At 37.2% G+C, this 63,713-nt stretch overlaps 5 protein-coding genes and 1 pseudogene across 5 annotated transcripts; 3 read left to right on the forward strand and 3 right to left on the reverse strand.

Moving 5' to 3' along the window:
- Window positions 1-3,058: 3,058 nt before the first annotated feature.
- LOC141834100 (ethylene-responsive transcription factor CRF4-like) lies at window positions 3,059-4,042 on the reverse strand. Its single transcript, XM_074721549.1, has one exon. It carries the CDS (start codon window positions 4,022-4,024, stop codon window positions 3,059-3,061), a length of 966 nt encoding a protein of 321 aa, XP_074577650.1. The 5' UTR covers window positions 4,025-4,042.
- Window positions 4,043-21,515: 17,473 nt separating this feature from the next.
- LOC141833304 (F-box/kelch-repeat protein At3g61590-like) lies at window positions 21,516-23,461 on the reverse strand. Its single transcript, XM_074720708.1, has one exon. The coding sequence runs from the start codon at window positions 23,055-23,057 to the stop codon at window positions 21,858-21,860; it is 1,200 nt and encodes a 399-aa protein (XP_074576809.1). The 5' UTR covers window positions 23,058-23,461; the 3' UTR covers window positions 21,516-21,857.
- A 12,059-nt stretch (window positions 23,462-35,520) lies between these two features.
- LOC141834191 (aluminum-activated malate transporter 9-like) lies at window positions 35,521-37,443 on the reverse strand. Its single transcript, XM_074721644.1, has 6 exons — window positions 37,161-37,443; window positions 36,940-37,080; window positions 36,588-36,860; window positions 36,375-36,514; window positions 36,149-36,295; window positions 35,521-36,066 (listed from the first exon to the last, which is right to left on the reverse strand). Exons 1-6 carry the CDS (start codon window positions 37,441-37,443, stop codon window positions 35,521-35,523), a joined length of 1,530 nt encoding a protein of 509 aa, XP_074577745.1.
- A 2,710-nt stretch (window positions 37,444-40,153) lies between these two features.
- LOC141833655 (putative chlorophyll(ide) b reductase NYC1, chloroplastic) lies at window positions 40,154-45,153 on the forward strand. The gene is made up of 10 exons (XM_074721137.1): window positions 40,154-40,631; window positions 41,285-41,363; window positions 41,482-41,617; window positions 41,963-42,037; window positions 42,152-42,347; window positions 42,983-43,051; window positions 43,598-43,737; window positions 43,942-44,064; window positions 44,388-44,580; window positions 44,702-45,153. The coding sequence occupies exons 1-10, from the start codon at window positions 40,188-40,190 to the stop codon at window positions 44,885-44,887; spliced, it is 1,641 nt and encodes a 546-aa protein (XP_074577238.1). The 5' UTR covers window positions 40,154-40,187; the 3' UTR covers window positions 44,888-45,153.
- Window positions 45,154-47,058: 1,905 nt separating this feature from the next.
- On the forward strand, window positions 47,059-53,942 carry LOC141833692 (D-amino-acid transaminase, chloroplastic-like). Its single transcript, XM_074721180.1, has 5 exons — window positions 47,059-47,362; window positions 47,753-47,808; window positions 48,431-48,609; window positions 52,091-52,764; window positions 53,607-53,942. The coding sequence occupies exons 1-5, from the start codon at window positions 47,158-47,160 to the stop codon at window positions 53,699-53,701; spliced, it is 1,209 nt and encodes a 402-aa protein (XP_074577281.1). The 5' UTR covers window positions 47,059-47,157; the 3' UTR covers window positions 53,702-53,942.
- A 2,240-nt stretch (window positions 53,943-56,182) lies between these two features.
- Window positions 56,183-59,801, forward strand: LOC141833033 (auxin-responsive protein IAA17-like; annotated as a pseudogene).
- The last annotated feature ends 3,912 nt before the right edge of the window (window positions 59,802-63,713 follow it).

The following is a 63,713-nucleotide window of genomic DNA, read 5'->3' on the forward strand; positions in this document are numbered from 1 at the left end:
AAGGGGCCTTCAAAAAATAAAAAAAAATTAAAAATATAAGTTTGGATTATATTTTAAACGAATCAAGTTTAAATTTTTAAGTTTGAATCATGATTTAGACATATCATAAATAAATTTTCTCAACTCACGGGCCAACCTAAGCTTGCCATGGGTCGACCCACGCGGGTCGCAGACCTAGGCAGGTCAGGGCACCTGAACCCACTTTAAAATAGATTGATAAAGTTTCAACTCAATCCATCTAAATTATTTGACGGGGTAGGTCAATTCAACAGGCTCAACCCAAATTGATGGCTCTACAACCCGTCAAGATGGTGGGTTGGCCCACCCCGCCATATGATGATTTTTGATGAATTGGTCTGCCCCGTCATGGGTTGACCCATTTAACAATATAGGTAAATAATATGATACACACCTTATAGTACACACTCCATGAGCACCTAGTATATAAATTTTTTTTAATTAAAGTAAAAAATAAAAAATAAAAAAAAATAAAAAAAATTTATACTAGATACTCACGGAGTGTGGAACATATCATTTGCATATATGATGCACACCTTGTACTTCACACTCCCTGAATACCTAAGAAAAATTATAGGGTTCATTCCATATGGTATATTGAATTTTATATATGATATGATATACCGTATTAAAAATTTCATTATAAGAAAAATTATACCGACACTGAAACATCAATATATAAGATTTTTATTATGATATAAATTTCATGTCGTTCATACCAAATTAAATGTACTCCATATATCAAAATTTCAACGAATCAAATTGAAAAAATTAATATCACATTGACGATAGACCAACACCACTTATCATGAAAGTTAAAATAAAATTAATTAATTAAAAATAATTAAACACTCTACACGGATAGGATTAATGATAAATTCTTTTATAAATTTACTTTAAGAAAAATAAAGAATTTTTTTTTATTTATTACAAATAAATGTACGAGGGAGGGCCCTTGCACGTTCGGACTCATTCTTGTCATTCTCATCCTCTTGATCGATTGTTGTGGAGATGGAATCATATATTCTCCATCGCAACAAGAGGATTTATCAGAAGTCATCGGTGTCGGTTCGTTGTTGTTGGTGTCTATCTCTTATCGCGAACTCGGGGTTCGATGTTCTAAGCCTATTGTAAGACAAAATTGCAAGCTCAAGGTTTGATGTTTCAGACCTGTCGTACGGCAATATTGCGAGTTCAGAGCTCAGTGCTCCATGATAAACACAACAGTTAACTGGTTTAGGAGCTAATTCTACAATGGGCACAACAATATTGTAACATATCAAGTCCCTTGTGTTTCTAAATCTGATTAGTCATGGAAGTAGAAGTCGGCCAAAATATCATGGATATAGGGGGTGGATTCCGACAAGCTACTCTGACGTTTAAGTTAGAGTTTTACGTGAAGAAGGAGTTTAATGACTTGAGAAAATTTGCGTTAATATATGCATACATGTGCCTATGTGTGTGAGCTCTCTTTTATAGAGTTATTAATATCCATTTAAGATATATTCTGAAATAATAGGGCGTGAGTTCTCTTTTATAAAGTTTTTACTATCCATTTAAGACATATTCTGAAATAATATTTTTTTACTTTTATAGAGTTATTAATATCCGTTTAAGACATATTCTGAAATAATATTTTTCTTATTCTCCAAATGAAACGATCTTAGGATTTTCTAATCTTAAGATAAAAGATTATTGGAAGCCTTCCTAACTGTCCTATGGAATCCCACATGACTCTATATAGACCATGCTCTGATATCACTATAAGGTCTGATAGAATCCACATATATCTCCACAATATAATATGATATTGTCCACATTGGACTCAAGCTCTCATGATTTTATTTTTGGATTCAATTCAAAAATCTCATACCAATAGAAATATCTTCAATTCCATCTTATAACCTCATGTTCTTTTTCATTTATTTCTAATGAGGAACTTTAATTGTATCCTAAATACTCATTATGATTTGCTTGAGAAGACTAAGATTGAGTCACGAGCCAATGTGTACGAATAAATTAATTAAATCCTAAGTGAAGGGCATAAGTTTATTTTACATCTAAAAAGACTCAGTATGATAGTGCAACATGTACATGTCCAACATCTTAATCTCTGATATTTTTTTCATAGATAGCTTCAATTATGATATGATAAAATTTAGAAGCTCCCAATCGAATGTTCGAATGTTTCTTAATTAAACGTTGATGGTCAAATGTTTCTCATCTTTTCCGAACTAAATAGAAGAACTCCTACTACAAGTTAATACAAAGTCAGAGGTTGCCGGTCCAGTCTCGACAAAGAGCTTCCAATGCTCAAGTTAAATGACAAAAGCAAAAAATAGTGGAAATTGTAGAAATGAGAAACATGAATATATGAGAATTGAGCATATTCAAAATTGAAAGCAAGAGGCGTTCGAAAGGGAGGGAGAGCTCAAGAAGCTCAAAGAAGACAGCACAGACTAAAGTATCAAACAGTATAAAAGAAATGAGGTTCTCACGGTAAACACGAAAAAGACATTAAAGAAATTGTATTTAATTTGCCATTAGCATATGGATTTTGCTCCACTGACATTGTTCAGTAATTTAAATTTAAAATCTGTCACTTTCCTCAGTAAACCTCTTGCCCCGCATGAATACCTTGAACTCCCCCAAATTTGCATACATTTTCAAATGCACCCTAGAGTTTAAAAACATTAAAATTTCTTCATAATTTTATTTTATTTTATTATCATTTTACCTCGCTGTTTACATCGTCAAACTATTTAATGGAATACCAATTTTTACACTATCGCAACACTATGAAATCTTATAAAATATTGAATAAGAATTGAAATAGATGAAATATAAATTTCTCATCTAATTATTTTTGCTCAAAGTAAAACTAATACAAGTAGGAAATTGTTTCTCATTCCAACCATTTTAACGGCAGCTCAAAACTCTTAAAAAGTAAAAAAAAAAGGGGGGGGAAATAGACCAAAAATGGAATTAAGAGCAAAATTTTAAATTAGAAAAAGGAAAAAAAAAGGAAAATGGAGAAGAATTAGACGGTAAGGAGAGGATCGATCGCCAATAATTCGTCGATGTCGTCGAAGAAGTCATCATCCTGCCACGTGGACGGCCTGTATTCTAGCTCGAGTCCCGCGCCGATGAGAGCCTGACTTAGCTCTTCGGCTAAGAAGCCGATGGGCGCCGAGTCGTCAAAGTAGCTCCCGGTCCCCGAGCCGCCGAGTTCGAAGAAGTCGTCAAACAGCGCAGGAACCTCAAACGGCGGGAACACGCCGAGTTCCTCTGGCGAGCTACCGCTGGCCGCCGATTCCGTCTTCGGCCGGGGTATGGGGACCTCCTCCGTCACGGAAGGAGAGGAGGACGACGAGCAGGAGGATGAGGAGGCAGAGGAGAAGTCGCGGAGGACGGAAGTCGGAGAGCAGAGTCCCCGCGACTCGTCGGTGGACTCAGAAACGGCGGAGACCGACACGGTTTTGCTCTTGGGAAGGTTCTTCGGGGAGCTCACAGCAGGACGGGAGAAATTGGTGGCGGCGCCGGGGCCGCGGAGCCGGACAGCGGCGGAGTCGTACACTTTGGCTGCCTCCTCGGCGGTATCGAACGTGCCGAGCCACACGCGCACGCGCCGCCACGGGTCGCGGATCTCCGCTGCGAACTTTCCCCACGGCCTCCGCCGGACGCCACGGAACCGCTTCACTCCGCCCTCGCCCTCTCCCGCCTCGGCAGCCGCCGCAACAGGGAAAGCGGAGGCCTTCCTCTTCCGCAGCGCCCTGGCGGAGGAAGCAGGCCGGGGGTGCAAACGAATCTCCTGGACGTACCGGCGAACGCGGCGACGAGGGCGGTCGTCTCCGCTGTCGTCCCCGGAGGAATCAGTGGCGTCGAAGTCGTCGCAGAAGATGCGCACGGTTCGCTGAGCCGACTGTCCGTGCTTGGCCGGCGGCGTAGAGAGCGGCTTCTGCGTCACGGCGACGTGCTCCGTGCGCAGCAAAAGCGCCGCGTCCATTGCTTTCAGAAGCAGAGGAATGAATCAAACCACCGTAAAAATCGAATTTTTAAGACGTTTCCTCCACCACCAGCATATGCGACACCTCCTCGATCCTGCTCCTGTTCATTCAGCCAACCCACCGTAAAAATGCAACCTTTTTTCCACGCTGAGAATAAAAAATAGCGAGCAGCGGAAAGGAGGAAGAAAAGCCGGAGCAAAACACACGACACAAACACGAGATCGTAAAAGGACGATTCCTCTGCAATCTCATGCCCCATACGCAGAAGAATAAAGCCGGATTGGATTTGGATAATCTGACGATGAGACCCTCAGAGCATTCTCCGTTGGCTGGCTTCGGAAGCAGTGAAATTTCTAGGAAAGCTACCGACTTTACAACCCAAAGCACGAACAGCATTTGTACCTCAACAAATTCCATACAACCACAGGACATAGAGAGAGGAAGAGAGGGGCTCGTTGAGGAGTTGACATTTACCTGGAAAGAAAGAGACGCAACGTGAGGCAGCAGCTGTGCCGTGGGAGCTAGCCCCTGTTCAAGCTTGCTCCTTGCTCAACCCCACAGCAGCTAGCGTTGGTCGCGGCGGCGGTACAAGGCGCAGAGAGGGAGCGAGAAGAAGAGGAAGATGATGGCTGTGTCCAGAGGAAGAGTGAAAGCTTCGTCGGAGATTGGGATTTGGGGGAATGGAGACAGGATGGCAGCAGAAGCAGGTTGCAGTTTTATAGGACCGACCGAGCAGCAGCAGCTCTGCACTCGAAATGCTTTTCTTTATTTGGAATTATTATAGAATTTGGTTTTTACCAAAAAAGAAACACTTTAATTTCCCTTCAAAAAAAATATACAAAATAGAATGGAAATGTCGGCGTCGGTTCTCCTTTTCTATTTTTATAAAAAACACCCATTTAATATTTGCTTTGTGACATTTATGGACCTAAATGTTGATTTGTCATTATTCCACGCATCTAATTAAACTAACTAAATATTTCACCATTTTTTTTGGTTTTAAAGCCATTTAGCATCTCCTATTTAATATTTATCTCCATAATTAATTGGCATTATGAAATATCCAAGTATAGTTCGGTTCTCATTAATGAATAGTACAAATCGACATTCCTAACTCGATTTGCCACATTCAATGGACGCATACATGACGCATTTATTCGGCCGGTACGGTACATTTTGCAATGAATTGGAATCTTATTTAATGTTCTAATCTTCCACAGACATCGGATGGATCTTACAAACACCGTCAATTTAGCGAGGTTCATTTATCTCCATCAAATTTTTTTTTTTAAATGTTGATAAAAAATATTTTAGGAAAATTAAAATACTGACCATATAACAACTTTTTAGAACGTTAATTATGTTTTTTTTACAGCTGTAAATGGCTGTTATTATTACTATTATTTATGGATTCACCACGGGGATTGTACGGCACCTTGATTCCAACTTGGTTTCACCGCCTCAGCCAGTTGCCTCTCTGACATCCTCACATGTTGACTGCATGTTTTAATTTAACCCCCTCATTTTAATTTTTTACATCATTAATCACGTATCTCATCCTTTAAATCAGTTAGTAAAAATATTTTATGAGTAAATAACTTTTTAATAATTTTAATAAAAAGGCCATTCTTTTAATTTTTTTTAAAATCTTTTTTCTCTCTAGAAAACAAGTAAAAGTCGGTGTCGCATAAATGGGCCGTTTACTTGGCATGATCGTCTCCACTAAACTTTTTGGAAGTCAAAACTAAATGTTTGAGATGGATCGTGCATTTTTTCAGGACGGATATTTGGGGGGTCATATAATAAAAACGATATACTCATTTGAACAAAAAAATTACCCAAAGATACATGTCAAGGACCTAAGTACAAACTTACATATTCGGCTGAAACTCACCCGATTTACTTCTTCTCTTCGACTCTTCCGGTCTGCCCTTCACGCCACTGCCGCCGCCGATTGACCCTGTTACCGGCACTGCCCAATCCACCCTTCACTCACCGGCGTCCTCAGCCACCTTGCAGATCGCCGGCAATCCAAGCTGAAGTTGTTGCCGCCGCGCCCGACGAAGACACGAAGAAGACGGAGGCGCGATCGGGACCCAACAAAGGCAGACTCGTGATTTCTAGGTTTCCTTATCGGCTTATCGGGTTGGTTTATGATCCAATAGATCAACAACCCATTAACCCTAAAACCTATTAAACAGTAACCCTAAGTGTTTAATCTAAACACATTAAAAATTCAACTTGGGCTGGGAGAGCCATGGCCCCCCGGGCCCCTACATCCCCCCCCCCCCCCCCCCCCCCCCCCCCCCCCCCCCCCCCCGCCCCCCTGATCGTGCATGCTTGCAAGTTCAATTAATGCGTGTGAGCAAGCATTTATTGCTGTCGATCAAGGTAAGGTTCCATGGGGGTCCATTAATCTATCCCAACACGAGCACATTGTGTGCTGAATCACTTTGCTGTGGAAAGTAGAACCGAAAATGAGAGAGTTAGACACTAGAAGAATACAATGAATGAGCCGATCACTTTGTACTGGTGGGCAGTTAATAATTGAACGGCTTTTTTTGTTTAACCACCCAGTCAGATGAGTTCTCATTCACACCTAACTTTCATAATATCTATTGAATTTGAATTCGATAATGTAAATTTAGAATAGTAAATTTAATAACGTTAATTTAGAATAGACTAGTGAATTAAATTGAGAGTATATTTCTAAATTTTTATTCTACCTATTCAAAAATTTATTATTCTTAATTTACGCTATCAAATTCATATATGAGAATATGAATATATTAAGAAGATTTTTAGGAATACATTGGTTTGGTTTTGATTTGAAGCGATTTGAAGCTCCAAATCTATCAGTCAATTTTAGATGAAACTAGCCGATAGACCAACACCATTCAAAAATTCAAAATTTTGATATTTTTTTGAACTATGAGTGTCCTAGGGACTTATTGGTGATATTGATCAATAAGTATCATTGTATAATGAATTTGTGATAAATTTTATGAAATTTTACGAGTTTAAAAATTTATTATTCTTAATTTATTCCATTGAATTTAGATATGACGATATGAATACATTAAGAAAAATTCTAATAGTATATTAATTTTAATTTAAAATGATCTTAAGTTCTCTAAGTTCATTAGTTAGTTCATTCGAAAATTTAAAAGTTTGATATTTTTGGAATCAGAGAGTTTTAGAAATCTATTAGTGATATTGGTTTGTAAATATCATTGTTCTAAATCTTATAATGAGTTTATGATAAATTTTATCAAGTCTTTGTAAGTTTAAAAATTTACTGTTCTTTATTCACGTTATTGAATTCATATTTGAGGGTATAAATAATTAAGGAGATTTCTAGAAGTACAGTGGTTTCGGTTTAAAATGATTCGAAATTCTTTAAGTCTATAAGTAATTAGTTTCAGACGAAATTGACTGATAGACCTAGATAGAAAAATGTAGGGTATTTCAGGAATATGCTATATGATTTGGATATTATGAAAGTTAAGTATACAAAATGAGAAATCTTGAAATCTGCTTGGTTTAGTAAAAAGTCGATAATTAAATATTGAATAATGTATTAGAGGACAAATTAAATGGTTCCATGGCTTTGTCAATTGTGCCCACCACCCGATATGATTTTTTAAAAAGTAATATCATTTTTAAAATAATTCAAATATTTAACTCTTATATTCTAATTAATTTTAAAAATAATCAATCCGATTAATCTTTATAAAATTTTTGATCAAATAAATCACGAAGTATCGAGGAATGATGAATGACTCTACGTCATAAATTTTAATTGATCTCATCTTTTACCCTCGCTTCGTAGCCCGGGGCTTGGCCACGATGTGGCATTTATTATGATGGCACCTCCATCTCTCTTTAATGTCAGCATCAGGGCGCATTTATTCACTATAGAATTTTGAAACCAATAAAGTGCTTCACAGTTTTAAGATTCTCAAAAGGGCCCCTTAAACTGTTCCTTAAAAATAGATACTGATCTAGCAAGCCTAGGGCTTCATTTCTAATCTTATGCAATAATACAAGAAAAAAAGAAAACGTCAAATTTACCTTGCGCAAGTAGGCATCCATTGATGTCAGTAGATCGAGTATTTGTTTTTTTTTAAAGTACTATTTGAACTTTTGCTCGATATATTCAATATCTAATATCTAAAACTATTTTACGTATCATGATAAAGAAGTATCTAAACTCATAGGTCATGATATTCCAAAGATATTGCTTGACTTGAATGGGTAACATATGTGGATATTTATAATTTTGAGAAACTTAAGCTCCATTTAACTTCAATTGTTAAATATAATCTAGGTTTGAAGTTTACTTAGATGAGTCAAAGACCACGAATATCTACGTGTTGTTGTCTCCAAGTCTATATTGTCACATATATATATATATATATATATACATATAATAAATGAAAAAAGTTTACTCTCTTAAGTGCCCATTGACTTCCCTATGAGTGCAATGAATCAAAAGAAGACGTGCACACCACTATCCCTCCATGTAAGAGAAGATACAAGTATTTTAACATTAACATGAATCGTGATGTATAACCCTAAAGCCATCTAAAAAGTACACAAACAAGTATTAGGGTTTAGATATATCCCACTCGTGTGCATGAACACTCTTTCCCTTTATTGTTTATGCACAACAGTCTTGTAATGAGATTCAAAATAAAGCCAAAATATTAATTCATTAAGTGTGACATGAACATCCTTTTAAAGCTATAGATAAAAAATATAAAAAAAATGTAAATAAAAAACTATCTGTCAGTGAATGCATATGGTGCATGCATGCATAAAGATTCTTCTCTTGACTAATTAAGTATATATACATATTATTATTATCATGATAGGAACTCTTTAAAAAATGAAATGGACATGGATTCACTTCTTCTTTGTGTGCCAAAATATGTATTTTATGCAAAGATTTCACTGCATCCCATCAAAGACTGTCTGAGATGCATAGTTGTGTATAGCAAAGTGTGCATAAATAATAGGGTTATACAGAGAGCAATACACTTGAATTGCATTGCAATCGAGTAAGGCATATTTTGAACACCAAAAGTATCTGAATGGAGGACGTGCATGGCAAATACTATTTATATACTTGCTGTGATTCAAAGACAGCCAGTTTGATAAGTATTTAATTGATTAATAAACTAGTAATAAGATTGAAATCTTAGTCATTAAAGTCGACTGAACTTGATTCAGTCAAATGGATGTGTCTGAGTAGTCAACTGAATGAGTTTTTCAATAAGGTTGATCATATATGGATGACAATTCCTTGTTATAGCTAGGGATATTTTAATAAGTCAATTAGCTAGTTTCAAGCATAAGTAATCGAGGCTTATCTATGTATGAACTTGAAGATATAAATAGGAGGGCAAAGGGACCTCACAAGGTGACATATATATACACCATCAAGAATTTCAATATTTAGAATTTATTTATCAATCTTTATTCATTCTGTCTAATAGACACATATATATGCCGAATCATATAATTGATAGTAAGATGAGAAATCATTTTTATCATCCAAAGTCATGAGAGTGAACCATGGATCGATCAACATCCACAAGAAGCAACTTTTCAACCTCAAAAGATGAACTAATCCACACTAACATGAGAGTGTGTGTGATTGAGTTGCCATGAGAAAGAGCATATTATAAAAGCAAGTGCCCTCATTCAAATAAGGAAAAGATTTCTTAGATCAAGGGAAAGCTAAAAATAAGGTCTTGACAAAGTACTCAAGAAGCGTTACTACTAGCCTCTTAGCAAAGTAATCCAGAAGCGTTACTACTGACAAGCTTAGCAAAGTACTCAAGAAGCGTTACTACTAAACTATACGTTTATTTGGAAAGCTAAAACGGTTTATTCTTGTTCCAGCCAAACATCATCGGTGGTCAAGCCACCAGTCAATGAACGATCCGAAAAGAGCCTCGTTGAAGAAGGAAAAAAGAACCTGAAATGCACTTCAATAGGAGGTTAGACTGGCATTGTGGAATCCTGACAAGCCACTCCAACGCTCAAGTTAAGGTCCTATGGAAATTAAAGAAAAATAGTTCTTTCTAAAAAATTGGAAGATGAAGAGAGGAGCCCCTAGATAAACCTTTTTAAGGATTTATATAGTCGTCGAAGGGTCTCTCCATGCCAAATAGAGCGGCATCATTATGGAAACATACGAGGAGACTAGATTCGACAGCTATTTCTTGTTGGCATTATATGCAGAAAAAAGGATATCCAAGGGGACCATATCTGACAACCTCATAATCACATTTTCATCCTTATGCCGCTGCGTGTCCTCAGGAATATTCGTGCCCCCCCATTGGTGGGCCCGCGAAGGGCAGGAACTCAGACTTGGAATATGCGAAATGGAGGTTCAAAATCGAGGTGACATCCGAGGTTGAGACAGCGTATGAGGCCAAGATGGGATCAGAGACCGAGATGATGTCTGAAACTGAGGTGGGATCTGAGATTGAGATGTTGTTTGAGGTCAAGTGGGATCCGAGGTTGAGATGACTTTAAAGGCCGAAGTGAGATCCAAGGCTGAGATGCTATTTGAGACTGAGGTGGGATCCGAGGCTAGATAGTGTCGGAGGCTGAGGTGGGATCTGAGGTAGAGATGACATCGGAGGCCGAGGTGGGATCCAAGACTGAGATGTCATTTGAGGCCGAGGTGGGATCCGAGACTGAAATGACATTGGAGGCCGAGATGGAATTCGAGACCGAGATGGTGTCGGAGGCCGAGGTGAGATCCGAGGTTGAGATAGCATCGAAGGCAGAGGTGGGATCCAAGATTGAGATGACGTAAGAGGGCAAGGTGAGATTCGAGGCTAAGATGGCATCGGAGGTCGAGGTGGGATCCGAAACTGAGATGACATCTGAGGCTGAGGTGGGATCCGAGAGTGAGATGGCGCCGGAGGCCGATGTGAGATCTGAGGTTGAGATGAAATCGGAGGACGAGGTGGGATATGAGATTGAGATAGCGTCGAAGGCTGAGATGAGATTTGAGATTGAGATGGCATCGGAGGTTGAGGTGGGATGTGAGACTGAGATGATGTCTAAGATCGAGGTGGGATCTGAGACTAAGATGGCGTCTGAGGCCGAGGTGGTGCATGGTCTCGCCCAAGCTTCTTTGGGTGGAGTCATTTCCCCTAGGATCACATTGACTCGCACTGCTATATAGGTCCGCACTAACCTCAACCACCGCTTGACGATCTTGACCATCGACACGTAGTTTATCTAGGACAAAACCACATCACACATCGCATCCGCATCACACATTGCGCCTGCATCACAAGTCCACCTCTAAGTCTAGCCAAAGGAGGCATAGTCCAATTAACTAGACCATGTGGAGCGGTTTAGCCTTGCCTCTTGATAGGTCGTTGATTGGGTTTGTACAAGGCATGTGCGCGCACCGCGGCTAGCACCTCCGTTCAATGCTAACGCATGATGTCGCATTATTGGGAAGGAAAGATATGTGACAATGACACTGCTAATCGTCGTACCACATCCAATGGAGCGAGCGCGTTGCTATCGATATGACTTCTTCATCCAATGGTAGTGCTTGAACTTGTCAAACGAACTGCTATGTCACCTCGTATTGCGTACTCACAGGGTGTTAATGATGACGACTGAGTGATTTCTTGATCTTTTCGCTGTTTGATCTAATGGCATATAGAAAAACCACGTGATCCATTGGTTTGAAAGCCCTGATGCGGTTATAGTATATTAGGTTAACGAGAAAGGCATTGCTTTGTCATTTTGCGTTCCCTAGCCTCCAGCATTTCCTTCGATCATCGTCTTTGCCTTTCCTTCTATCCAACACATTTGTAAGTCTCCCGCGTCTTTTCTGTTGGGATTGTCCCAATGTATTTTCTATTATTAATATTTTATCAACATACAAAATATTGAGGTGCTGCACTGATTGGAACCTTGAGTGAATATTGAGGTGATGTTCCATGATACTCAGGGCTATTCTGGCAACCTCTCGAGGAGAATAGGCGAAGCCATTGTTGTTCTGAGTAAGACAGGTAACTAACTATTTTTGAATTTTGAGGCTAGGCCAGATGCTATTTGAGTGACTCGATCAGGATGACTTGGCATGATCTAAACTTCCTTTTTTTGCATGATGTTGGAGAGGCAGGCGATTCGTGTAGAGACTGCCGCTCTTCCCAATATGACATTATAAAGGAAGGGACGTCGACCACTACAAAGATGATGCTTCGAGTTCGTTTGAGAGGCTCCTCTCCCAAAGAAAAAGGTAAACTAATTTGCCCTAAAGGTTGCACCTTGTTTGAAAAATCCAAATAGAACTGTGGGCATAGGTCTCAATTCTTGCTGATCGATTTGTATCTAATCAAAATGTAGGATCGTGTAACGCGCTAGAGGGGGTGAATAATGCGACCGTCGCTTTTTCGTTCATTCATTCTATTAGAAAAACTAAGCAGCGGAATTAGATCACAAGCAGAGACATGTGGATTTTTTATTTGGTTCTTAATCCCCCAAGATTAGTACATCCAAGGCCTATATACGAGAGACACTCGTCCATTAGTGGTTTCCTTTTCGAACATTCGTTCGGAGGTGGAGAAACCCATTTTATAGTCCAATAAAGAATAACAAATAAGAACAAAAAGTAAGACAATAAGAAATTAAACTAAACACTTGAGTCACCGATCTGAAAGTTCTAAGCGTCGCGTACTCCTCCTGGATCTTCCTCGATTGTAAGAGTCTAACCTCGTTCGTGTTCAAAATCACCACTAGAAGGGGAGGATTGCTTGTATTTGATGTCTTTGCTTGTGCACGTTCATCCTCTTTTTATAGTCCCTTCCGGTCAATTGGAACCCTCATCCGAGCGACTGGATAGGATCTGATCCAATCCGATCTTCTCGATCTTATCCGAGATGAGTCTTATATTTCGGTCACCTGGAACATTCATTTTGGTCACGTGGAACATTCCGATCACTTGGAAGCATTCCGGTCGTTTGGAATCAGTTGACTCAGGTTTAACCTGAGTTGAACCCGAGCTTGGTTCAGCTGCCTCTATTTACTTCACTTATTCTTTCTCCATCTTGCTTCCAGCTACTGGTTCTTGCAAGACAAGCATACAAACATACAAGCAACCTAATCCTTACCATGTGGGTCTAACTTCGAATTTCTATCGAAATCCTGGGTTAGTCTGACGCATATCGTTCCACTCCGAGAACGCGCTCTTATCCACTCCATTCGAGAGAAATTTTGCTAACAAGTCCTCCAGACTTATTGGACTTCCCGCTTAGCCATGGTCCTCGGCCCCCAACAATTTGTTGCTAGGTCCCGGTCTTCCTGACCGTCTAGACTTCCACCAAGTCTTCGATCATCCTGACCCTACTCGCTTGGACTTTGGTCACGCTTCCCGATCCTCTGACACTGCTTGGACTTGCACCTAGTGCACTTGACCTTGCTAAGATTTCTGCCTGATCCTCCAAATTAGGACTTGCCTTTGCCTAGCCTACAACTAGGACTTTCCCTTGCCTAGCCTACAACTATGACTTTTCCTGCCTAGCTTCACTCACTAAGACTTCCTTGCCTAATCTTCCAGATCAGGACTTTCACTGCCTAGTCTAACCGACTAGGACTTCTTGCTAGTCATCTGGTCAAACTGACCTGACTATACTTCACTCACATCCAAACATCAGGTCGTGTTTGGATCAACCCTTGGTCAAATGACCAGACCTAGGTATATTGTCAAACATCAAAATTCTAGGATAAGATCTAGTGTTTCTTGCACCAGCATAAAAATTTCTTTGTACAACACATTGTCTGAGCTTCCCATGTCAATACATACACGGGCCACATTATAATTAACGATAGTGGCTTGGATCACTAGGTCATCGTCATGCGAGATGGAGACTCCCTCTAGATCCTAAGGCCTGAAATAGATAAGAGGACCTCCATTCTGACTTTTGCCAGCTCCAATGCTATAAGCTTCCAATCACCATCTGTGAGCTTTCCTACCTCGGTTGGAGTCACCATTCATGGTACCCCCAAGATCATGCTGATATCTCCTCAGTAGGCAGCATTGTCGTGCCCGTTTCGATCGGTATTTCGTTGATCGGCTTGATGCTCGTCTCAACGTTGGTCTCTTCGGTCATGATCGGCTCGCGAGGCATCTCGGCATTGCTCCAATCGATGTGGTGAGGGGTGCCAAGGGAGTTCTACGTCTCTTTGGGGGGCCGGATCGTATGTATGCCAGTATTATCGGTGTCTAGAATCGTCGCACTGGATATCCTTACTGGGAGCATGCGGAGCAGCGGTGAATGAGGTTTTCTTACACTGATGTCGTTCCTTTATTAAGTGATTGACTTCCTGGGACAATTGTTGGCATTTCTAAGTGTCGTGAGCATATGATTGATGATATGTGCCTCAGGCTTTTCCTCAGGCTGACTTGGGCCTGTGATGAAAAGAGGAGAAAACTCTACTACTTGAACTACTCGCTCATCTTTGTAGTTGAGTAGTTTATGTGAGACCTCATTCTTTGGAATGAACGGGGCAGGTTTTCAGTCCAAACGAGGGGCCATCGCGACGTCAACCTTTCTTGCTAGCTGAGTTTCTTCTAGATGAATGTACTTCGCTGCTCTTCCAACAATTGTTGATAACGTTCAGGAGGCTTCTTCACTAGAGATATGAAGAAGTCTCCCTCTGTCAACCCTTGGGTTAAAGCACCAATGAGGATGTCTGAGGGAGTCGATGGAATGTCCCAGACGACTTGATCGAATTGTTGAATATATTCTCACAAAGTCTCCCGAGGTTTCTGTTTCAAGGTAATTAAGTTAAGAGATATTTTTTGATATTTCTTGCTTTTAGCAAGCTGATGTAAGAAAGTGGCTTTAAAATCTCTAAAGGAATGAAGAGAAGAGGTGGGGAGTCATTTGAACCATCTTTGAGTAGAGCCTAACAGGGTATTCCAGAAAACCCAACATTTTACTCCATCTGTATATCGATACAATAAGGAGGCATTCTCAAAACAATATAAGTGATCCTCTGGATTTGTGGATCTCATGTACTCGCGCCAGTTGTAGTTGTTAAAAATGATGAGGCAGTTCCTGCTCAAGAACTTCTCTAGATAAAGGAGTCTCCTCAATATCTTCCTCAAAAAGGGTAGGAGCTTTGCCCCTATGGTCATGTGGTTGCTTCACTGGCTCAAGATTCATGTGAGTCATCTCGCAGAGGGGTCATATCCTTGTGGATCGAAGCCATCACTAGAGGAGCACCGGCGATGGGCGGTAAAGCTTGACTTATCGGATGGACTCCAACTAATGGTGGGGAGGCTTCAGTGGCTTGAGGTTGTGAAGGATTTTGCTGTCGCAAGGCCTCTTGCACTACTCGGCGAATCAATTGGTCAAGCTCCGCAAGCTTCATGGTTATCGCCTCACCTTGGTCCCTTTCTCCAATTGAATCGCATTTGTCGGTCATCCTTCTAGTGTTAACCATCACGCAGTATTAGCTCAGTTTTTTTTACAAATGACGTCAATTTATTCCAGTCAAATACCACGGATAGTTAAGCCACCGGTTAACAAACAATCCGACATGTACGACCTCAGGAAGGACCTCGCTGAAGAAGGAGAAGAGAGCTTGAAATGCACTTCAACAGAAGGTTAAACTGGCGTTGGGGAGTCCCGACAAGCCACTCCAATGCTCAAGTTAAGATCTTGTGAAAAAGGAGAACAATTCTTTCTAAACAAAAAAAAAATGAAAGATGAAGAGAGGAGTCCCTGGATAAACCTTTTTTAGGATTTATATAGTCATAGGAAGGCCTCTCCATGCCGAATAAAGCGGCATCATTATGGAAACGTACGAGGAGACCAGATCTGACAACCGTTTCTTTTTGACATTATATTTAAAAAAGGGTATCCGAGTGGACTATATTTGACAATCTCGTAATCACTTTTTCATCCTTACGCCGCTGCGTGTCTTTAGGAATATTCGCGTCCCCCCATTGGTAGGCCCACGGAGAGCAGGAACTCAGACTTGGACTATGCGAAATTGAGGTCTGAAACCGAGGTGGCATCGGAGGCTGAGGTGGGATCGGAGACCGAGATGACGTATGAGACCGAGATGAGATCCGAGACTGAGATAGTGTCTGAGGCCGAGGTGGGATCCGAGACTAAGATGACATCGAAGGCCGAGGTGGGATCTGAGATTGAGATGGCGTCGGAGGCCGAGGTGAGATCCGAGATTGAGATGACGTCGGAGGCCAAGGTGGGATCCGAGACTAAGATGGTGTTTGAGGCCGAGATGGTGCATGATCTCGCCCAAGCTTCTCTGGGCCAGGGGAGTCATTTCCCCTAGCATCACGCTGACTTGCACTGGCAGGTCCTCACTAACCTCGACCACCGCTTGACTCTTGACCATCGGCAAGTGACTTATTCAGGAGGAAACCACATCACACATTACATCCGCATCATACATTGCGCCTGCATCAATTCTCTTAACCAATGGCAAGCACTGTGATCAAGAGCATTTGGAGGGACGCAACTGCATCAAAGTTTAATTCATCAAACGCAACAGGTATGGCCATTCGATTCCAAGGTGTAATCCATCGATATATTTTTTTTTCTACAGAAATGCTTAATTTACGTCCAAACAGAGTTGCAGTAGCTGATAATAAGAAGGTTATCAGCGGCTGTCGGTAAAAAAACATATGCTTTCTGAATTGAATTAAAATATTACAAGCCATAGGTCCCTATTTATACATGAGTATAGGGACTTATTCTAGACGATTTATTCTAAACAGAATATTTAATACGATTTATTCTAAACAGAATATTTAATAGAATATTTAATATATATAATAAATTAAATATTCTAACACCCCCCCTCAAACTCAAGGTGGTAGAGTAGAGATCAGCTTGAGTTTGCTCAATAACATAGAGAAGCGACCCGGCAAGAGAGACTTGGTGAAGATATCTGCAATCTGATGTTCGGTAGACACGGACTGCAATTGCACAGTGCCAGCACTAACATGCTGCCGTACAAAATGGCAATCGATCTCGATGTGCTTAGTGCGCTCATGAAACACATCATTTCGAGAAATTTGAATGGCACTCTGACTATCACAATGAAGATCGGTGGCTGGCGGTTGAGGAATGCCAAGATCAGAGAGAAGTCGTCGAATCCAAAGAAGCTCGGAAGTAGAATCAGCAAGTGCACGATACTCTGACTCAGCGCTGGAACGAGAAACGACAGTCTGTTTCTTGCTTCGCCAGGAAACAAGGGAATCACCCAAGAAGAAACAATAACCAGTGATGGAGCGTCGGTCAGTGGGATCGCCTGCCCAATCAGCATCAGAGTAACCAGTGAGCACCAATGATGAATCAGCAGAGAAGTGAAGACCATGTAGAAGAGTGCCCTTAACATAGCGAAGAATACGTAATACAGCAGAATGATGAGCTGTACAGGGACTAGTCATGAACTGACTAACGATGTGAACTGCATGAGCTATGTCAGGACGAGTGACTGTCAGATATATCAGGGAGCCCACTAACTGGCGATAGAGTGTGGGGTCCTCAAGAGGGGCGCCATCGAGAGGAGTGAGACGACAGTTTGCCTCAAGTGGAGTTGATGCAGTCTTGCTGTCAGTCAGACCAGCACGGGAGATGAGGTCAGAAGCATACTTTGCCTGGGACAAATAGATACCATCTGCCGTGTCGGAAATCTCAAGACCTAGAAAGTAACGCAGCTTACCAAGACTCTTCATATCAAAATGCTGATGAAGATAGGTCTGCAAATCAGATATTCCAGAGGCATCGTCTCCAGTGATCACCATATCATCAACATATAACAATAGAATAATAATCCCGGATGAGGAGCGACGAATGAATAAAGCAGAGTCATAGGGAGAGGCGGTAAACCCATACTGAATAAGTGCTGAGCTGAACTTGGCGAACCAAGCTCGTGGTGCCTGCTTCAGACCATAAAGAGCACGACGTAACTTACATACCTTCCCCGAAATGTCTGAACCTGGCGGCGGACTCATATAAACCTCCTCAGAAAGATCTCCATGAAGAAAAGCATTCTTCACATCCAACTGGTGAAGAGACCATCGACGAGCAGCAGCAATAGCTAAAAGACAACGTAGAGAAGTCAAACGGGCAACAGGAGCAAATGTCTCTTCATAGTCAATGCCGTACTCCTGTAAGAAACCTCTGGCCACAAGACGAGCTTTGTAGCGCTCAACAGATCCATCAGAATTTGTTTTGATCTTGTACACCCATTTGCAGTTAATAGGTTTCTTGCCAGGTGGTAGATCAACGATATCCCAAGTCCCAGTCTTCTCAAGAGCCTGCAGTTCCTCAGACATAGCCTCACGCCACATTGGATCACAGTTTGCCTCACGAAAAGTCCTAGGCTCATGGTTAGATAGAATGGCAGAGAAACAATGGTAATCAAGGAGATGAGAAGGAGGACGACTTACACGGGTTGAACGTCGACCAGTGGCAGCAGGGACTTGAGATGCTTGTTCAAGAGACGCAGATGAGTCAGCTTGAGGTGACGGGGAAGCATTGACAGTGTCAATAGGAATCTGTGTGAGCTCGGGACCTGCAGAAGAAGGAGATGGATCCAAAACAAAGAAAGGGGAATCAGTTGTTGACGGGGAAGCATCGGCAGTGTCAACATGAATCTGTGTGAGCTCGGGATCTGCAGAAGAAGGAGGTGGATCCAAAACAAAGAAAGGAGAATCAGTATGAAAAGGAATGGTAAATTTGGACTCAGAAGAGAACATCTTATGTTCCCAAAAGGTGACATGACGAGAAATACGAATTCGATTTGACACAGGATCCCAACAACGATAGCCTTTATGTTCTACCCCATATCCCAACAAACAACACAGACGATTCTGAGGCTCCAATTTGTTTCGTTCATGTGGGGGAAGGTGGACGAAACTGACACAGCCAAATGGACGAAGAATGGAGTAATCTGGTGGCTGACCAAAGAGTTTCTCGTAAGGAATGGCATCCTGAAGTACAGAAGAAGGCATCCGGTTGATTGTATAGACAGCAGTAAGGGCAGCTTCTCCCCAAAACCGATCAGGACACGAAGCAGAAAGGAGCATGGCACGAACAGTATCTAGAATGTGCCTATGTTTACGTTCAGCCCTACCATTTTGTTGTGAAGTGTAAGGACATGAACGTTGAACAACAGTGCCCTGGGTAGAAAGAAAATTGAGAAAGGTAGAATCATTATATTCCAAAGCATTGTCAGTGCGGAGTGTTTTAATAGGACATGAGAATTGTGTTTGAATCATTTTTGCAAATGTGGAGTAAGTCGAGGCAAGTTCAGAACGATTTTTCAAAAAATAAATCCAAGTGAATCGGGAATAATCATCAACAAAGATTACAAAATATCGATAACCTTTGAACGTTCCAATGGGAGAGGGCCCCCAAATATCTGAGTGAACTAGGGAAAAAGGTTTATCAGCAATAGAATGATTATTTGAGAAAGAGAGTGCTGGTTGTTTGCCAAGCTTGCAATGCACACAATCAAAAGATTCAAATTTAATAGAACCAAAAAAACCTTTAGTAGCAAGAGATCGGAGGTTATGTGATGAAGCATGTCCAAGTCTGAGATGCCACTGATAGATGGAAGAAGGAGAAACGACAGCAGAGATAGAAGGAAAGGGTTGAAGGGAACAAAGCTCAAACAGGCGACCCTTCTTGCGCCCCGTCCCAAGAATCTGGCCCGTCTGCGAATCCTGAACCTGTACACCAGAAGACGTGAAAATAACAGTAAGTCCCTGCTCAACCAACTGACCAATAGAAATAAGGTTTAATGTTAAATGGGGAATGTAGTAGACATCTTGGAGAGATGGTGAAGTGGCATGACCAGTATGTGTGATTTTCATGGGGGCACCATTTGCAGTGTGAATGGGAGGCGAGGTGGTGAGAGGTTTTATAGAATGTAGCAGATTAATGTTAGAGGTCATATGGTTGCAACAAGCAGAATCTAAGAACCATTGTCGGTTACCTGATGTGGTGGCTAATGAAGGTTTGGTAGATAAAACCTGAGTGAGTAGTTTATGGATATCCATAAGGGTAGGAGTAGTGGGCTGAGGCGGCTGCAAAACCTTTGTGACGGCGGCTATGGAGGAGGAAGAACCAGCTGTAGAAGATCTGCGACTCAGTTTTGGGCAGTTCTGACGGACATGACCCTTTTTGTGGCAATAACGACACTCAATGTTGGGGCAATGAGTGTAAGCATGTTCAGCATTCGGACAACGACGACATCTAGCAGACTTGTCCGATCGAGCATTAACACGATCCATATTGAGAGACATAAAGAAAGAATTCAAGGAAGTAATTCAGATCCGAAAGTAACGAAATCAAAATCTGACCACATAGATGCGTCGACGATCGAAGCAGGAGTCGACGATCAAAATTCGACCACCGGAGCCATCAAAATTGCTAGAGTACCTTGACCTCGCTGCGTCTTGTTGTGGCTTGGGCGTCGACAGTGGAAGGAGTCTACCAATAACGAGGTGTCATGGAAATAAAGGACGTCGCCTCTCCCAAATAAAGGCAATGGTTGCAGCAGTTTTGTAGCATCATGGCTTTAGGATGATGGTTAGAAGAAGAAATCACCAATTGGAAGGTCGGCAGTTCGAACCTGCATGGGCCACCAATTTTTGCTTTGTTTGCTGTAGCAGTTTCTTTCTTCGGCGACCAGCAGCGTGATGGAAAGCAGGGAAGAAGGGAAAGCAGCGTTTCGGATGGTGGCGGCGTCCGGATGGTGGCGGCGGCGCCAGATAGAAGCCAATGATCTAGGGCTCTGATACCATGTCGGTAAAAAAACATATGCTTTCTGAATTGAATTAAAATATTACAAGCCATAGGTCCCTATTTATACATGAGTATAGGGACTTATTCTAGACGATTTATTCTAAACAGAATATTTAATACGATTTATTCTAAACAGAATATTTAATAAAATATTTAATATATATAATAAATTAAATATTCTAACATTTCCGGTGTAGACTGTCTTTTTTTCTTTTCGGTAATCTTCTCAAACCACAAGCTAAAGCCTTCCAAATGATCCTTTCAAGAATCGGTATTTTCTTCTTCTGTTTAGCTCTGAAGCAACACGAGAAATCTCAAGTACAGACAAGGCTTGCAATCTTTCTAGGCATGAAGCTGCAACCTGAAAAGAATACTGCCAACTTTATTTATTAAATTGAAAGAATGCTTCCCAAATGACAAGCCTAGGTGCTACAACATATTGTCCAAGTTAGCCATCTTTATCAACAATGCAGTAGATACTATGCAGAGTACCTGGTCTCCTGTTATCTGCCATCATCTTAAGATAGGGAAAAAGATATTCAGAGAAGGAACAAGTACGCTCAGCTTTTTCTTCTCCACAATTCAGCTAATTAATGCACAATTTGCAGATTTACAGATGTACAAGAGGGGCCAAAGTTAGAGGAGCATGAACTGTAAACATAAAAAGCTTAAAGCAAACTGAGACCTGACATTGCATGCCAAGATTTTACAGGCACGGTAGAATTCTTTATCATCTAGCTCTTGATGAAACAAACTTATGTGAGTGTATCAGTAGGATTTGAATTTTGATCATAAACAAAGATTTACTGGGAAAGTTGGTCCAAACAATTAGCACGAAAGCAGTTGTAAAATGGCCATCTTCAATAGAACCGACTGTATGTAACTGATTCTCAAAGATTGCATTTTCAATTTCTTTTCGTTGGATTGAAGAACGAAATGGTAACAACACAAACTTTCTTTGGCATATGAAGCAAAACCATGAACAAAGGCATCAGGGAGTGATCTCAAGCCTAGGCTCAAAGCAGAAACCAGTGAACACCTGCAAAGGAAACCTCTTAGTCAAAGGGGATTTCACTGACCACTTCCACAGCTTCAAGCTCATGTCGAAGGTTAGCAACGCCGGCGATCCGAAGCTTTGTATGTAAATAAGGTCATCGGCGCCGCTACTAGTGAAGACGTCATCGAATTCCCCAAACCCCTGGAAGAACTTGTGGGGCATTCGTGCAATTTCGCGCCATTCCTTCTGGTGAAGTTCCCAGATGCCTATCCCCTTGATGATGCCCGGCCTGCCATGCTTCCCTATGCCACCAACCATGACCAGCCTATCCTGGAGATTCATCAACCTTCCACAGGTGAGGGAAAACGGAACCGGCACGGCCATTCGCATGATCGAAGCGGGCGAAGACCGCACCGAAAGGTCGTAGATGACAAGGCAGTGCTTGGGCTCGTCATTTCCTCGAACACCTGTAGAGTATATTAGAAAGTACAGAATTCCATCACAGATCACACAATCATCCCCTGCTCTCCACCCTGCAATCACTTCCCTGAGGGTGGTCACCCACGTTTCAGTCTCAGACTCGTAAATGTGGATCGAGAAGTCCCACTGGTAGAAATCCTGGGGCACCTGCTTGCACTTCGCCACCGCCACCATGTAGCCGTGCGACCACCGGTCCACGGCCACGGCAAGTGCGCTGTAGTCGGGGGACTCCCCGCCGGGGGCGTCCGGCAGACGCTTCCGGTCCTTGGTGACCAGATTGCAAACAAAGATCTTGCTTTGGCTCTCGCGGTCCATCAAGCTGACCAAGCCGCGTGAGGAGGAGCTGGACCAGTTGCTCCGCTCGGCGCAGGGGAAGTCGAAGCAGTACCACTTGCGGAGGCTCGGGTCGTAGGCGTATCCGGCGGCGCGGTGGTCGCTGCCAGTGCACATGAAGTACCAGGGCTTCTGCGGCGACGTGGAGCACCGTCCGGAGCGCACCGCCTCACGCCACCGCTTGCAGACGGAGCTCGACCGGATTATGCTCACGATCGGCAACAAGGAGAGGACTTTCTCCAGTAAATCATTGGGCAGAATGGCGTCCCAGGAGATCGATGCGCCTCCTCCTTTGCAATCGCCGTCCTCCTGATCAGATTTGGTCGCTTCGATGGAGAGGAAGGCAGGGAAACAGCGTTCCGGCTTCGCCTCCCCTTCCATGAAGTAAACCAAAGCAGATATATGAAGCTGAATCAGGAAGAACAAGTATCAAAATCCAAGCTTTTGCGCTCGTAATGCTTCGTCTGTGACTGAAACCTCTGATCTAGCTTTTGCGCAGCCACCATGGCTTCAGATTTTAGGATGGAACAGTGAGAAATATGGCGTCCAAAAGAAGCGAGAAGGACTGGGGTGGTAGAAGGGGAGGTGGGATTTGGTTTGTAGCAGTGAATATATAGCTGCTATGGGTTTGGACTGACCTGAGGAAATGATGATGGCTACCTTCGCACCACTTCGAGCTTGGACCGTCCATGATCTTACGCCATGTCGAGGATGTGAAGGAGAATAGCAGAGCAGAGCAGAGAGGAAGAGCCAAAGGATTTGCTACAGCCTACAGGATATAGAGCGATCCGAAAATGAGTGCCTTTGTCTTTGCTTCACCTTTTATTATTTTATTATTATTATTATTATTTTATAATTCAGATATCTATTAAATTTAAAGATGATGATGATGTAAAAGCTGTTAATCTATGGGAGACTTGCTTTTAAATCCCCAAACCTAAATTCACCTTTGTGATCAGTCCCTACCCATATATTTCTTTGCATGCAGTACCCAAAAGTAACTAAAAGTTTGTTTCCACTCCCCAATACATAAACTTACAAAATTACCCCTTTCCTATCTCCTCTTCTCCCTTGTTCAAGAGACATACATCTCATTTCTCTCCTCCCCTGCGTATACGAGCCACGAGCCACGACCCGTCTGTCTTCTTTCGTTCTTTTCTTCCTGGCGAGACCTTCTTCAAAACCCTAACCGACATTTTTCTTCTTCTTGACGACACCATCCTCAAAACCCTAATTGGTTTTCCACCATTTCCTTCTCCTCCATTTGTTGACGACACAATCTTCGTTTCCTTATCCAAATCCTAAATGGTGACACCATCTCACACCGACGATGAGATTGAAGCAAGAGCATACGCGCCCAAACTGAAGCAAGCATCTTGATCGAGAGATTCACCTCAATAATTTTTCTGTGCAGGTCAAATTGGGGAACCACATGAGGAAAATCGAGGTCGATCTAGTTGCTTCGCCCAGGAACGTAGATCCTTCCTGCAGAAACGCCTCCAATCCATCCCATAAATGTGCTGACTACTGCTGGATAAGAACCCGCAGGGTGAGCGAACAAAGGGCAGAGAATCGAGCAGGTCTGCTGCTTTCTCCTGTTCCTCCTTTCTGCTAGCTAGAACTGATGCTTGAAGAAAAAGCTGAATTTTTTTCGATTTGCATCTGAGAATCTCACAATTGAACTTCAAAATATTTCAAATTTTATAATAGAAATGCAGCATCTTTTTTCCCAAGTTATTCCTCGTTTATTTTGCTTATGAAACTGCAGCATTGTTCTCCTCTTAGTTTCTTCCTTTCAACAAGGAGCGAAGCATGAAGAGAAAACTGATAAAGCAATTTACAGGAAGAAATCTCGCTCCTAATTATAGAAATGCATCTAATCCATACCACCAATCTTCCGAATATTGCTCTTCAAGGAAATTGCACTCGCAAATAATTTACTTTCTCCTTTCTTAATCTTTGTCTTCTTGCATCTTTGTCTTCTTGAATAGGTTTGAGAATATCTAGAGGAAGACGAGATGAATATTAGTGTTGAGAAAAATACCTAATTTTTTCTCCACGTTTTTGATAATTTGAATAGCTCTTTGATAGGTGTAATTTTTATTTAAATTTTATTTATTTTTTATTTATCATGCACACCATTTAAAATTATAATTTATAATTATCACAACTCTTAATTTTCACTCAGGTAGCATAGTAGAGGTCCGGATCATCTCTCTCGTGGAATCAATGATAAAGAGTTGTACTAGACAACATAACAAGGGACTTTTATTGTTAACCTTACTTAATGAACTCATATTCACAAAATCCTTTTATGATGCAGGGGCAACCCATGAGGAGTAAACTTCAACGAGTTATAATTTTTGACTCGAGAATCAGAACGAGGCACAGTCGGATGTGTTTCAAAGCTCTTTCAGAGGCCTTTATTCGGTACGGGTAAAACCCATATCAGCCCACTTTCAGCCCCATCCAACATTATTTAGTGATCTGTCCGCGCCTCCGAAGTTATTTTTTACTATTTATAGTAATTTTCTATTTTTGGTTTTTTTTTGGTATTTTTGACTTTGTCAAGCTAGGGTTTTGGTTTATAGCCTATTTATAGGTGTATTTAGCCATTTACGATCAGTTTGATTGCTTAATAAATTTTTTTTTTCTTTTTTGGCAAAAACTTAGTACGGTGTCATTGCGGCCTTTTACCCGTTTTTCCAACTTATCGAACTTGTTCTCTCCCCAATTCTCCTCCAATCTTCCACCTACAGAATAATCGTTATTCTGTTCGGCGTCACTTTATTAACAATTCAATATTATAATTCAATAATAAATGTAACATACAATCATTCAACTATACGAAATTAACTAATGAACATTAATTATACATAATTCACAAATTAATACATATCATATATCCTAATTATACATTCATTCAAATAACAACTAATTTTACAATATTATTCCCAGGTCACATAATCACAATTAAAATCAGTAATTCAAGGGTAAATTTTCTTTGTCATAGAGAGAATGATGCGGGAATAAAAGAGAAATTTTAATATTTTAATATTTTTATCGAGCTAGGGGTTTGAGTTCGTCTGTGCAATGTTAGTCTTGAATCTATTTAAATCATTATTTAGTTAATTTTAGGATTTTAGTTTTTGATTAATAAGAAGTTACGGTTGCTCTGTTTCTTTCCAAATATTGAGTTTGATTGCTTATCTCTTGGTATTTTATCGAATCAATAAGATTTAGAAGATTATTTTTGATATTCGTGTTCAAATCAACGGAATCAATAGTTATCCACTACATCATTATTTCTAATATTTTACGTTCAAATCAACAAAATTAATAATTATTCGCTATATATATCAGTTACTAAATCATTCCACTAAGATTTGGACATTTGATAAATTTATGTGCTAATAGGATTAACGCAAATTTAGAATATTAAAGTAGTAACTAAATGTTTCTCTTAATATCATCACAAATTTATATTAATTTTATCTTCACATAATATAAATGCTTATGAAAATGTGTCCATATATCATCATAAATATCTCATAATTAATGATGACATTAAGAGTAAATCATAATCTCTTCCAACAATATCATTCCAAATTTATGTTAATTTTATCCTCACATATGATAAATATTAACTAAAATGTGTGCATAAATATCTCATAATTATTAATAGCATACATTTATTTATGTAACTCTTTAAGTAGTCATTTGTGATATATCTGTTGTTATCGTTGACATCGTTAAAGGAGGATAAATAATATTTATAATTTCATAGTTGTTCTCAATCATTGTGCTCATCTACAATGTAAGCAGCAAAAAGAATAGAAATAAAATACAAAGTAAAACACCTCAATTTAATATGGTTAGAAATTTACGCTTCCTATTCCACGACCTACTGCTCTAACGAAATCACCACAGGTTCTCTCCTTATCGGATACCTTTAGGAAGCAGAGACATCTCTTACAACACTTGTTGTTATACAAGCAATACAATAATAAAATAAAGATACAAATGAGTAATGTAAACGAAACAATTTATATGAAAGAAACTTTGCTGTGAGCACTTTGTGATTATTTTAGAATGCTTCCTAAGATCTGAAATGCAGTAGCACTATTCTCTAAAACCTCTAAGAATCGACTGTCAAAATCTTTTCAAAATTTTTTTTATAGCCTTTAGATCAGTGTTAATTTCCATCTATCAGTTGATTACTCATCATCATTAATAGATTGCTCCACTGAATTTGACCATTGTACTTGCAGAATAGCTTTTACCAACTCTGGTTTGATTATGAACAAGTCGATTGATTCTCAAATAGTTGAGTATCGTAGACGACTCAGAAACTTTTTGTTTACTGTAATAGTGGCAATAGTCATCTGTTACTACCTTAGTCGACTTCCCAACTCGACTCGAAAACCTTCTATTAGCTATAACAGTACCAACAATTGATTGTTACTGTTCATCGATAGACTGATTCCAAATCAATCGAGTGTAATAGTCAAGTTTTAAACTTTCTTTTCATTGCTACACTGCCATCAATCCACTATTACTCTCTATCAATCGATTATTACTGTAGTAAAATATTATGATAAAAATATTGTAGCAAAATATTATTCATAGTCGATTAATACTACTCATAAATTGGCTGACACACTATTCATCTCGTACTAAAAATACTATATATTGTGTTGGAAATATTGTTCACCGTGCCAAAAAATAATTCACAGTACCGATTAACTCTGATTTATTATGACTTTATCTTTGTCTAGCATCCGATTAATTTCAACCTATTAAGACTTTACCTACTTAGCATCTGATCAACTTTAATTTCCTAAGACTTCTTATCTTATGCTTAATATCTGATCAATCTTGATCTATCAGGACTTCTCTATTGTCAAACATTTGAATCTCTTTGACCTGTTTGGACTTATCTTCTCATGCCTAATATTCGATTCTCCATAACCTGTTAGGACTTCCACCATTGCCAAGTGTTCGATCAACTTTGATCCACTTGGACTTCACCGTTACCAAGTGTCAAATCCTCTACGACTTATTTGGACTTCGCCTTTGCCAATTTTTTATTGGACTTTTAACCATCAAGTGTCTAGTCAATCATGACCTATTTGGATTTCTTCACTTGCCAACTTCATATTAGACTTTCAACCATTAAGTGTCCAGTTAACCATGACTCACTTGAACTTTTCATTGTCAAGTATCCTAACAATTTTAACCTACTTGATTTTTCACTCAAACATTTGTATCCACATCAATTTTGATTAATCAAATCCAATATCGATTGCATCAACAATCACTCTCTCTACCAAACTCTCTTACTTATCGTCTCACTTTCGTCAATAAATATATTGATGTTTAATTCAAATTTGATCAATCAAGCTTGATCAAACTTAATCATAGGTCGATTACATCAACAATATCTTTTTAGATGTACTGATCAAGACATTTCCTTAAGAAGAAATATTCTCTTTAATCAACAAAGTCTAGGTCCAAATTAAATGGATTCAATGTGAATTAACTTTCCTTCACATGACATTCCATCCATCTTCTCAAATTGAAGGAGCTTGACATGCAAACAAGTTCAGGCCTTGCTGCTTTAGAATCATGGTCTATCAAGGTATAATTAATCACAGAAGTTGTCAGCTTTGAAGTTTCAATCAGTCATCCATGAACTGGTGAGAGATTTTCAGTTCGCTTAATTTCCTAAAATGTAGGAACTCAGATCATCATCATTTAGGGGCCACTGAAATTCTCAACTGGTGCTGGAGCATTGCAGCAGCTGCAAGACCATCATTCTTTGTTTGTCTCACTTATAACAAGGCTGACCAATGCCTTTGGCGATGGAACTCAAATGGATCATTTAGAGTTATCTCTGCTTATAACCTTCTTATTCATTCAGGTAGGTATCCTTTTACCCATCATTCACTTGTATGGAATTTCTTTGCCTAAAACCCAATTGGTTAATTATCCTGGAAAAGCTAAACACATGCAAGAGCAAATCTCTTACAAAAGAAGGTGAAGATTGGCATATATATATATATAGTTGTTGTGTTAACTGCTCAACTGAGGAGTTGAAAACTTCCCAACATCTGTTTTTCAACTGTGAATTTGCAGAATTGGGATGACAAAGTGTATAACTTAAGGCTGTAGTTTTTAGGGGAAAAAAAATGCAGAAAAAACTTTAAATATGAAGAAAGCCAACACTTTCCTACTTATGCTGGTAGACAAGAAGTAATGCAGCCAAAGTTTAGTGTGCAACAAAAAGGATGCAACAACCACTCTAACCACTAAATCTCGTGACCAAATCTAGTATGCCTGTTAATTTATTGTCATGACCTACCAAAACGATTCTTTGCCCTTATGCTACAGTCTGTCTGTCTGGGGATCAAACTAGTGGCAACACCACTCAAAGCAAACCTGTTCTTTTCTTAAGAGTAACTGAGAAATTGAGTATAAATATGAAGGTTAATGGTACAAGATGAACAAGCAATAAGTTATCAAAATTCATAGTGTTTAAAATTCGAATAGTAATGCTAACTAAAAGTATAGATAGTGGTCAAGGAATTCTTTAAAAAAAATTGAGAGATTCATATTTCAAAAGTTAGGTAGATTTGCAAAATATTTTTCCCCCTCCCAAAAAACTTATGTATGCTTTGGTTCCTACATGGATGAGTTGGAGTACATGGGACTGACAGGTGAAAGAGAAGGTTGATTAGGTATGCTAAAGTTGGTGGGATGGTATGATTTGAAAATTAGTTAATATTATATATTGGTTAGCAATTGCAGAGTGACACGAAAAACCTAATTGTGACTAACCACAAAGTTGGAAAGCTACTGGAAAAAAAAGAATTTGGTTCCACAAGAAGTGAACTGGAAACACAACAGATAATCATTTGCTTATCAGTCATTTTTCTAGGTCAGGAGTGTTGATAAAATATTAATGTATTAGCGGATTGATGAGTTGACATATTTTAATTAGTGATGAAAGTTAGTAATTATAAAAATGGATTCAATGTATTTAAAATAGTGAATATGTAATTGAGTTAGTGGATGAGAGAGAATGAGATAATGATGGTATCGTGGAGTTAGTGGTTAATGTTGAGGAGTTAGTGTGTTAGTAAGTTATGTATTAGTCTATAAATAGACAACTTGTTTATCAATGAAATTTATTAAGAAAATTTATTTTATATCCTCCTCATTTATCCTTGACTCTTTTATTATTTCTCTTATAACAGTGGTATTAGAGTCAGGTTTCAAAGAGAGTCATGACTTCTGAAAGTTTTATACAGTCAGTCATTTCTCAATTTGATGATCACTATGACCATTGGAATATGATCATGGAAAATTCTTAAGGTCCAAAGAATATAGGATGGTTGTGATTTCTGGAGTAGCAGAATTGACAGAAGGTGTTACGCTAATAGATGCGCACTTGAAGGATCTTAAAATAAAAATTTATCTCTTCCAAGTGGCTCAATCTTGAAAATCATTCTCTGCATGAATACCACCAAAGATATTTGAGATTCCATGGGGGAAAAGTACCAAGGTACGAAAAGGGCTAAGAGGTAGCAACTTTAAGTACTTTATTCAGAGTTCGAATTTCTCCGAATGAAATGATCAGGAGAATCAAGTAAAGATTATTTTTCAAGAATCATGACAATCATTAACAAAATGTGGATCCTTAACGACAAAATAGAGGACGTTCTTATTGTCAAAAAAATTCTTTGATTTATGACACCAAATTTTAATTTTGTTATTTGCTCTATTTCTTCAATGTTGCAAAGTTTATTGTTGGTTCATGAGTAGAAAATCAATCAATATGAAAAAGAGGAGCAAGCATTGAAGGTTTTAATTATCAAATCACTCTACAAATGGTAAAAGTGATAGAGGACAAGCAAAAGGTAGAGGTCGAGGCAGAAGAGGCAGAAATAACAATGATTATGGGAACCAACAGCAAAATCAATATCAAGATCTAGAGTTATTTTTAAAGAAAAAATAGAGGATGTGGAAGCCATTATTCAACAACTAATAGAACAAAGTCAGCAGATAAATCCAATGTTGAATGTTACATATGTCATGGGTATGACCATTATAGATCATAATGTTATACTAATTTAAAGAAATAAAATAGAGATCAGATTAACTTTGTAAAAGAAGAAGAATTGTCTCTTTTGATGATATGTAGAAGGAGAAAATTTAACAAAATATGTGATATTTAGATACAGGTTGCAATAATCACAGAAGCAAATATATTTTTTGACTTGGATGGATCCTTTCGCAATTTTATCAAATTTGGTGATAACTCTACAATTTTTGTTATGAGAAAACAAAATGTAATAATTCAAGTGAAAGGGAATTCTACCTATACTATTTCTAATATTCTTTTTGTGCTAGATTTAAAAATTAATTTTTTTTAGTGTGGGTCAATTATATGAAAAAGGATATGAGATTTTTATTAAAGGAGTTTGTCGGATTCAAAATACAAAGTTGAGTTGAATTGTTCAAGTTAACATGACAACAAATCTCATATTTCCACTTTATCTCCACACTACATCTTATCCATGTTTTTCAATAAAATTAGATGATAAAGCATTGTTATGGCACTATCGCTATGGGCATTTAAATTTTGACAGATTGAAAATACTACAACAAAAAAAATATGACGACGGGTATATTTGTTCAATTTTGATGAAGTGAAAAATATTTTTTTATTTTGATCAAACTAAATTGTGCAAAAGTAAAAATAAATATTTACTGCACCATAATATAAAAACTATGAAGTCATATAAATAACTTACTTCATTAATCATTGTAATTTGTAAAGTCATATATGATCAATTACTTTGGTATTTTTACAGAACTGATGAAGTAAAAGAGTATTTTTACTTCAAAATCGGTCCAATTTCGAACTGATTATGGACCATACAAAATTTCGATACTTTTATGGTGAAGTAGTAAATTGGCCCTTTTACGAATTCATGTGCATCTACTTCGATAATTATCTACTTATTACTCCGTTAAATATCAGAAGTCTATCGATCAAATTCATGATATAATTCAAGTTGATTTACAAATCATCTTATAGGAAAAAAAGGGTAATTATGCAATGTAAACAAATGAGACACTCCTTGAATGAATAAGACTCAAGTATATAGTGTAGGCCGCAAATAATATCAAAAAGTCCTTATAACAAATTTTTTGTAGAGCCTTACTTTTTTTTATTGTATAATATCTTATATGAATGAGTTTAAGTTGAACATAGTTAATAATTAATCCTATATTTGTAATTAACTGTATACCAAGTTAACTAACTAACTATATTTATCAAACCATAATATTTGATATCTTAATGTATAATATATTAGATTTTCGATTTAATATATTATATTCTATTATGAGAAAGAAAAAAAATCAATCTTGGTTTGTCAACCACAAATACTGAGTGTATATTTAAGGTGTATCCAATTGAACTAATTTGTTTTGTGAACTTTTTTCTCACACCACTTGAATAATCATATTTTCTTCAATTTGAAGATTAACAATCTCCAAATTACTCGTAATTAATTCAAATATATATCACATTTTACAGAAAAATATAATATACGACCACAACTATATTTAAATAGCCAAATGGGATGACTATATATATGGATCAAGTTATGGTTATTATTAATTAAATCTTCTTCAATCTCTCTACTCTTCAATTAATGATGTATTGATACTCTTAGATAATGATCCCCTCCAACTCAATAGAAATAACTAGGGATGCAAACTAACTAAGTCGAGTTAAATTTTATGATATTTAAATTACTTGTTTAATAAGGTAATCGAGTCAAGCTAAATCAAACCAAGCCAAGCCGAATTAAGATGAATCAAGTCATTCAAATGATTATTCAAGCTTGGCTTGATTTCTATTTTATGAGCTTGAGTTTGATTTAAGTTTGGCTTGAACTTGGTTCGTTTGGATATTATGAAACTCTGAAGTCAAGTTTGTTTGATTATTTAAAATTTTTATAAATATTTTAAACTAGTTTGGTTGGTTATTGAGCTTGATAATATAAATTTATTTATTTATTTTGAAAGATTTTTTTATTTAGAATGTTGATATTGTTGATAAACATGATTCACAAATATTGTTCATCAATATTATTCATGAATATTAACAAGTTGAATATATATATGTTCAAATTTATTTATTTAATTTAACAAATTATTCATACTTGATAATTCATTTAATTAATTTTGTATGTATTGAATGAACATAAACAATCTCTAAGGGGCGGAGCTAGGGGGGGCGCCTGGGGGCGGTCGCCCCCCTGCCCCAAGACCTTTCTGAAACTTGAGAAAAATTGATCAAGCACATCTTGCGCATCGATCTTTACTCTCGCAGTTTCATATAAAGATCGATCAGAGAAATTGAAGGATCTTCGTTGCCGTTTCGTTCCTGTTTATAGTACTTATCCCGCTGTTGTTGTGTGTGAGCTTAATTAACATTGCAAAACTTTCACTGCATCTCTTTATTTGCAGAAATCAGAGACTCTGAGAAGCATATATAATAATAATTAAAGAGATTATTTCTTTTTAAATTGAGCTAGTAAAAAAATGATTATATAAATTAATAAGTTTTAAATAAAATCTCATAATATTATTATTATTTTAAGTTTAGAAAGAAAAAAGTCAATATTTATAATATTAAATTTTTTTAATATTTTAGGATATTAAGAAAGAAACAAGGAAAATTTAAGCCAATTGGAAGTCTTCTGTTGAAAATTGAAAATTTATATATATTAAAAGGGGGCTAAAAGGTATATCGACAGTTTTGAGGATAATAATGCAATTTGTCATCCACTAGAACAGCGGAAAGAGATCCATCAAGATAGTTGACAAATTGATTCGACTTATTTTGACCATATTAGTTTCTACTGCAACATCAGAATGTGCATTTTCTACGATGAAAATTGTGAAGAATAGGTTGCAGAACAAAATGGAAGATGCTTTCTTATCAAATTCTTTGATAATGTATATTGAGAAGGATATTGCTCGCAGTTTTGATGTCAATTCTGTCATAGATGAATTTGATTCTATGAAAAAGCGAAGAGCGCAACTTAGATTGCGTTGAATGTGTAGGATCGAGTGCACGTGAGAGGGGGGTGAATCACGTGTTTTTTTAAAAAATTCGTTCGTTTAAAATCAGAGTTAGAAAATTTATGCTTTGAAAAGCGTGCAACGGAAAATGAGAAATACGAAACGGGAAATGCACACAAGAGAATACAGAACGATTTTACTTCGTTCGGAGCCGTCGACGACTCCTACTCGAAGGTCCAGGTCCCTTGGACCTTTCCTGTGGGTAATCCACTAAATCTCTCTACCAGATAAAACTCTGGTAGAGTAGGCGAATACAATGATCAAAAAGTGTGATAATCCCACACTTGACTTTTAAATAAATGCCGAAAATAATCAAACAAAAAAAACTTTCGTTACCCAACAACAGAAAATTCTGGATGCGCTCGGATGTTGGGGTAATCTTCCGGTATAATTTGGACGTGGTCGTGTCGAAGCTCGGGTCGCCGCAGAAGAGTGACGTTGGTCGAAGTTCTATTATTCATGCACTGACCGAAGCTTTATATAGACACTAATGAGTTTATCTAGATCTGCAAATGTTTTTAAAAAAACGCAAAACTTGATCCACACATTGCAGTTTATCTTATCCAGGATTAAAAGATAATTCAAATAATATATATATATATATATTATTTTTATATGAATAATTTTATCATTTAATAAAATAGATAATAATAAATAAAATGAATATTTATGCTCTTTAATTTTATCCTCCTTAATTTCAGATTTACAAAATGAATAATAATTAAGATTAATTTTATAGAATTTATTTGCAAAATTAATTTAGTCCATATATCAAATAAACTCTATAAAATAATATATGCTAAAATATAGAATATTCAAAATTAATTAGATCCTGTCAATCTAGACCAGGATCTAACCAGGACTCAACTTAGATCACCCAAGTGGGTCTAAGTTGAACCGCGCCTAAAGTCCAAAATTGGACTCGTCCTCACTGGTTCGCTCCTCCAGTGACTTACCTCGCGCAGCTCTACTTGACTTCTTAACCCACCAGGACTTTCTGCCAAGACTTAACCATCCTGGTCTTTCTGCCAAGTCTCAACCAACTTGGTCTTCGGCCAGTTATCAGGCTCCGCGGACCCAACTGGACTTCCTGCCAGGGCTCAACCACCCTGGACTTCAGCCTGGTGTCTGGTTAAGTCTTTCGACCCTGCACACTTATTAAAGAGGTTAAACACATAACAAACCTAACTTTAACTTATTTGTCATTCATCAAAACTTGAGTTTGACCGTTAGTGCAGACTGCACCAACAGAATGTAACTTATTTCTTAGTTAATTCAAAATTTGTTTTATTAGTATGACAATGCGATATTAAAAAATGGCTCTCCCTCGGCAAAAATCCTGCCTCCGCCTCTGAATCTCTTATCAATCCAAATATCAAATTTGTTCATGAACATTCGGTTCGTTGATTTACAACCTTAGAAACAACTTACATGGCCCTACTTCATATTAACTAGCCCAATATATGTGGTGCTAGTACAGTAGTATACTCTTCTCGGTTTGGTTGGATCTCAATACCTCTCGAAAAATAATGATATTCTTGGACAATGATCCCTCCTCTTTAGCTTAGCAAAATTATAAGAATTTATTAATTTAGATATTTGTTGATAGTTTAAGTGTATAATTATTTTTTTTAGAAAAAAATATAAAAGTGAAGACCAATCAACGTAACATAATGCTTTAGGTCACGATCTCATGCTTGAACTTGGCCAACCTTCCAAGCTTATCAACCGCTTCCACCAAGTGATCAAGCCGCGCCACGAACTCTACGAGCAATGATGTAAAAGTAGCGAGGGACAAAGCTGCAGTACTGCGCACAAACGCGCGCCTCTGCATCAAGTCGATCGCTCCATCTTCAAGCTCAGCCGCCTCGACAGAAGGCCACGACCGGAGTCTCCTGTGCTGCTTTGTCACCGTCGTCTCCTTGAAAGCACCGACATTAATCGCCACGACTCCAATTCGATGGCCGTCGTCGTCGTCGTCGTCGTTATCACCCTCTCCCTCCTCCCTGTCTAAGGAGAGCTGAGAGGAAGTGAGGAGGTAGGAGTGGAGGTCGATGGCGCGCTGCAGGCGTTCAGCGGAATTATGGACGTGATTGAGGAGAGTGGGGTGAGGGCGACGCTTCATGTTGTATATGTCTTCGCTTAAGCTACGGAGGAGCTCGGCTGCTCGTGTGGCTGTGTCGAGGATGTCAGCTCGGAAGGCACACCGTAGACTATAAGGAGCCTGTAAAAAGGTATATATTTATATCGACAATATGATCTAAATTGAACACAAATCTATCGTATGATGATTCAAGTGCACCCACTTGTATTTCTGAATGCAAACATCCATGCATCGCCATGACTTCATAGGAGCAGTGACGTAAAACAGCGCCGACACTTACGTACTCTGCCCACGGATGGAAGAAATGCCGGAATCTACCGTGCGGTGGCTCCCATTTAGCTGAATTGGCCTGCACGGGCATTTTTACAAACACTTAAACTGGATGAATACTATGGCGTTGACTTCAAGGGAGATGCTGCATGTAGTACCAAGGAATCAAGGGTCGACGATGAAGTCAAAGTAGCTCGACACTTGCGATAAGCTGGCTCGTCGTCGAAGTCGTCCATCACCGTCTTTAAGAATTCCGGGCGTTCGGTTCCGTCGTCGTTCAAGTACTTCTTCACGCATTCTTCCGCAAAGAAAGAAGAACAATTGATGATTGGGAAAATGCGATTAACGCTGAAGCAAACTAGCTAGTTAACCTTGAAGGGAGTCGGCCACCAAGTTGAAGTGCTCGATGAGCTCTTTGTGCAGCTGCTCGCCGGCCCATATCGGAAAAATGAGAACGTTTACGAGGACGGTGACGGCGCCGCCCATCGCGACCGAGTACAGCCGAACGACGGAGGTCCTCATCGGATCTCCCACTCGATTATACCCGTTGGCGACGATCAAACAATATGTGAATAGGATGACCCTAAAGCCATACTCGTAAGGAACCAAGGATGGCCACAGCTTCATGAAGGATGTGATAGCTCCTACATTCGTTAATCCAATAATCACTCACAAATATCGATAAACTCGTCATTAATTAAAGGTTAAAGAGATGAAGCCTACCGACAAGAAAGATACTGAAAGCAATGATATAAGGCGCCAAAATGCTGCCGCTCGACGCAGCGATTTGCATGAACATGACTGCAAAGATTCCTGCAAACAAACTCCCGAGAGCTCTGTTGAATCCTCTGTTAAATGTAGCACCTAAAATATTTTTTTTACGAATAATTAAGTCTAACTTATGAATTTAAGTTACTACGTACACTGGAGTTAAATTAACTAACCAACGGTGTACTCAAACATGATGGCCACAGTGATTAAGGCCCAAACAATGTTGGTGCCGAAGACCTCGTAGGGATGCCTGATCAGTATGAGCAGTGACACGAGGAGGCAAGCGAAGCCTACTTTGAGGGAGAAGGCCACCCTGTTGGTGTCCTCCATGGCAAATTCCAGCACGTCCCAAATCCATTTTCTTGGCGAAGTATTACTACAAGTATTACTGCCTCCGCCGGTGTTCTTCGCCGGAGGCACGTCGACTTCCACACTCCCCTTCTTCCCGCCGTCCATCCTTGGTGTTTCAAGTGCAGACACAAAGGATGGCTATTTAAAAGACTTGAGAGAGGTTGGATTATATTGGCAGTGCAAGTAGATAAAAGATGTTGAGAACCATGCAGAAAAACTGCATGATCTGCATATCTTTTAATTGTCTGGAGATGTTGAGAACCATGCAGTGCATGAAACTTGTACATCACATTAATGAAATTACCTGATCAGTTTGGATTTGGTAATTCAACGAATATGGTACATGATTCTTTCTGCTGATCAAGTTTTGTGCTCTTGCACTTGATGGAAGTGTTTGTGATAAAATAAAAATGTTGAGGCAGGAAGGACAGTTCGATTTCAGAGATGCATGTCCTGCAAACTGAAAATGTTCATGAAATCTAGTGGAAGTGTGGCGACTGCCAGTGATATCATATCTCAATATAATCGAAGTAAACTAATCTGAGGATATTGTCATTTGCAGGCAAAACGAGAGGCCAGAGGAGAAGAGAACATGCATGTGTAAAAGGAATTAGAATATGTTCAATTATATTAGTAGGTATCAGATTCTATTCTGTGAACGAAGATATATATCCACGTCGTTCGTGTTAGAAAAAGGGGGAAAAGATTTGAAGTCTTTTAAATTCCATGGCAGAGATTGGATTTCTTTTTGTTATTTTCATGTCGCTAGATCTTGTGCCCTTTAATGCATGCATTCGGTTTTGTGACGTTGCTGGATGCTGCCTGTGTGTTCTTTAGCGTGGATGTTCTGTGGACCACAGGCTCCACACCCAACCGTCGATACACTGATGAGTTTTTTATTTATCAGTTTATTTATTTTATAATAAATTATATATAAATGATCTTTCTTTTATTCGTACCTCTAAATGTTTATTTAATTATTTAATAACAAAATTAGACAATTATATATATGGCAGAAAAGATGTTTCTCTATTTTTATTTTTTGGTTGATTATTCATTGGATTGTAAATCCAACGTTCTTGAATAAGTAAAAAATATATAAAATAAATAAACTTTAAACTCGGTTCGTTGCGCTGTTCGTGAATAATTTAAAAGTAAACTTATTTACTAACTTATATAACATTTAATTGTCAAAAATAGTATATTTTGTAGATTTTTTAGGTTGGTGCAATTGATCTCTAATCAATTGGACAATCCTTTAATTTAGGAAAAACTCTTTTATATCTCATAAAAATTATAAAATAACTTTTGTGTATTGAGATACATTAGACACAAGTGAGATGATAAGATGATGAACTAATTAAGTTTAAGGTGCTAATTTGATATATAATGAGCTAAGTTTTATCAAATCAAATAAATTTTGTGTTGAATCATGAAAAAACTAATATAAAAGCATATGCATTTAGCTCATAAATCATAGTTGAAAATTGATTCTGAAAAATATTTTTTAAATTAATTTTGAAAACCTTGATGAACTTTTAATCTATTTGTTGATAGAAATCAATGATATTAATATAAAGTTAGAGGGAAACATTGAAGATTTCAAAAATTTTCAACTTTGTCATTATTTGAAAATAAAAGATATTTTCTTAAAATATTATTTTTTTCTTAATAGTATTTGACATAAATAATTTTTGTATGAATTTTGATGATTTTTTCAAAAATTTTAAAATTATCAATGCATTTCTGAATTTCGATCTGAAAACTACCAATTGACAATCAACTATTTTAGAAGAACAGTTAATTGATGGAGTCGATCAATCAATTAATAGTTAGGATTCTAACTCAAATAGAATTGTTTCAATTGTTTAAACTCTTAAGTATTTTAACTATCTCTAACTCTCCTTGTACAAATATTCAAAGGAACTTTTTTAATGAAAATGAGATAGTAAAAAGATATATTGAAATGAAATTTAATTGGATTTAAATTATATGACTTTTTATAATGCGAATTACATTGATAGACTAATATCTTAACTCGAGTGAAGACATCTGTAAGTAAAAATATTCCTCGAGTATATTAAATCACAACAACTAGAAAGGATGATGAGATTTATTTTTGAAACTCCTCTTTATTTCTATTTCCATTGTTACTAGGAAATATCACAAATGTGTTAACTACCTACTCAATTAGGGACAAACACTTCTATACCAGAGAGACACTACTATCCGTAACCAAATGTGGTAGCTAAGATTTCGTTATTAACCAACGTGTCAAACCTTCGCTCCGTCGAGTTTGCTCGCCTGCAGCAGCTAACAGTAGCAGCACACGCCACGCACCGGCTGCACGGATCCCATACATATCTTCTTTAAGGACCACCATCCAAAACCGTGTAATCACGGTGGATTCCCAAACCAACGACCAGATGTTAAACGCCGGCGCCTTGCAGCTGCGAGATCATACTTGTCCGATAATGACGCGGCGACACGTGGAGACGTGATTTCGCAGTCCACAAAAATCGCGGACGGCATCCACGCTTCTTTCGTGGAGAAAAAAGCGACCTCGAATGCGCTGACGTGGCCGTCTCAACTTAAGGGCAGAAGTTGCTGATCCTGCGTCTTCCGGAAACAGCATGTAGCAAGGCAGCCTCTGTGTGTTCGCCATGTGTGTCCGCCGGCTTGTCGGACTCGGGAACCTGATCCGTGTCGGGACAGGCGATCGTCCGCATAGATAGCGGAGCGTTTCCTGAAACGTGTGGTCTTCGTCCTCCTCGCTTGCTCGCGAGATATTTAGATATTTTAGCGTTCGCTTGATTCATCGCAATCGTTCGACTTTGTGGTGGCAGCTTATGCCGCCTCCTCTCGCCATGGCCGCTGCCGCCCACCTCCACCTCCCAGGTCACCCCTTTGACCTTCTTAGCTCCAAGGACGTCGCTCGATGCGATTCGGGCGGCTTCAGGCGCCGTCCGCGCTTCTACCGGAACCCCGCCACCTATGACGGGATCTCCTTCTTGGGAACAGGGTTGTGCCGCCGCCGGGGAGTCCCACTGTTTCCTTGCCATTCTTTTAGATCGGATAACCGAGGGGAGGAGACCTCCTCTTCGGAGTTGCCTTCTGAGGACCGTGACAGCAGGATGCTGGCGGTCGAGGATGAGAAGGGATCGCGAAAACTAAAACGTAAGGGTGCTCTTTACGCGCTCAAGTCAATGATCGTCAAGCTTTCCGGGTCAGATTCGAGACCTGTGGGACAATATAGGAAGTTCGTGGAGAAAGTGGAAGAGGTTTTCTTCTCTGTGAGTTCTTTTCTGATTCCCTTTCCTCTCCTTTATTTTCTCTCAACTGAATTTAGAGCAAGCACGAAGGTAGAAATAGGAAGAAAGATTCTTTTTAAAGCATATTGTAGTCATCAAACATTCTTCAACCATGGCCTTCTTACTAGATTCGTTTCTATCTGCGTTCTCTTTTTCTGGTCATGATTGACTATGGATAATGTGTGCCAAAGTGGCAAGTTTTAGCATGAAAGGAATTGTTTTTCCTAGTCAGTAGAGTTGCTTGCAGCTTTTAGCAATCCTAAAATTTATAATTACGTGCACAAAAAATCTTGTCTTATTGATATATGAAGAAATAAAGTTGAAGCTGCGTTATTGAGCTGAGATTTTACTGATACAGAATAGACCTTGATATCCCAAGTGTAAAAAGAAACGGGATTCCTAGAGGGGGAGTATTCTTGTATGTTATATTTGCATCAATTTTTCTTTTCTTGTTTACATGCTTTCTTTAATGTAAAACGTGGTTTTTTTTCTTCTTTCAAATAATTACCAGTGACCATAGTTCGTTTACCACAACATCAGATTTAATTGATCCAGAACATTAGAGTATAAATGCCTCATGTTATATTCATTCTATTGTTACTTTTCTGAGTCTTCTTTTCATGTTATTTTCACAGTGTGCAACACAATTGGGAAGATATCTTGTTACCATGATGAGTACGGGAGTAATTCTTGCAATTGGATTTCAGTTATCAGGTTTCTAACACTCCTTGCTATATCTGAGATTCTCAACTTCCATAATTAGATTCTTTCAGGTTGAGAAGAACTAATTTTCTGATCTATGATTCTTTTGATGCATTTTCTGCCTATGTAGGCGGAGACAGTCAGATGAACACACTCATTTGGTATAGCTGGCTTGGTGGAATTATTATTGGAACAATGATAGGTGCAAACATGGTTCTAGAAGAGCATTGCAAAGCTGGTCCAAGGAATGTTGTTATTACTGGAAGGTACTACTAGTTTTGATAAAATATAATGATACGGCAATATGTTCATTCAGAAGATACGCTTTACTGATTGACACCTCTGTACAAAGACAAAAATCTTAGTGCACATCATTCCATTGAACAGATAGCTGGTACATTCATTTAATGTGTGAGAACTTGATTATCTTGGATCTTGCTAAATGCAGTACAACAAACAAAGATTTTCAATATAATGACTATATGGTGCCAACCTGGTTCCCCACAGTGTTAATTAATACTCTAGGAGCTATTACTTTAAAATATGATAATTTTCTTTTAGCTGATGAACTGAAGATGCTATCTTTTGATTCCATTGGCACTATTTTACAGCACAAGAGGGCTAGGCAAGGCACTTGCTCGTGAGTTTCTTCTATCAGGAGATAGAGTTGTCATTGCTTCACGCAGGTCGTATTCATTGTCTTGACTTCTCTCTAGGCAAATGAGAGAGTTTTTCTTTCTTCTAGTCTCTACAGTCTATGCCAGTTTCCTTATTCTTCCAACTTGGTTTGTTGAAGACAGCCCTGAATCAGTACAACAGACTGTGGAAGAACTAAGGGAAAACCTAAAGGAGAGCTCAACAGTTTCTGAAAACAAAGCCAATGCAAATTTATCACAAGCTATGGTTGTTGGTATTGCTTGTGATGTTTGCAAGCCAGAGGATGTAAGAAAATTGGCAAACTTCGCTTTACATGAATTGGGTTCAGTGGACATTTGGGTAAGTATTTAAGTTTGTGACATTCTATAGCATTCAGTTTAGTATATACCTAAATTCCTTGACTTGCCACTTGTCGTTCCTCAATAACGTTTCTACTTTCTATCTGTGAAAATTAATGAAAACTCATCCCTGTTAGAAGTGCGCCAACTAAGTCAACCGCCAAAGAATTTGCTATTCTCATCTTGGTTCAGTATCTATATCTAAGCAAACAACAAACCATGAGCCCAAACTATTGTGGGTTAAATACATGCTTCCGATCTAGGCATTCATTTTGTAATTGTATAATGCTAGTAGGGCCTAGTTTCCTATATCAAAATAGCTTAAATTTATAGAAATTTATCTACTGATTGCATTTCTGTGTCATGTGCTGCACTTTTTGTTTTTACTAAGGATTTTCAATGCACCCTATCACATGTAAGTGTGTTTTGAAGTATTATTGTTATATTCATACAATTAATGGTAAGGCAGGGGTAAAATAGGGGAAATGAACTGCCTATATGCTTGTTAAACTAGTATATCCTGAAATCTCTGAGATGAAATGCAATTACCCACAGCTTGGAAGACTCTGTCTGTCTAATTTTGCTATTATGTTTTATGTTCAGAACATCTGATTGCCTTTTTGATGCTATGAACAGATTAATAATGCTGGCACAAATAAAGGTTTTAGACCACTTCTTCAGTTCACGGATGATGAGATTGAGCAGGTTGGGGAAAAAATTATCACCTTTTTTTATTCTTGACAAAATTTACACCACTGTATATTTTTTCATTTGTTTGTGATTGCAACCCCAAATAATTTTGTTAATCTTTGAGAAATTTTTGGTAACACTAGGAATGAGTGAAATTTGTCATTGATGTGGCCATATCATGGCTTCTATTAGATTTGATGGCATGTGCAACCCACATCAAAATTGCTACTTTTCCTGTGTGCATACTTAAGTATTGCCACTTGTGTATCATATGTAAATGCCTTTGCCTTGGTTTTGCGAGTGTGCATTTCCTGATATATGGATGAGGAAGAGAAAAACAAAGGAAAAAAGAAATGCAGGTTTCTTGTTTGCTTAATATTTTGATTGTTTCTTATAAATTCAAAAGTCATGCTTATTCGTTGTCGACATATTAAGCACTTCCTGATGTTTTCAAATCACTTCCTCTTGTCTCTTGATTATGGCTTTTGCATGATCTCAATTTATTTATGTTGAAAATTCTGATATTGTAAGACTTAGTCGTTTCATGTTTTGATTTGCTAGATTGTTTCAACAAACTTGGTTGGTTCTTTAATCTGTACAAAAGAAGCAATTCATCTCATGGAATCCCAAGACAAGGGAGGGCACATATTTAACATGGATGGTGCAGGTTCCGGAGGATCGAGCACACCATTGACAGCCGTGTAAGTTTTTTTTTCTTCTTTTTCTACTGCCCTAATATTTTGTTTGTTTCTTTGAAAGGTGTATGTTAGTATTTATCATATCATCTTTCCTTGTGGATCTAACTTCACATGACTTGCATAAAAAGCTTGGTTTTCTAGGAGAGTTTTGGTCATGCTAGTGCAGTTTTTGTAATTCTTGTACCAACTACTTTATTTATTTCACAGCTATGGATCAACTAAGTGTGGACTTAGACAACTTCAAGCATCACTTCTTAAAGAATATAAACGTTCCAAGGTTGGCATGCACACAGCTTCTCCAGGAATGGTCCTTACAGATTTACTTCTAAGGTAAATATGCAATAATGATTTTGTCATTTTCTGGTTTAGTACAACTTATTTGAGTCATACAAAGTTGTTCAATGACGGAAATGAGCAATTTAAGAAGAAACTTCTTAATGCGGCAGCACATAAAAACCATCAGCTGTCTCTTTCTAATATTAAATCCGCATTTCAAAAATGTTTTATTCTTCTCAGTCAACTTGAGTTATTTTTGGCACACTGCTACCTAGATGCCTATACTTAGCATCCCAAAGGTGTCGTTTTAATTGTATGTTTTGAGAATGCCTACCATTATATTACGTGTTAAATTATGTTCTTATTCAAATATGTAGTGGTTCAACACTGAGAAACAAACAGATGTTCAACATAATATGTGAGCTTCCAGAAACAGTGGCCAGAACTCTAGTGCCAAGGATGCGAGTCGTCAAAGGAAGTGGAAAAGCAGTTAATTACTTAACACCACCTCGAATCTTACTCGCCTTGGTCACTGCTTGGCTTCGTCGAGGCCGATGGTTTGATGAGCAGGTAACTTAACCCTCATTTCTTTGTTCCTGGTAGTCTATAGATGATTAATTTTCTTCCGATAGTTTACTGAACTTTCGAACATGTTCGATTGCATATATATTATGAAAAATATAATCTTCAGGGAAGAGCATTATATGCGGCTGAGGCTGACAGGATTCGCAACTGGGCCGAGAGCCGGGCACGTTTTTCTGTTACTGATGCCATGGAGATGTACGCAGAGAACACCTGGGTCTCCGTTTTCTCCTTGTCCGTTGTCTGTGCCTTCATAATACTCTCCAGCTCTGGCAATGGATTCCCAGGCACATAACTCCAGGTCATGCAACAAGATTATTTCTTATAAGTGGAAGAAGCTATTTTTTTTTTTGTTTTTTAAAGTTCCTCGCCGATGGGAGGGCAGTCTAAGAGGAATGAATCAATTAATGAAACCATGTTTGTGAGAGTCAGCCATATGAATCACTAACCATGTAGTTTACACGCAAGACTTTTGGGGCAGCAGCCGAGTGGACATTCCACGGACCAAGAGATTTGCCTGTAAATATTTTAAATTGGTAATGAATCTCACATGTTAAGACAGCTCTTGCACTTGTAGATGGTATGCAAACACTATCGAGAATGATTTAGTTTATCTATATTGATTTGATATTTCAGTGATGAGAGAATGATTTTTTCCCCCTTATTATTATTTTTTAACTATATTTTTTGGTATTTTAGCAATAGATATTTGTGCTTGATTGTTTACGTTGAACAGCGTCCAAGACTTGTTATGAAATTTTAAATATTGAAGTAATTTAGCTTAGATGATGAACTTTAAAAAATCAGAAAATATGAAGAAAATTTACAAAATATAAAATAGAAAAAAAATCTAAGAAATATAATGATGGATGAGAAGGGATTGGAGGTATTTTTTTAAATATATAAATAAATATATATATAATTAAAATATTGTAAAATCAATTTGATACTTTTGTGTTTGATTCAAATTATCATATATAATCTTGATTATGTAATTATGGATTACATAATCAAGGTTATGTGCTATAAAATATAATCTAATATTGTTTAGTTCAACTTAATATTTACTATTTTACCCTTAATTTAAATAAATTAAATTAAATTAATAATATTAATATTAAAAATATTAATAATGATAATAAATTGATAATATATAAAAAATAAATGTAATTAAATTACAATTTTTTAAAATTTAAAATAAATTTATATATTTTTAGTAAAATAATTTATTAAAATAATTATTTTAATAAAATAATTCATTAAATTCATAAATATATTTTTAAATTTAAAATAAATTTATATATATTTTAAAAAATAATTCATTAAAATAATTATTTTAATAAAATAATTTGTTAAATTAATAAATATAATTCATTAAAAATAAAATAATTTTTAAAACAATTATTTTAATAAAATCATTTATTAAATTAATAAACATCATTTATTCATTTATTTTTTAAAATTTAACTTAAATTTATTATATTTTTGAAAAAATTCATTTAATTATTTTAATAAAATAATTTATTAAATTATATAATTTTAATTTTTTTTAAATTTAAAATAAATTTAATTAAATCATTAAAATTTATAATTAATTTTATTTTAAATTATTTATTAAAATAATTATTTAATAAAATAATTTATTAAATTAATAAATATAATTTATTAATTTTATTTTTTAAAATTTAACATAAATTTATATATTTTTTAATAAAATAATTCTTTAATATAATTATTTTAATAAAATAATTCATTAAATTAATAAATATAATTTGTTAAGTTTATTTTTTAAAATTTAAAATACATTTATATATATTTAAAAAATAATTCATTAAAATAGTTATTTTAATAAAATAATTTATTAAATTAATAAATATAATTTGTTAATTTTATTTTAATAATATAACTCATTAAGATAATTATTTTAATAAAGTAATTTATTAAATTAATAAATATAATTAATTAATTTTATTTTTTAAAATTTAAAATAAATCATCTTTTTTAATTTTATAAAATTTTAAATTAAAATTTAAAATAATTAACTCGGTATCAATTAAATTTCATAATACATTTGAATTAATTGAGTTTTAAAATCAAAGGTAATCTTGACAAAAAATTTCATTAATCTCAGGAATAATAAAAAATTTTAGACTGCTAAGATAATCATATTCTCAGATTATAACCGATTTGTTGATGTGATGGTGATATTATATTATTTAAAAATTGATCATAATCTAAATCAAATAAAATTATAATTAATAATTTTAGATAGATAACTAAGGTTATCAATATTATGATAATCTTCAATCAAATGCCCCTTAAAGTTACCGCTGTGGTTAACTAAGGTCTTTTATTGAACTTGTGGTTAACACCGCTGTGGTTAGGCCAGCCCATGGACGGCTCGATCAATTTTCCGTAAATAGAAAAACATTGAATCACAAGGAAACAAACTGTTTTAGTCGTGGAGAACTACCGACTGCGTCGATTTCCTGCTCTGATACCTCCGCTCCGGTCGCCGTGCGACTACTTTGCGCCAGCTTACCCACCGCTTCCGTCCTCCTTCCCATGGCTTCCATCGCCACAGCTCTACGGCACCCCCTATCGGAGAACGTTCCTGCTCCCACGATCGCCGATCTGCATTGTGGTCCTTGCGCTTTTGGAAGGCGGAGTACTCTCACGCTTAGAGGTGATTGCTTTCGGGTTTTTAAGCTGCAGGCGGGTGAGAAAAGGCGAGGAGCAGTGAGGGTTGTGAGGAGCCCCGATTGTGGCGGTAAGCGTTGACCTTTTAGTCCGTTTTGGCATATAAATCAGTGCCTCTCAAATGATTTGTCTTTTTCACTTCGATTCGAATTGGAGGAAACTTGGATTGGAAATTTACTGTTTTTTTTTCTACGGGAAAAAAGAAAATGAATGGTTTCTTTTGGATAATGCTGCAAATTTGAATTAGCATCATTTCGTCTCGTGATTGGGCGGATTCCCAATATAGCATGGTTGCTCGATTTGGAGAGAATGAAAAAGGAGTGACTAGTGAGAACTTGGAGCTAGTAACTCCTCAAAAGGTTGCGAGGATCGCCTTCTCTCATTCTCAAAGAAAGTTCTTGCATTTGATCTTTTTTACTTGGTAAGTTGAGTCATGACAGTTTATTTGCTTTGTGATCAGATTCCATCAAGGCTTCTATCACTAGATCTGATGTTCCTGTCTTGTCTGATTCTGAGGTAAATATATTCCCTCCTTAAACTGGTTAGCAATTGAGTATACTTGTGGAATGGTTCAGCTTTTTTTAGTCTATCGTTATTGCTAACGTATACATGAAAGCGACAAGTTATCTGCTTCCATTTTTAATGCAATATTTAATTATAGTTATTGCTGGTTTCAAAGTAATCCTGTCTATCGTTCCTGAGTTCTTCATTTAGAATAATCACAATGCAGGCCACTTGTTTGGTGTCTGATAGCAGCATTCTTCATCATTGAAGATCACTGATTGGTAAAGCTAGTTAAAAATAAAACAAATGAAGACTTCATTGTTTTGTTGTCCTTCAACTGAGGATCTCAATGTATGCCACGTTTGGCTTATAAAAATTCGCATTACATCTTCAAACTCAAATTTTCTCTTAAATTATAATTGAGAAGCTTACACTATTTGAAGTTATAAGTGGATAAAATTGTTATTTTGAATGAAGCTAATCAGACTGAATAATTATTCATATTTTAATTTTTCTATTTATGTTGAATATTGTATTTTTTTTTAAAATAATTATTCCTCCTACAATATATTTTATCAAAAGTTGATTATATAAGAGTAATTTTCTAAGTAGTATTTGTGTGGCAAATGACTAGGTTGTACAAAGGCTTAGAACATTTCGTGGAAACTCAAGCAGCATGCAGCATTACTTGGCCATGTACTCCAGCATCTTTGGTGGAATTACTACAGATCCTGCAGCAATGGTTATTCCAATGGATGATCACATGGTCCATCGAGGACATGGTGTCTTTGATACTGCTGCTATAATGGATGGGTATCCCCTATGAAATTTACCATGCCTTTGAAATATTCTAGATGGAACATGTTTACATTAGTTGATTTTTTAAGCAAAAAAATTCTTTAATTTGACCACATGTCAAGCCTTGAGAACTCTCTCCCCTCCACAATGGCAAGTTCCATAAACATGCCAAGTTCTCTAGAATCACAATATATGCTGAAGTTAAATCTACTACTAAGAACTTGGCTTGTACAGTTCAGATGTGGCACTCCTTTCCAACAGTTACAGTCAAAACAGTCGTTTCAAGAGTCCTTATGCCATCTCTAGTAAAACTTATCAACATGATACTTTCACTTTGAGTATAGCCATCTTTAAGAATGTATCTTAGTACAATGCATTGACCAAATTGCCTGTATCTACCAGATCCTTCCTAACCGACTAGTTAGGAGTACCAGGGTATCCTGATTCTAACTGTATCCTCTTTTGAGAACTGAGATTCTAATTGTATTCATGCTCTACATGCAAAGCAAAAGATGAAGGTTTCCTTCAGGCATAAGACCGACTTATCACTACTTTTCCCTCCTGAAGTTGACCCTCTATTTATCAAATTGAGATGCTTCTGAGTCTCCTGAATCTGTTCCTTCTCCTTTTGACTGACAAACTTGCAAAATGCTATTTCCTGATTATTTCCTCAGTCTGAAATTTTAGCTGAATGCATTTGTCTATGTCATGCCTATGATCCTGGTGATATCGACAATGCTTCATTCTATCTTTTATACTGAATAAAGATCAAATTGGTCGTGGCTTAGGCAGTTGCAGGTTTTGATCTTTGATTTTCATAAGTGCTTTGGACTGTGGGGCATTTAGGGTGCTTCTTTTAAGCCTTCTCATTATAGGTTGTGTCTGTTAAACTCCCTTGAGTACTTGTCAAAAGCTCCTTGGCTGCTCGATCCTTTAGGGTTTTATCTTCGTGGCCTTATTTTGCATTACATTGTCCCAGTATCTATTTGCTCTTTCGAACATTTTATCATACTCCATTGGAAGTTCTTATATAAAGAACGTGAATATTATAAAAATCTATTGAGGCAAACTTGAAGATAACCATTAGGATAGTTGGATCAAACCATCTATTTACCTTGTCACCATGATAAACATGTTCAAAAATTTTTGAAAGCGGCTCATCCCTTTCTTCAATGATATCAGGCTATTTGCAGCTTGAATTATTCAATTAATGCTCACAGAATAAACCTCAAAACATTGGTGAGCTCTAAAATTGACAATTTCCAAATGACAATTAGCAAACCATCAGCGTGCTACCACTTGGAATGTTGTTGGAAAAAACTAGGCACATTAGTGCATCATACATTTTTTACAAAGGACGTATGGGAATTAAAAGCAGTGATATGCTCTGACAATCTATACTCTCATCATAAGTGTCCATATATTTGTGAAAATTCTTTGGGACATGCTCCTTTTGAATCTCAGAGTGAAGGGTGTTCAAGTCTTTGGACTTCTCATTTTTGTTGCCTTAATTCTTGCCCCTTGTACATTTGTTCCTCCTCAAATTACTTGGTTCTTGACACCAAGATAATTTTTTCTTTTTCCTGTAGGTGCTCAAATTATTCGTGCTCCTCATCAATGTCATACTTCTCCCTCAAATCTTCCATCACTCTAACATCTACCTTTGACTTTTCCTCTACCATTAGCTCAAGAAATATCTTCCTAATCACTCCTGCGTAAATTTTAATTGTGAGTTCATTGTTTCATGTTTCCTTACCTACCACCACTGAGTCCAATGAAAAATTTGAACTTGTGGCCCTAGAAATAAACAATTCTTTCATTTATAATATGGAAAATTTCAAGCTCGACCCCTCCTTGGCTAGCTAGAAGTTTGAGCATTTGCTTCACTGGTGAATCAGGTGAGTTATGGATTTAATTTTCTCTTTCTTTCTTCTTGTATCCATGTCTAGCAACTTTTTGGAGATACCACTAATTTAATCTGTTATGACTCAAAACCCAGTATATGTAGAAGTCTACTAGATTTTTGAGATCTCATGGGTGAAGAATAGGCTAGAGGTGGTTAAGGTGAGAAGAGCTCGACTGGGTTCAGTCGAAGCTCGGAGTGAGTTGAAATCAATTTAATTTCTTTTAGCTTGGTTGAGGTAGTTTAAGTTCGGCATAAATGGTTTGTGTCTAACTGAGCTATATACTTCAACCTAGTGTTGAAGTGGGGCTTTAGGGTAACATACTGATAGTCAAGAAATGAGGAAACAACTCTGAAATGAACTGAAATCACTAGTAGTTTTTGCCCTTTGTCCATTGTAGTTGGTCTGCTAATACAACCAACAGGTGCCTCTTTATGTAGAACTTATCAATGTTGCATGGCCCTTTGTGGTTGGACTATCTAGCCAGTCTCATCAACTGGACTATCATTTTGTGTGGTAAAATTAAGACTCAGGTTCCAATCCAATCAATTTATACAATGAGATCGTATTTGCATATGACCTAGATAAACCTGGTGGAATTGATTTGTTTTTATCAAACATGGAGGTCCAATAGCATAAAAGACCAGAATGATTTTGTTATTCTCCTAAAACCCCTAAAATACTCATTTATTTAGTCTAGTATTAGATTGGTAGAGATGCCATTTTACAATATAAACTATTACCAATAACATAAAAATCCAAACCCCAAGTCATTCACCTGATTACTCTGGTTTCTACTGAATATTAGATGGGTAAAGACCTCTTTTTATCAATAATTTTGTTAAGGTTTTTGTAAACTAGACGTATTTGTATTGATGGCTAATATATAAATATGATTTCTGTAAACAAAAATTTAGGATTATTGTTATAATTATGCAATTGGGGCCGATTAAACTATGCCTGTCTGACTTGTTAGCTTGTCCGGATTTATTTTTAGTTTGATATGCAATTCGATCAATTGACCCACTAGTTTGACTAGTGAACTAGTGATTTGAAGTTCTTTCAGTTCAATTTCTAGTCCTCTTTTAGAAGTATGGTTTCCGCCTGTAGGCTAAGTCAGATATGTCTGTTTGCTCTTGGTCAAAATGAGAGTGCATGGATCCAAAGAAATCCATATCGTGAACTCTCAAATGACCATGTTGTTCATTGAAAGGCTCTTTGGGTTAGTACCCACGTCAAATAGTTTGTAACAGGAAAAAAGTTGGCACAGTTGACCACCAATGAGTCTATCAAGAAGAAAATTTGAAAAGTCTCATATGTTTTATGTTTTCAACACAAATAAATTGAATTTTCTTTAAGAAGTGAGAAGTACAGTAAGATTCTTTCAGTAGGATTGTTCTCACAATCCTTTATATTTAATGTTGTTTCTTTATTCAAGTAGAAATGAGTCTTAAAAATGAATTCTAAACTTTTGGTTCTTATGACCTTGTATGTGTTGAAACTAAAAATATTTCCTAAGAAATAAAAATGTAGTCTGTCTTCAAGTCAAATTCCAACCTCACACCTTTTCTTTGCATGTCTCTCCTACTCAGGCACCTTTATGAGCTAGATCAACATCTAGATCGTTTCTTGAAATCTGCATCAATGGCAAAAATCCAGCTTCCTTTTGATCAACCTACAATTAAGAATATCCTTACACAAACTGTAGCAGTTTCGAAATGCATGCAAGGGTCATTAAGATATTGGCTCTCTCCAGGACCTGGAGATTTCCAGTTATCTCCATCAGGCTGTTTAAATCCTGCTCTTTATGCTATCGTGATTGAAGCTCCATCCTTACCAGTTTGTAGCGGAGATAAAGTAGTAACATCTACCATCCCTATGAAACCACTTCAGTTTGCTGTGATGAAGAATGTTAATTATCTCCCTAATGCACTCTCAAAAATGCAAGCTGAAGAGAATGGGGCATTTGCAGCAATTTGGCTAGATGATGAAGGCTTTATTGCTGAGGGTCCCAATATGAATGTGGCATTTGTGACAAAAGACAGAGAACTAATCATGCCTCCTTTTGACAAAATTCTCAGTGGATGTACAGCCAAAAGAGTATTAGTTCTTGCAGAAGAACTTCTAGCTGATGGCAGGCTAAGTGCAATTAATACAAGGAATGTCACAGTCCAGGAAGGAAAGGCGGCCAATGAGATGATGCTTGTTGGAAGTGGAATACTTGTGAAGCCTGTTCTTCAATGGGATGAACATCCCATTGGTTCTGGTAAGTCTTCTTTTCTTATATAAGAAGCTTGCATATTCACATCTATATATTTAAACAAATATCTGCTTGAAACATAATATCACTCGTATGGTTTGCAAAGGTCTAAGCCCAAGTGATGTATTTACAGGGGAAGTTTCTATGCCATCATGGGCCTTAGTATCTGCATCGTGCATCAAAAATTATGTGCACACGAAATTGGTTCTCACTTGCTCTAGAGGGTGTTCACTTTTTGTTGATGACCTAGCAAGTAGGAACCTGCCCAGTTTATTTGACTTCAAGGGTCGACAACGTTAGAAATTCAATTTTGACCTAAACTTGTTTTGCCGACCTGAAGGTTTAGCAACACAGCATGCCAGTCTTGGCTCAACTTGGCCTACCAGATCCCAAGAGCCAACAACATAGCATACCACTCTAATGCCTCAACTACTTCTAAATTTTTATTGTCGTGTACACTTTGACTCAACCCTTCATAAGGTCAGTTGACCATTGTGAACCAAAAGGTTGTATATGTTTGAGTTAATAGGGAAGGAGTTTGAACAGCTGGTGGTCATATGTGAATGCAAGCATTGAGGGATTTATATTGAAGCTCATGTTTTCTCCTATTTAAAATTTCATTTGCCACATTGTTGGAACAACAATGAATCATACTCAAAAGACATAACTCATGATAGACTTTTTGGTAAGCTTAGAAAATCAAGTTGAAAATCTTCCACTCTTTGCTTTCTTTCTGTTTATATTTTGTTTTATCTATTTCATACAACTGGATCATGTTCAGTAACTTTATAATGGTATAGGCATCACACTTCTACAGCTCTGGCTCTAAACTGCTTTTGTTGTTGTAGGTAGGGAAGGTCCTGTTGCACAAGCTCTATTTAAACTGATTTTGGAGGACATGAAACATGGGCCACCTACAGTAAGGATACCAGTTCCATACTGAAACTCTACTAGATATAAATTCAAGTTACACCAATCAGTGACTCCTAATAACCTCTTTACCATGGCATAGAGTTTGCGTAATGCAATGGGCATGGTATATTTGTTTGATGGGACTGCATGATTTGGGAGGGATGATTAAGTGGAACAGAAGAATCAGATAAACTTTAATCATGTAATATCTGCACATATTCATAGTTTGTTTTGTTCACTTAAATAGTTAAGCTGTTGGTCTTGAATTTTTACAGATGAAATTTGATATATTATTATGGAATTTTTGTTTATTCACTAGTAATCCTTCTTATTTGTTCCTTCCTTTTACCATCCTGAAAAATATTTAGTCTCTAGGAAAGTTATTTTTGAGTGACTTAGATTGATCGGCATGAGACTTATGATTTCAAGCTTCAGACTGCAGGTTGAGATATATTTAGCGAGTGCAAATTGAACCAAAACATGAGAAGTTAAAATAACTACTGCCAAATTGGAACCCACTGAGCATCTACCTACCTTTTATCATAAATTCTCAAAAGAACTTATGATTTCCTCATTGAAAATAATATTAAGGTAATGGAGCCAAATCCTGCCTCTCTTAGTGAAAGGATCTTAGAAAGCAATGGAGCCAAATCCTTCCTCCACTGAATAATTAAATGTCTCTTTCACAATCTTTTCTTTCTTTATTTGGTTAATAACTTGATCAGACAGAATTTGCCTCAAAATCTAAACTTTTTTGACGAGACTGCCACTCTAACGACACGACAGAAGGTTGTGCTCTTATCTTCCACCAAATTCAGCTAAGTTGTTTTCAGAATCTTCAGTGGCTTACCTTTCTCAGCCTGAACATAATAAACAAACTGTGGCACACTGGTGCAGAAGATCTGAGCAAGAATGATCGAATCCCAAGCGGTGCGAGGTGATCATTCGACGGTCGAAAGCAACACAAACTCAAACGGATTGTTTGTGATGAGAAAGCTGGAAATGGAGGGGGGTCATTTCTTCTTTAGCTTTCTTAAATCTGTTATAAAGTCTTTTTGTGGTGAATTGGTCTAGACTGTAATGAATGCAAGCCGATTGAAGCAACGGCATGGAGCCCTGCCACCACTTCCTCGCCCTCCATCTTAAGAATCCATTTGATATGATGGCACTCCACTTCTTGATTCAATCAAACCCTTCCTGTGGTCCTCCTCTTGATACCCCACCACAACAATGACAAATGCCACACTAACTATATATCTATATATATATATAGGTTGGACCCGACCGAGGACAAATAGATCGGTATGAATCCTAATGCAACCAAAAGCTGAGAATGCTACTAGCACTTGTTGCCACTGGACTACTTCAGCTTAAACCAACAATTTGGTTGTTGTTCGAACCGAAAGCTAGCGCACCTAACATGATCGAAAAGGCAAGACAGCGGTTCGGTAGGGCGTAAATGTGTTTGCATAGAGAAGAACTGGAGACATGAGCTTCTCCAAGTTTATCGACACATTGGTGGTTGTCGATGCCACTGCTGATAGCACTAAAAGAGGAGGCCCTTTGTCCACCCTTGTCTCATCTCATCAGCCATGGGTATCCCTACAAGGGAATAATTGCCAATTCGATGAGCAACTGTTGGAAACAGGGAGAGGTGAGGGCCCTTCCACCTACAATTCAGAATCATGTAGCTCAAATCTTTCACTAGATTCAACTGTTCTCCATTACCAATGTCCATCTCCATTATTGGAATCCTTGGTTCATATTCTCATCTTCTTTCTTTCTTCCTTTATATATTATTATTTTGATATTGGCAAATCATTGGCAAATCTTGTTGGATTAATCCAAGGCATTCAAAGATGGGTGCAATGGAATAGGTTGCCCACCAAGATGCATGCATCTGAAACAAGGGAAATAGCACTCCAAAAAATGCAGTGAAATTATTGCCAGAACTGTATTTTTGCTAAGACGAGTGAAATTATGTACGAGCTCTGGGTGGTCTGGAAGATGGCGGTGGGCTTTGAGTGGGGGACTGCCACGAGAGTGGTGCTCCATTTGCGTGCACTGAATCCGGTCAGTAGAAGTTTGGCATGTGTCCAAGCAGTTCGAACTGTTTCCAAGGTAGAGGTAGGTCCGCTAGTAAAGCCTAGACAACACGTGCACATGCACTAGCTTGATGAAGGCCATACAAGAAAAGAGTATTTTACTCTGCCTCCAGTACGCCTCTTATTTAAGCACATGAAGACAAAACCTTTTTTTCAACTTCACCTTTGGTCAAGATCCAATCAAATTAATCGAAATTAAATTAATTAATTTTTTAAAAAACAAATTAAGTCCATCCAAATTTAATTTATTATTAAAATCTAATAATATAAAATTAATAATTCTTATGGGCATAAATTCAAAATATATGAAATAAAAAATGAATAAAAAAACAAATCTAGTCTTTCTCATCTTTTTTTTTTATTTATTTCCTCGGCTTTTAGAATGATCCTTCCTTCTCACTCTCGCACGCACTGCTCTCTCAGCTATGCTCGCTTCGTGCTTCTCTCTCTCTCGCTATCTCTCGAGTTCGCCGCTTGAATCCTCGCCGGCTCTCCTTGCCGGAGGCTGATGTCACCGCCTCTCGAGCATGACTACATAGGCCTTTCGGAACTCCACCCCTCCGCGGCGGTAGCCGCCGCGGGGGATGGGGTCCTCAACTTGAAGGAGACGGAGCTGAGGTTGGGTCCGCCAGGGTCCGAAGTCGCCTGACCGGAAGGACTTTGGAGGGGGTCTCATGCCGGGCCTCTTCTCCAAGCCCTTCGCCTCCGGCGCCAAGCGTGGGTTCTCCGACGCCATGGACGGAGCCGGGAAGTGGGGACTTGTTGCTGGGGGGACAGGATTTGAGGTGGATGCTGAAAAAGGATGCGGCTTCTTCTCCTCCAGAGGGGAGAACGGAGGCGGAAAGCTTCCCGGACTGGGGAATGCGGCCAAGGACACGGTGTCGAAGGCGGTGGCGCAGGAGAGGAAGGACGCCATCCAGGTTGAGAATTCCGTTGGAAGTGAGCGTGGCGTCGCCCCCGCTGCAAAGTAAGTGTCTCGGACTTCTACTGGGTCCTTTGATCGAAGAAATTTGAGAAGAATTTTTCAATCTTTTATCATATTTCTTCCGTCCTGTTTGTTGGTTTCACTTCTTGCCAAGAACGTTACTTTTTTTAGGCAGATGTTTTGAGTTTAAATTGAGAAACGATGATGTTGTTTTTCTCTATTAAATGTATATTATATTTATTCGATTTCCCCAAAGAAGAAGATCTTATAGTACTTTGTGACGAAGTTTTTCACAAATGTATGCTTTGAACTTTCTTTTAGATATTTTAACTAGACGCTTAGATGACTGTTCTTCGCTATTTTAATTATATTTCATTGGTCTGATGTTTGCTATGATTTATTTATTTATTTTTTACTTTGTTGCACTTATGAAAAAATTGGGTGTTCTTGCTGAACTTTTCATAATTTCTTCGTGTAATGACATTTTGATTACTTGCTTTAGTTTCTGTTTACCTCTCAATAATTCAAAGCCTGGTTGAATTACTACTACCACTTACTTTCCTATGATTAAGGGAACTGTTCACAAACTTCTTTTTTGTTGGCTTCTTTGTCCAAAAACATAAAAAAACAAAGACACTCTGGAGAAATTTTCTACCCTACCTGTTTGTGCTTAGAAAGATCACCTGTTTGTGCTTGTAGCTTCTCTCTCTCTCTCTCACTGAACAAGATTTTTCACTTAGCCACTTTAGTATAAATTTGTCGAGGATGTGAAATGATTAGTATAAGCTGTAACAGGGCACAGGTTGTAGGTTGGCCACCAATACGTAATTACCGAAAGAACAGTATGGCTACAAATCCATCAAAGAACAAAGAAGATGCTGAAGGAAAACAAGGCTTGGGATGCCTTTACGTGAAGGTTAGCATGGATGGAGCACCATACCTTAGGAAAGTTGATCTAAAACTGTATAGCAACTATAAGGAATTTTCATCAGCACTTGAGCAGATGTTTAGTGGCTTCACCATCGGTGAGCTTTGACTTTTTTTCTTCAATTTCTTCATATAACTAAAAAAAAATTAATGCTTTGGTTATCTGTTCATTCTAATTTAATTTGGACATTTCCTAGTTCCATACGTTGATAAACATATTAGTCGAGTCCTTGCTGGAAGAAACTCATCTATTTCCTATTGTCTTTGAACTGTGTTTGCTTAAATATTGGTTTCTTCATGTCGTAACATGTTTTTAGCACTAATATGTTGGCACTTTGATATGGATGTCATTAACTTGAAAATAATCATTTACTTCAATTAAAGATCTATTGTTTCTCTGAATATCTTTCCTTTTCTTCATTTTACTTTTACAAACAGTGATGAAGTTAAAAGTCCATGACAAATTTGTATTTGCCTTATTATTTGACATACTGAATGTGTACATATATGAATTTAGTGTCACATGACATAGTGATATTTATAGTGATCCTTATTATTCATTGTTTTCCATGTTGGTTGGGGCTCTCTCTTTCCCTCATCTGGATCAAACTCTAATAAATGGTTAATAATAGCTCTAGCATGAGCTTTGGATAGTTCAAACCCTCTCTTAATGTTCATGAGGATAAACCATTTGTTCGATGTTGAATAAATTGTATTTAAATTTAACCATGGTAATTAATTAGTAATGTCCAAATCAAATGGAAATTTACACAGCAATTTTTTTTACCTTTTTAATTTTACTTATTTGAAAGATTAACAACAATGCTATACTTGGTGAAAAAATGTAAAACATATTTCTTCATGCTGAAGCAAAATTTGTCTGATTTTTTGTCAGTTTCTTAAATAGAAAATTCCACTTGCCAAATTCTGTTGCTGTGGGGAGGATTTTACCTTTTTTTTAAAAAAAAAATTGTGTTTATTTCAGGCCAATATGATTCTCATGGAGTACCAGGACAAGATGGATTAACTGAGTGCAAGTTGACTGATATTTTGAGTGAATCGGAATATGTCCTCACATATGAGGACAAAGATGGTGATTGGATGCTTGTTGGGGATGTGCCATGGGAGTAAGTGCCAAATTCTTAAATGTGATTTCAGTAGCTATTTTTTCAAAATAATAAAGATTGACATTTTAATGTTGATTATTTTTCATTTATCCATATAGTTTGGAACTTCTTCATTTGTATTCTTTTCCTATTTTAATTATACGAATGTTTGATTAGAATTATTTCCCCCCTAAGCTTGCTCTAAATTATCCCCCTTTCTTTCTTCTTTTTCCCTTCTCTGCCCCAGCTTTCATCATTGACTTATTTCTTGACAACTTTCTTTTTACCTTTGATTTGAAATTTTAGGATGTTCTCTGGCTCTTGCAGAAGGTTGAGGATAATGAAGGGTTCAGATGCAATTGGACTTGGTGAGCATAAATAGTTAGATTTAACAAATTGTATCTATCAAATTGTGTAAAATTATATGTGATTGCATATATAGGTCTTTCATGAAGTTGACAGCATTAACCTAATACTGATAATCTTTCATGAAGTTGAATTTTGTCACCCTCATATGAACTAGAACAATAGGCTACTGCAGACTGTAGAAAGAAAAAACAAACTTCAACAATGATAATTAGGTTCATGTTTTGTACTTTTACTAAATTATATTTATTTCACCATATGATTTATATTCAACTATACTTATTCACTCACATGAGTATGTTATGAAGCATGATTATGTACTATACTATAAGTTCGATAGTGTACCTCCTGTTCACCTTTTTCCTAATTCATGCTTAATAAATATTTCTCGCAGCTCCAAGGCCATGGAGAAATGCAAGAACTATAACTAAGGCCAAATGACAGCTCTTTCATGAAAGCTAATGTGAATCAGACGATATCAGTAGGCCCTCACTGAGATTGAAAGGTTTAACAAGGTTCTTGGTAAATCGGGTGCATTTCTAGTAAATTATCTACTTTACTGTTTATTTACATATATTTAAGACTCGGTTAGCTAAGATTGTCTGTCTAGTGACCTAAACTTTCTGTGAATGTGTAGTCAGTGTTTGTATGTGTTATTGCTACTGCATCTGTAAACATTTGGATTGCTGTTTGGAACTGCTATATCATATATGCTCCTGTTTGAAAATGCTGTTCAAAAGTTCATTGTTTTTTTTCCTAATTTAGATTCTAGCTATCCATTTATAATTTGGGCAAGGAGATTGCTAGTTCATATCAATGTATGATTGGACATGTGCTACTATTCCTCCATAGGAGATTGTGTACTGCAGCCACTGTTGCCTTTTATTCTCTGGTCATGTGAAACCTATTACCTTTCCTAAACCATGCTCGAAGTGATGCAATTGTGTCTCAGATCATGCATGTTTATTTCTTACATCTCAGAACTACGCATGCATGGTGTAATCTGCAGCTTTTAGAATAAGCCATGTTGGGTGTGGGGGACAAGCATTCATTACCTATCTTTTCATGAGCCATGATTCTATTGTGGTGGCTGCTAGCTATATTTCTTCTTCCCCTGGGAATCAGGCTTTCTGATGCATTCCACTTCTTTTCCTCATCATGATCTATCTATCTGCTTGTTGGTGGCCATTTAACTTTCTACTCTGAGGCTCCTTACTAGTTGCTTCCATTTTCTGTGTGCTAATATCGTATTGTTTTTCTAAAGGAGATCTCAGAAAATCCCTGTTGATTGGCTGAATGCTTTTAAAGATGATTGCTTGAGGCCATTGCTCCTGATGAATGATTGATCATACTATTTCTTCACTGAAAGCTTTGATTAATTATCCTGGATTCTTCTGTGCACACCCACTCGTTAGATAGAAGAAAAGGTCACAACTGTGCTGATAATCGTAGGAGAAACTTTTATTGTGCCTTAGTTTTATAAAATGGTTCTCACACTTTTAAAACTTATAATTTTACCATAAGATTTTCAATTGCTTGTTGCATATGTTCCCTCATCCGTTAACGGCTTACTAAGCGTACAGTCATATTGACTCTGCATGTGATAAAAAAAATAAATTTATTACAAATTAATTTATAAATTATTGTACTGTAAATTTTTTTAGATATGTTTGTTTAGTGATGTTGAATTTTTGGATTGCAAGCTAGCTTTAAATCCTTACGCTCCCAAATTGAATGGGCATCTCAAACTTCCTAAGTTCTTCACTAAGGATATTACGTGTATTTCCTGATTTATCCTGATGATCGGTGGAAAACTTTTATCTTGGGATGATCGGACCGATCACTCCAGAGATAGTTAATGTGGTTAATTAGGATTTATCATTAAATTTGATAATATAAATTTATTTATTATTTTTTAAGTTTTTTTTATTGATTTAGTATAAGAATTTTATTAATTATTAATGAATATAATTCAATATTATTCATGAATATTATTTTAAAAATATTTTTTATGAATATTACTAAATTATATATATTTAAATTTATTTATTTAATTTACTGATTTTTTAAATTTATTTATTTAATTAATTTTATATGTATTAAATTAATATAAATAAATTTTTATTAAATTAAATATTAAATTTATTCATGAACAATCCAACTTTAATATCCTAGAACTGAAGTGGATCAGAAGAGAAAGAAAACACATACATAAAAAAAAAAAAAAAAAAGCAAGCTCCATCATCCCAACAATGGGGCGATGTTAGAAGTAGAAAAGGAGCCAGTAGTGATGCACAATGACATGAGGCATGGGTGAGCAAGGGCCCAAAGTGGCCATGGGATGGACCATGTGTACTTATTTCATAATCACATCACAGCACATCACATCATGGCATGGGATGGAATGGAATGGGATGGGATCGGGAAAATTAACTCATGAATAATGTATAATAAATAAATTTAACAAATTAAGTAAGTAAAACAAATGAATATGTTAAAAAAAAAGTCAAACGTGACTCAACTCAAGAAATTATATTTTTTTGAGTGTGTTGGCCAACTCAAATTTCTTGATCGTCTAACCAAGCTAATTAAATATAATAACAAAAATTAGTTATTACTCTGACTTTCATGCATTCTACTTAAGAAAAAAATAAATAAAATTAATCTATTCCTTTGCTCAACATAAAACTTAGTTATTACTTAGAAAGATCTACATAAAACTTTTAATTTTGAATGAAATAAGTCAATCCTACTTAAAAAAAACTATACTGTTATGTTAAATTTAAAGAATCTAAAATTGAGATATTGAGACCGATGATGTATAATGATGATATTGTAAAGTTGATGTTTTTTTTTTTTTTTGCATGATGAAGTGATGAGAATATTGATAAAAGGTTTGACATGTTCTATTAGGATCCATATGAGTTAGCGGGTGAATAGCTCTGATCGTTTTTCGTCTTGATTTTGTGCTTATTGTTTAAATGCATAATCGAAACTTGAATCAAAATCAAAATCACATACACAACATCTTGATGTTATTTGGTATCCATTTTTTTGACGACTAATTCAAGATCCTACTCTAGCAATCTCCCTCAACTATGAATTTCTCCTTTTCGGATACCTTTTAGAGGTAAAGAAGTCTCTTACAAGCTGTTCTTACAACAAACACAAGCAAAATACCAAGATACAAACGAAATCAAAAGAAATCAAAACAAAAACGTTTACAATGAACTTTGCTTTGGATCCTTGTTGTTGTTTGGAATAACCACTACTTGATTCGGAAATACACCAACACTTCGTCTCAGAATCTCTAAGAAGTGGCACCTTTAAATCTCCACAAAATCCCCTTTTCTAGGATTGCTTTCAAGTTGATTTTCGTCTGACGATCGATTGATAACACTCACCAATCGGTTGTCATCAAATCCAACCATTTAAATTTGTAAAACAATTCTTTTTTACCTTACCATCACCAATCGATTGCTTGCCTTCAATTGAACTGGCCAATCAATTCGAAAATATTCTATTCGCTACTACAATGCCACCAATCAATTGGTAAAACTCACTAACCAATTGTTAAAAACACTGCAACACTAAACCCTAAATTCGATTGATGTAGTAACCCCCGAAGTTACTATAACAAACCCTACTATAGCAAACTCTAATTTTCAAGATTTAGGATTTGCAGTAGACCTTGGCATTATAGCAAAAATCATAGTTACTGTAGCAAATCATAAAAACACTTCAAAATCTCAATTTTGGGATTTAGAGTCTATCGGTCGATTGATATAACCTATCGACTAATACTCTTGTTTCAACCTTAACAAGTTGAATTCTCATCTTACATGATATTTGGTTGGCCTTAACCTATCAAGACTTCCTTTGCTCAATATCCAGTCACTCTTGACTTGCCGAGACTTCTCATTATCTGGCATCTTGTCAACCTTGATATGTTTGGACTTCCTTATTATTTAGCATTTGATCAACTTTGACCTAATAGGGCTTTCATCATCATCATATATCTAGTTCTTCATGACTCACTTGGACTTTTCTTCTCATATTAACTCCCTATTAAACTTTCAACTGCCAAGTGTCTGGTCAGCCATGACTCACTTGGTCTTCTTGTCTTCGTGCTAAGTGTCTAGTATTTTATGATCCATTTGAACTTTTTATCTCATGTCAAATGTTTGATCCACTGTAATCCAATTAGACTTTTCTATAGTCAATATCCAGTTAATTTTGACCTACTTGACTCTTATTTACCATCAAGTATCTGATCAACCTTAATCTACTTGACATCTAACTAACATATTGATCAAATATCGAAATCTAACTCGAGTCAAATCAAACTTGATCAACTTAGTCAACTTTAACTAAGGTCAATTACACTAGCATGTTCCATATTTAAAGAAGAATTCCATCTCTTAGGCACTTTTGAAAGCAAAGGATGCAAGTACATAGTTGAAGGTGGATTTTAAAGTTACTCAACACGCTCAAGTTGCAATGAAAATCAAGTAGTTTGAGAGTTTGTAGATGCTAGAAGGATCACATGTGTGTAAAAGGCTTAACGTACGATACTAAGGAATGTTTCTTCTTTCATGATCAAAACAGTTAAAT

The sequence above is a fragment of the Curcuma longa genome, chromosome 8, assembly GCF_044706935.1.
Source record: "Curcuma longa cultivar G26 ecotype Majalengka, Jawa Barat chromosome 8, ITB_CL_G26_1.1, whole genome shotgun sequence".
Classification (NCBI taxonomy): Eukaryota; Viridiplantae; Streptophyta; class Magnoliopsida; order Zingiberales; family Zingiberaceae; genus Curcuma; species Curcuma longa.

What these genes read in the sequence shown, in the direction of transcription:
- LOC141833655 (XM_074721137.1), top strand. Translation starts at nt 40,188, where the DNA reads ATGCCGCCTCCTCTCGCCATGGCCGCTGCCGCCCACCTCCACCTCCCA. An exon ending in TGGAAGAGGTTTTCTTCTCT is followed by an intron (nt 40,632 to 41,284) that starts GTGAGTTCTTTT and finishes TTATTTTCACAG; the next exon opens with TGTGCAACACAATTGGGAAG. An exon ending in GCCGATGGTTTGATGAGCAG is followed by an intron (nt 44,581 to 44,701) that starts GTAACTTAACCC and finishes TATAATCTTCAG; the next exon opens with GGAAGAGCATTATATGCGGC.
- LOC141834100 (XM_074721549.1), bottom strand. Translation starts at nt 4,024, where the DNA reads ATGGACGCGGCGCTTTTGCTGCGCACGGAGCACGTCGCCGTGACGCAG.
- LOC141833304 (XM_074720708.1), bottom strand. Translation starts at nt 23,057, where the DNA reads ATGGAAGGGGAGGCGAAGCCGGAACGCTGTTTCCCTGCCTTCCTCTCC.
- LOC141833692 (XM_074721180.1), top strand. Translation starts at nt 47,158, where the DNA reads ATGGCTTCCATCGCCACAGCTCTACGGCACCCCCTATCGGAGAACGTT. An exon ending in GAGGAGCCCCGATTGTGGCG is followed by an intron (nt 47,363 to 47,752) that starts GTAAGCGTTGAC and finishes CTTTGTGATCAG; the next exon opens with ATTCCATCAAGGCTTCTATC. An exon ending in TGAACATCCCATTGGTTCTG is followed by an intron (nt 52,765 to 53,606) that starts GTAAGTCTTCTT and finishes TTGTTGTTGTAG; the next exon opens with GTAGGGAAGGTCCTGTTGCA.
- LOC141834191 (XM_074721644.1), bottom strand. Translation starts at nt 37,443, where the DNA reads ATGGACGGCGGGAAGAAGGGGAGTGTGGAAGTCGACGTGCCTCCGGCG. An exon ending in CATGTTTGAGTACACCGTTG is followed by an intron (nt 37,081 to 37,160) that starts GTTAGTTAATTT and finishes AAAATATTTTAG; the next exon opens with GTGCTACATTTAACAGAGGA. An exon ending in CGTCGACCCTTGATTCCTTG is followed by an intron (nt 36,296 to 36,374) that starts GTACTACATGCA and finishes ATGCCCGTGCAG; the next exon opens with GCCAATTCAGCTAAATGGGA.